The sequence below is a fragment of the Mytilus californianus genome, unplaced genomic scaffold (assembly GCF_021869535.1).
Source record: "Mytilus californianus isolate M0D057914Y unplaced genomic scaffold, xbMytCali1.0.p SCAF_8, whole genome shotgun sequence".
Lineage (NCBI taxonomy): Eukaryota > Metazoa > Mollusca > Bivalvia > Mytilida > Mytilidae > Mytilus > Mytilus californianus.
The window spans coordinates 108,782,241-108,854,329 of NW_026262734.1; the positions used below are offsets into that span (position 1 = coordinate 108,782,241).

General features: G+C 32.9%; 2 protein-coding genes across 2 annotated transcripts; one reads left to right on the forward strand and one right to left on the reverse strand.

Moving 5' to 3' along the window:
• Positions 1-6,547: 6,547 nt before the first annotated feature.
• Positions 6,548-36,339, reverse strand: LOC127712118 (NAD(+) hydrolase sarm1-like). Its single transcript, XM_052218377.1, has 9 exons — positions 36,292-36,339; positions 28,552-29,837; positions 25,988-26,164; positions 24,562-24,686; positions 23,949-24,184; positions 21,708-21,816; positions 20,497-20,686; positions 17,289-17,410; positions 6,548-13,976 (listed from the first exon to the last, which is right to left on the reverse strand). The coding sequence occupies exons 2-9, from the start codon at positions 29,821-29,823 to the stop codon at positions 13,790-13,792; spliced, it is 2,418 nt and encodes an 805-aa protein (XP_052074337.1). The 5' UTR covers positions 29,824-29,837; positions 36,292-36,339; the 3' UTR covers positions 6,548-13,789.
• Positions 36,340-36,500: 161 nt separating this feature from the next.
• LOC127712121 (UPF0390 protein zgc136864-like) lies at positions 36,501-52,891 on the forward strand. The gene is made up of 3 exons (XM_052218383.1): positions 36,501-36,636; positions 44,463-44,518; positions 52,602-52,891. Exons 1-3 carry the CDS (start codon positions 36,543-36,545, stop codon positions 52,728-52,730), a joined length of 279 nt encoding a protein of 92 aa, XP_052074343.1. The 5' UTR covers positions 36,501-36,542; the 3' UTR covers positions 52,731-52,891.
• Positions 52,892-72,089: the final 19,198 nt, after the last annotated feature.

Consider the following 72,089-nt stretch of genomic DNA (forward strand, 5'->3'; position numbering starts at 1 on the left):
GCATAAACTATATGTATTTTGCTTTACATTTCAGAGGGTAGTAGACCCGAGGCTTCATACTTTTTACCGGTATACAGATAACGTTAAGAAGCTTCTGTCTGTCATATGTCTGTTGTCCTTGACCTCATTTTCATGGTTAAGCAACTGCTTGAAAAAAAAGTGTTTTTTTTTTTATTTATGAATTTCTCACTAATTATGAACAATAAAAGAACTATATTTGGTATATATTTGGGTTCCTTGCAAGGTCTACATGTCCATCAGACAGTGTTCACCTGACCTTTACCTCATTTCAGGGATCAGTGTTCAAGGTTATTAAAGTTGATTAGGTCCATTTCTCAGATACTGTAAGCAGTATGTCAACTAAATTTGGTGTATAGAATGATGTATGGTGTACATATAAAAATAAGCAGATGTGGTATGATTGCCAATGAGACAACTCTCCACAAGAGACCAAATGACACAGAAGTTAACAACTATAGGTCACCGTACGGCCTTCAACAATGAGCAAAGCCCATACCACATAGTCAGCTATAAAAGGCCACGAAATGACAAATGTAAAACAATTCAAATGAGAAAACTAACGGCCTGATTTATGTACAAAATAATGAACTAAAAACAAATATGATATACAGCAACAAACGACAACCACTGAATTACAGGCTCATGACTTGGGACAGGCACATACAGAATGTGGCAGGGTTAAACATGTTAGCGGGGCCCAACCCTCCCCTTAACCTGGGACAGTGGTGTAACAGTACAACATATAAACAAACTATAAAAATCAGTTGAAAAGGGCTTAACTCATCAGATAGATACAAAGCACAAAAACAAGTAACAAAAACACAGAGTGGACATGGCAGGGTAATTATACATCCCCACAACAAAAAGACACTTAAGTACAGATCTGAGAGTACTTGCAGTTCCTGACAGCTAGTTCAAAGCCAATAACAACTAATAAAACAAATCATGCATCCAAGACTAAAATATCAATCAGTACACATCAAACATCCAATGGATTTAGTGTAAAGACGTCATAAACAGTCGGAGAAAAACATGACCTTGTGCAATGCCAAGATACAGGTATCGACAGATTTGTAGAGCCATGAATATGCATATGTATATAAAAATAATATTTAGTTTGATTTTAATTTACTGAAAACAAAATCAATATTAATACCAATAAAAACAATATTCAAAGATCTAATTACAGTGTTGAATTGGTAACCTTTTAGAATAAGTTTATTTAAAGGATCGATAAGTTTACCCGGATCGTTTCAAATTTCGGGCTTCATAAACAACATCTCTGTAAAAATTAGGATGTGCTTTTCCGTTTGAAATAAGTTTTCTACAGGTACTTCAAAACCTAATCTTTATATCTATGGAAGAATTCAGTAAAGGTTTTAAGTAATTTGTAGTAACGAAATCCCTGACTTAATAATTTACCAGTAATACATAGATTACGTTCATTGAAATCCAAAACGTCACAACAGACACGGGCATAGCAAACAAGTTGTGATATATAAACACCGTAAGATGGTGCCAAAGGAACATCACCATCCAAAAAAGGAAAATTAACAATAGGGAACAAAAAATCATCCCTTTTGTCGTAAATTGTAGTGTAGAGTTTCCCATGTGAAGCTGAAAAATCTAGATATGGGAAAGGACAGCTATTACCATTTATATTTGATTTATTTAAAGTAAGCTCCTTTGGGTAAATTTTGGCAGTATATTTAGAAAATTTTTGATTATTTAACAAAAAATATCATCAAGATAATGGTAAGTGTTGTTGAATTTATCAATTAAATGCAATTTAGACGGGTCTTTACTGAGTTTGGTCATAAACTGATTCATAACAGTACAAGAACAAGTCTGCTATTTAAGGGGTGCAATTGGTGCCCATAGGAATAGCTACAACCTTTCTATAAACTTTATTGCCGAAATGTACATAAATATTATCAAGGAGAAAATAAACAGCTTCAATCATCTCTTCACACCTCCAGTAAGTAAATCTAGCATATTTAAAAAAGGCTTTAAATGAATTGCAGCAAATATATTTGCATTCAGATTTACCAAACAATCTTATATTTGCTGCCAGATTTACCAAACAATCATTTAATCAAATAGGAAAACTTTTATTTGATAAGATTGCGTGAAAGTGTAGTGTAAAGAGTTAAAAAGTCAAAACTGTCAACAGAATCAAAAGGACCATCAAAAGCACATAATTTATCTAAAACATCCAAAGAATTTTTACACTCCAAAAATAGTTAATTCCACAATTTTCATATATTTGGTTACAAAAGTTAATGATAAGTTCTTTGATAGTAGTTAAGGAACTAGTTAAAAGCACTGAAAGATTAGTTGTAGAACACTTACCAGAGGCCAAGATGAAACGATATTTTACTGGTTTTTTGTGTAGTCTAGGTAACCAATACATAGAAGGGACCTTCAAATGTTGAGAAGAGGCCTTAAGCTGTGATATGGTTATGATATGTTTGTTTACTATATGACTCTCTGTCGAGCACACGGACTTGAATGTAGAAGAATTTAAAATTTCATTCTTAAGAACGTCTGTGTAGTATTTATGGCATACCACCACCACATTGTTGGTTGCTTTGTTGGCCATTACAAACACAAACTGCTTTGAAAGTACTTGAAGTTTGCTTCTTATTCTAGAAATGGGCGTATTATGTACTCTTTATTTATTTCTGAATTAATGCCCTTTTCATGATTCGTTGGTCAATGTTAAGTTTTCATAGTTTTGTCTGTTTTTCTAATACTATTAGCAATAGATCAACTGTATTTGGTTTATGGAATGATTGTCAGGTGTACATGTCAGTCTGGCAGGTTTCTTCTGACCTTGACCTCATTTTCATGGTTCATTGGTCAATGTTAAATTTTTGTGTTTGGTCTGTTTTCTAATACTATAAGCAATAGGTCAACTATATGTATATAATCATTGTAAGGTGTACATGTCTGTCTGGCTTTGTTTATCTGACCTTGACCTTATTTTCATGGATCATTGACAATATTAACATTATGTAATACTTGTAGTAAAATTATATCTTTAGGAATATCAACATCAAATAAATCATGAAAGCAGGCAACCCATTTCAGGGTGTGCACTCTTGTTTTTAATAATTTCTCAATTTATCATTGATTAATTAAATTGCAAAAAAGTATGGTATAAATCATGTCAGTACCAAAACCAGACTACTGAGCTGATGGTACCCTCAGGAACTAACAGTCCAATAGCAGTGGTATTGAAATTGTATGAGCAATTTTCAGACCTGCCAGATAGTCACCCTCTGTTTAATGATACTGTGGATTCATTTATTTTCGTGGGTATCAATTTTCGTGGATTGAGGAAAGCTTGCACTTTGGTGGATATCTGATTTCGTGGTTTTGCCAATATCTGCATACAAAGCCTATAGAAAATTTGTAATTTGTTTAACATTTGAATTCGTGGTTCACCTGTTCCCACGAAACCCACAAAAATTGGTATCCAATGAATAATAATGAATCCACAGTACTTGGAAATTTACAAAATGACAGGGTGTGCAACTTATTTTGGGGATACTATCACCAAAAGTTTTTTTATATCAATTTTTTTGTATTTGTGTTCAATGTCCGGCTGTCTCTGTGTGTAGAAAGAAGCCATAGGGAAAATGTTAAAGAGACAGCCACAAAACAAAACATTAAAACCCCCCAAAAAAAACCAAACTCTGGAGATCAACATATAGGTTCTTTAGCAATAAAATTTGTATTTAATTAATGCAAGTACTGTAGCATCTGCCTTACTTGGATTAATATTGTATTGACAAATTGCTTCTATTAATATTTTTTGAATGCCTATAGTCTCTTCTTGTTTAGGGAGCTACCATTTGATTTTTATGGGGGCTAGGATGAAAAATGTTGTCCTGCATTTGTTTTTAGTTGTAATCTCTGTCCTGCCTTTTTATTTTTCACTCTATTCGGTCCTGCCTTTTTTTTTATAAGTTTATCCTGACTTTTTTTACATAAATTGTCAGTCTACCTTTTTTTTTGCCAAGTTACTCATCCTGCCTTTTTTTTTACTCAAAACTCCTGTCCTGCCTTTTTTTCAAATTTCATCCTAGCCCCCATAAAAATCAAATGGTAGCTCCCTTATCATACATTTCTTGCAATTAAATAACAACAGTAATTTGCGAGTAAACAATAAAAAACTTTAATTTGATTTAGTGATTGATTGATTTGTATTGAACACCACGTTCTGCACTATTGTGCTATTTTGTGGGGGTCTGTTTTTATTGGCAGAGGAGGACAGTTGGAAAACTGACAATCCTAGTCAATTAAGATTGGAGTCGTGCCATGTGTGATTGGATCTCACAACAGTGTTGACAACTTTAATTTGAATACTATGAACATAGTTTTACTTTAACAACATTCTATGATCTTCTGTGAAAGTAGAAATGTTTTCTTCTTATTAATTTTTTTTATCAAAGTTAAAATTAAATTTGATACATGAATTTCAATTTTGATTTTCGCCAATCAGACAAAAAAATTCATAAGGGTTCCGCGGAACCCAGTGTCTCGCCTATTTTTGCTGTTAATCGCAGGCTCAACAAAAATGAGGAAAAAAAAATTAAAATATTCCTCTCGATACTATCTTTTGATTGTATGCAAGCTTCTGTCCAAGTTTAGTAAAAATCCAGGATAGTTTATGAATCTAATAAATGTTTTAAAAACTTTTAACTGCAGACTGTATGTAATGTTAACTGGAAGAAAAACTAAGTCCATTTATAAGTAAAATACGGAAAAACAGGAACAAAATTTCCTTCTAGATCCTAGCTTTTGATCATATGCAAGCTTCTGTCCAAGTTTGGTATAAATCCAGGATAGTTTAAGAAAGTTATTAAAATTTTTAAAACTTTAACCACAGAGTGAATGTAATGTTTCCTGGCAGAAAAACTAAGTCCATTTATAAGTAAAATACAGAAATGGAATTTTTTTTTTACAAAATTTACTTCTGGATACTATCTTATGATCATAAACAAGCTTCTGTCCTAGTTTGGTAGAAATCCAGGATAGTTTAAGAAAGTTATTAAAATTTTTAAAACTTTAACCACAGAGTGAATGTAATGTTTCCTGGCAGAAAAACTAAGTCCATTTATAAGTAAAATACAGAAATGGAATTTTTTTTTTACAAAATTTACTTCTGGATACTATCTTATGATCATAAACAAGCTTCTGTCCTAGTTTGTTAGAAATCCTGGATAGTTTAAGAAAGTTATTAAAATTTTAAAAACTTTAACCACAAAGTGAATGTAATGTTTCCTTGCAGAAAAACTAAGTCCATTTAGAGGTAAATTACCGAAAAAATGGAATTTTTTTTTTACAAAATTTACTTCTGGATACTATCTTATGATCATAAACAAGCTTCTGTCCTAGTTTGTTAGAAATCCTGGATAGTTTAAGAAAGTTATTAAAATTTCAAAAACTTTAACCACAGAGTGAATATTTGTGGACGCCGCCGCCGCCGGCGGAAGGTAGGATCGCTATGTCTCGCTTTTTCGACAAAAGTCGATGCTCGACAAAAACAGAAACTAAATAAATGTCATAGTATTGTACAACATTATTTATTTTAATTAAGTAGTTTCTATTGTTTTATTTGGCATTAAGTGGTATCAAATAAATTACATAGCTAAAGCCTGATATATGAGGCAATAGTATACTGTAAACTCAGAATTTAATGCTTGCCTTCAGTTTTTGGAACAACTGACAGTAATATATAAGTACACACCCTATCGGTAAAGCAGATACAATAGGTTTAACAGATTAACATCTGCTGTACATGATAGCAAAAACTATTGTTTAAAATGGCAATTGACATCATATGTCCTTTTGTATCTTTCACAGTTATAGCTGGTAATATTGTGTGAAATTAGGAGATGAGTAATGTTAAAGAAGAGAGGCGAAAGATACCAAGGGGATATTCAAACTGACAAGTCGAAAGTTAACTGACAATACCATAGCAAGAAAAGAAAAAACCCGAAAGACAAACAACAGTACACAAAACAAAACATAGAAAACAAAGATTGAGCAACACGAACCCTACTAAAAACCAGGGGTAATCTCAGGTGCTCTCCAAAATTCATTGCACACAAAATTATTCAGTAATGTTGAGAGAAATGGCTGGCAATCAGATTTCTGATTAGCATTAATATGTTCCTATTGACTGTAACAAAGTACTTTAAAAATACATATCTATCTGAGAAACAAATAATGCTGCAAAATTTAGATAACCCAAGCATTCCAAAAATAGTTTCCTGATTTAATAGGTGGTCTTTGTTGAGTAGTAATAACACCAGATGTCACTTTAAGTTTTGGTATTTTGCTTTATTTGTTGGGTGTTTAATTCCGTTTTCAGCAACCTCTGCTGTATCATGGCTATCCATTTTTATTAGTGGAGGAAGCCAGAGTAGTACCAAGAGAACAACTGACTTATAGATTGATTTTTGCCTGGAACATGCCTGATCAAGGTTGTTTCAGAAGTGTGGGTTGTGCACAATGAAATTAGTACATTTATTATAGAAATACAATAGTCAACAAAACAAAAATAAAATATTACCAGTATATAATATTAAATACATTACTACAAACAATACAGAAGTGGCATTAGTTTATCATAATAAAGCAAGGGCTGCAACCTTTACAAGAGCAATTTACCTATATATGAACTAAATAATACAATAGTGGCATCTTTTTTTTTTAATTCAGTGAGGGGGTGCCTCCTTTACAACAAAATAAACCTGTGTACACCTGACTTCTATAATTAACATGTATGCAAAACATAATCTAGCCTGGAATCCTGGTTTACTACTGGCCAATAGAGCAAGGAAGAATAGAGCCACATGTTTAGGTTCATTAGTTGGCTTCAACTCCTGACATATGTTGGGAATACGTAGCCTGACACATTTAAAAGAAAAAAATCATTTTTAAAATTTTAGTTTAATACCATTATATAAATAAGACAAATCTGAGAGGGTGATAGAGCAGATTGTTACCCCAAGAAAACATTATCAAACAGGGCGAAGCCAAGGTTGACAATGTTTTTTCGAGGGGGTACCAAACTGCTCTGTCACCCTCTCAACTATGTGTTATTTAATCTATTATAGTAAATGCTCTCTCAATGTTGTCTTTTACTGTTAAATTTTAAATTGATGTCACGTACACAACAACATTATAGTTATTAGAAATACAACAAAAGTGATGCAAGATATATTTTTTTAATAGTCTATGAAAAACTTCTGAGGCAAAAACGTAGAACTTTAGCATTGTCTTTAATTTATTGATGTTAATTCAATTCATTGTCCTTTAAATTATGGATTTTTGAGTGGTCCGCACGAAAGGGAGACATTCAAAAAATTGTCTCCCGCTGAAACATGGGATAGAGTGAATTATCTCCATTAGCCAATCAAAATCCGGCATTTTAATGTGAAGTATAATAATATATTTTAAGTGTATCTACATGTATCAAACATCTTTATTGACTTTTACAATAGGATGACATGGCTTCTTTCACATCTGGTTCTACCAGAGACATATAAAACATATTATGCCTCTGGTTCTAGTGACACAAAGCAAAGATCTGGACAGGATGCCAGGCTAGTATTTTTCATTTTTAAACTTACTTTGTTTTTTATGTTTCATATAACTAAATTTAATGCTATCAATAAAACAGAAATGTCTGTCTAAACTGAAATGAAGATTTTGTTTGAATAGTTTCAAACTAAAGACTTTGTTTCCAATTTAAAAAAAAATTGCAAAGGGAGATTACACCTTGATTAGAGACAAACTGTATTCCTGTTTAACCAAAGCAAGTGTGAAGAGCATGGTAAATTGTACCAGATCTGACAATAATTTTTACTTTTTTATGGAAAGAATGGAATTGCAAAATAGTAAAGTCTGTTGATTATGGTGTTTTAAAAAAATATCAAATTGGAAACTTTGGTAATTGGAAAATGGACTATTAGACAAGTGTTTCTGTTTACACATGTCAAAATACTTAATACAAAAGTTCACTTTAGGCAGGTTCTTGCATTAAACAGAGTCCCTATTATACAGGTTACACTGTAGTTTTATATCTACTGCTATATATATTTGAGATTTCTTTAGTTTGTAGAAAAATATGAATACATGTAAATCATATTGTGTGACTAGTTTTTAATAAATTGAGTATAGATCTGATCTTGTAATGAGTATCTAACATCAGTTATATAAAAATAAACCAAAAATAATTAACAAAATATATCTCTATTATAATAACAAATCTGAAATAATATATTAAATAAACTTTAAAAAAACATAGTTTTATGGCACATAAATTAAGGAAACCTAAAAAAAAGATATCTAATTCTTAAGTAGAAAAAAAAACAACAACATATGAACTACCTAAGAAGGTTAAGAAAAGTTCGCTAAAAGAATAAAAGTGTACCTGAATATTTTTAGAAACATTTATTGATGATTTTATTGTTGTGGATATATTACAAATAATTTGAAAGTAAAGTTCCTTAAATCAATTCTGACATTTTGACTTTGATGTCAATATATCTTTTTTAAAGAGCCTTCAATAAAATGTTTGTCATGTTGTAATGAGAGAAAAGTTCCTTAATAATATAAGTTCCAAGTGGAAGAAAAATTCTGTATTATTTTTTCCACTATAACAAATATAACAGTATTTGTTCCTAACGGAATAAAGGGTATAGAATATTTGTTCCAACAGGAACTGATATTATGGCATTGTTTATAACAAAGTTTCCAGGGGAACTTCTGCTAAGCAGAACAAATATACATTGACAAAGTGACCTATATAAAATCCATCTCTGTGAAGTAGGTACACATAGATTTTTACAATAGCATTTCATTAAATATAAGGGTCTTTGTTTTTTTAGCACTAAATATTTACTTTATTCAGTCTTGCACACCAGATAAAATTGAGGCAAATGGGGCCAAAAAAAAAGTCTTTTGTTTACTTGTTCCATTGACACACAGACTTTGTAAAACACATGCTTTGAGAGGCTCTTTAGACAAATTATCCTTTAAGAAATCCTACCCCACCTACTGAATTCATATAAACCTATAGTTAGTGTAGCCATTTTTTAATTGTTATGAGATATTTGTTTTACTAAAGCAAGCTTCATTTCTTAACATCTGCGTTTAAATCCAAATTTTAAATAACAGTATGGATCTGTGGTATCTGCTGATGCCACTAGCGACTGTGATTACAATGACACAATACAATAGCAAACATTTTTGTTCATGTTTTAAGAGTTTTTGTTTCTGTCAATTAACTTTATTAACAGCTTCATTAATGCATTTAACTAATGAATAAATAGTTTGAAGCAATAATAAGAAATAACTATCCAAAATTAAGTCAACCAAGAATTAAAGACTGAAAAAGGGAAATAACTCATGGAATGAAAATCTACTACACTGAACTGTGAATTATGGTCACTATTACAAAATTGCAAAATAAGAAAAAATATACTGTCATTGATTTATGTTGCAAATGTAAAATTTCAGATGATTAAATGGCAAGATATAGGTTTTATGTGGTTTATAGTAGATATTTTATGAATTTTAAAACTGTCCATCTGTAAATTTTTAAATGAATTATCTGATTTGAGTATGAATATTTTTTAAAGGAAAAACCAAGTTAAAATCATTGTTAAAATAGTTTAACAAATCATGCCTACCTATGTACATAAACACCAATAACTACTTGTATATATTTTACATTCTATCATATATTAGAAATAATATCTAACAATTATTCAATAACATTGCAAAACTTGATTACAAATTTAAGAATACAGCCAAAAGGGCTGAAAACTTAAAAAATCAATTCCAAAATAACAGCCAAAAGGGCTAATGGGTTAAAAATATCATTCTAACAAATATATCACACACTATACAATAAATAATATCACAAACTGCTATAACATTATGTAGAATTTAGCTAGGGTGACAAAACCCCCTTTTTACCATGCATGCAACTCATGCAGGGATAGACAAAAGCCTCCTTTTAACTAAGCAACATGTTACTCTTCTATTCTACTATTGCACTATTTTCTGTTTATCTTTTCCTATAGATAGTTTTCCATTGTTGTAAATTGAAAAATTGAATTAAGAGTTGTTTCTTTCTGTTGATGTGCTAGAGGGCAAAATTCCGCATAAATCAACGATCTAAAAAAAAAAGGGGGGGGGGGGGCATACTTTTGCTGACCTTAAGATCCAACTCTAAGAATGTCAATGGAAACTATCTATTTAAAGCATTTTTTCCTGACATGCCACTTCATCATATATATTTCCTCATTACATGTTGGACAATATCATAGTTAGTCTATTTGTCTATGGAAGATGAATAACTATGGATTAAACTATTTACAATAATTTTCAGGGTTTGAGAAAAATTTGCTATTTCAATGGTAGCTAATTTGATGGTTTCCTCATTTGCACCTTTCAAAAGTAACTAAAACATTTGATTTTATTGAGAATTAAATCGTTAATTCCACTGTGCCAAAGAAATTTATAAAAATTGGTATCCACCCAATAATAATGAAAAACATAAATGTATTTCTGATTAATTTTAGTAATACAAATTTCTGTTTTATCTGAACGTTAGAACTTCACCCTGTCTATATTACTTTGTGGAAGAGGAAGGTGTAGTCCATATAACCTTCAGTTTCAAAAATCATTCCCTGCAAATTCAGAAACTAATGCAAAAATGGGACAGTTTCAGGTTGCAATAATAAAAACTTGCATTCATAATTTCATGAGTGATTTTCCTTCATAAAATTTTTGTATTCCCATTAATTAGATTTTGCAAGTGGTCAAGGATTCGCTATAATAAATGCACACAGTAATTTCTGAATTAACAGTATTCATTATCAGAGTTGTGTCCTTTATATTTAAATGAGAAAATATTTCAACACCATTTCAATGCATTAGAAAATTTACATGATATTTGTTACTATAAACGCCCTTTGTTAAAACCAGACATGGGGAAATAACTCTATAAACAATGGAATGAGGGAATAATCATGCAATGTTGCAATATCACCACTTCACTTTTCTTCTCAGATTAAAAACATATGTTTACAAATAAATATCTATTGTACACAATATTTTCGTTTTTTTATACCCTGTTTAATAGTTACCAATATAAGGCCATAATCCTACTTTTCTCAGGACTATTCTTCAAATTCGGACGAGACAGGAGACCCTCTTTATTATAAATTTCTGACAAAAACTAAATCTGTTAATGGAAGAAATAACTTATTTTCAGGCTTCAGTAATTTTCTGCAATAGGAAATCTGGTTCCCTGCCCTGCCTGGCCCTATTTATTTGGTACCATCATCCTTTGTATTGCGTCAAAATCCTGGATATAAAAGATGCCTTTATGTAACAAAGAAAACTGTTGATTATAGATCTCAAATTTATGTCCTTTCTAAGTTTAGAAATTAAAACGAGGTCAAAAGGTCATGCCTCTTTCTGAGAAATGTGAAAAGGAACCTGAAAAACAATATTATTTCTACAATAGTCTATATACAATTCTTCACAAATATCATAAAAGAACTGGACAACAAAATTAACATAGTTGCTATGGATTCATTTATTTTCGTGGGTACTATTTTTTGTGGATCGAGGAAAACTTGCATTTTTGTGAAAATTTGATTTACCAGTAATGGTTTTAACAATGTCTGCATACATTCCTATAGAAAATTTGTAATTCATTTTAACATTTAAATTTGTGGTTCCCCATTACTCACGAAATCCACGAAATTTGGTATCAACGAATAATAATGAATCAACAGTATATCAATGAACACATGGAATGTTACGAGTATATCAATAAAGCATTCATACCATCCAGATTTCTATAAATAAATCTTTGTGAATTATCAATAAAGCATTCTATTATTCAGCTTCTATAAATAAATGTAATCTTTTAATAGAAGAACATTTTTATAGTTTTGCTATTCATTTCAGAATTCAAAATGGTTTGCATCTTTTGTGGAATTTGGAAAAAGTTAAGTAAAATTCTTACAACAAGAAAACAATTTCTTTATGTCGTCTTTGTGTTGATAAATTGCTGTCTCCTTGGCATATATCCTGTTCCTCATTTTGCTGTCTCACATGGAAACACCCTACATCTTGTTTTGTCCATATATTCACAGTACATGTGTATACTACTCTCAAACTAATGAATGAATAAAAAGAGTTGTAGGGTACACATCAATGAGACAGCAATCCATCAACACAAACTCAAATAAAAAACATGTAGACATGGACAGACTTAAAAAACAGGCAAGTGTCTAAATATATATAAAGTTCTAAACATTCTAAAAAGTTGTACTCATCAGTCAGGGATATAACTCTATAGGGTTGTTACAGAAAAATAACATACATTTGTTATTGTGGACTAAAAAATCAAAGAACTGTGATAACATACGTATGTTACATGTTTCAAAGGGACAATATACATCACTAGTTTAGTTAAAATGCATACAAGTTCTATTGATATTACTATTGTCTTTATGTATACTTAACTATAGAAAGATATAACAGTTCATAGTTTGCCAATTTTGCAAAGTACACCTATATGTTATTACAGAAAAAATATGCCTGTAATAACTAAAGGGTGTTATCACAGCTTCTCTATATCACTCCAAAGCATTTTCTCAGACGTAAATCATGCTTAATTACAATGTATTTTAATTTAATGTAAGAAATAATGACCAGAGCATGTAATGAGGTTCTGCGCAAGCTTCCCAGTAATTCCCAAGTGTCTCATATAATAGGTTACATTCCTTTAATAACTAAGCTATGTTATTACAGCTAATTTTATCCCTTGAAAGCCACATCTCATTGATTTACCATGGTTAATAAAAAATGTATTAATTTGATTAAAAAATTAATTATCAAGGCTATGCATTTAGTTTCTGCGCAAAGTCTCAAGAGTTCCCTAGAGCCCATTATAAATTAAAATATTATTGATTCATTTTACAAATAACAAACATATGTTATTACAGATTTAGAAAATTTAAGGAATAAAGAGTAGACAACTCATGAAAGTATCTGTAATAACACATGCAAGTTATTTTCTGTAATAACCCTATAGAGTTATATCTCTGACTGCTCATTGTTATGTGTTTTCAAATTATCTGCATATATCAACCTATAGTTTTTTTTAACTTAACAATATAAGTATTGACCAAAATGAATTTTTTGTTTGATTTTTAGTAAAAAAATACAAAATGCATGTGTTTCAGTCAGCATTACACATGTTAATCAAACTGCAAAAAGGCACATAAAATTCATAACCGAAAACCTATCTTCTAAATTGACAGTCAACCAATTTGCTGATAATGAGTTTCACATGATTTATTTTCCATGCATTCAAAACTAATTGCTTATCAAAATGCATCTTAAATTCATGAAAGTTACTTGTGAAGCTAACTTCTTCCTTAATAGGTAAAAATATTAATTGTACGTCTTTTGTCACAGGTTAATTTATCTTGATCAACAATAATCTTATAATATCACTATGTAAAATCTTACATGAGACAGTTACAATAAGACACATTAAATAACTAGTGTTACTATTGGAGGTTGGGAGATTCATAAGCATATTAAGTAGGGAGAATTTGGACAAACAAATCTCTGAGGTGTTAGAGCTGGGACAAGCTACAATTGGAGTTAAAAAGAAAATTTTGACAAATGAAATCTCTGAGGTGCGAATACTGAACTAGCTACAATCAGAGTTGGGAGAGTTTTCACTAGAACTAGAGCTATATTTTGCTTTATGTTGTTGTAACAACTCTGACGATGAACCCATCTGGAACAATCCTGCTCTTTTACTGCTTATGTTGACTTCTCCTCTCAGGAATCGTTCTAACTTCTCCACACAGGCATCCTGATATTCATGTATCCATCTGAAAGATGAAGATTTATCTCTAAAACCAGCCGTGAAGTATGATAAATCAAGCTTTACCTGTTCCACAATATAAATTACTACCAGAAAGGAATACACATCATTTGCTTAACAAACAAAAAAATAGATAGGTAGCTCTTTTTTTATTCTAAAGTTTTGCAGTCATGATTAAAAAATAAATTAAAATGAGAAAGTCAAAATTAAGTTTGATGATAGATGTAGGTTATATATATTATATATCAGGAACCAAATCTCATGTATTCTCCTTCTTTCCTTATATGTCATGTTGTTTGGCTAATAAAGTCGCTAATGACTGGATTTACTAAAGTGTTAATTATAAAAAATTTCAAGCAGTTATATTTAAACAAAAAATAAAAGAACAGAGTTCCAATGTGCCCCGAGGTGCACTTATTTTATCTGTCCAAGGGCAATTAATAAAATAAAACTATTGTTTTGTTCTTTCAAATTCTTATAAATGTCTTAGAAGGAAGGCTTGAGAGCAAATGAAATACAATTTCATATATAATCAGTATTTTCAAGAGGCATAACTCTTTTAAAAAATATTTGATCGTCACTGATTTTCGAACTTGTCCAAGACATTGCTGATATAAATTTGATAAAAATCTGTCAAAAATTATACACTTGAGAGCACTTAAAATGTAATTTTCCATATAATTAATATTTCCAAGGGGCACAACTCTTTTAAATATTGTTGATCGGCACTGATTTTGGAACTTGTCTGAGACATTGCTGATATAAATCTATGATATAAGTTTCATAAAAATATCTGGCAACAATTGTACACAAGAGAGGTCTAACAATGCAATTTTCCATACAATCAATATTTCCGAGGGCATAACTCTTTTAATAAATTGCTTCGCTGAGCGCAGCTGGATACGCCCGCAGATGTCCAACCCTGAAAAGTTGGGGCCAAAATGGACACAATATTCACGCTTGATACAGATCTGAATTTGGATTGTAATTAAATTTTTGACACATAATAGGTTTCTGACACAGAATAACTGTAGTCAAAGAACTTGAAATTGGTTATATGATTTGAATTTATATTCAATTTTTTGCTTTTGTGCAATACACTATGGGAATTGACCATCATCATTTCTTAATACATAATTTACAAGCAGTGTAAGGGAGGTAATCAAAAATTGTTATTTAAATTGATTTTGATTTTGATTACCTCCCTTACACTGTTTTTAAATTGTCTCAATTGTCCTTTAACCAAAAAAACCCTTGTTTTCCCGTTTTTTTGCCCCTAATTCCTAAATGGTTTGAGCCATAACCCCCCAAAGTCAATCCTTACCATCCATTTGTAGTATGGAAACTTGTTGTATAATTTCAGAGAGATTCATACACTTTAACACAAGTTATTGTCTGTAAACTACAAAAATGCTTATTTGGGCCCCTTTTTTGGCCACTAATTCCTAAACAGTTGGGACCATAACCCCCAAAATCAATCCCAACCTTCCTTTAGTGGTTATTAACCTTGTGTTAAAATTTTATTGATTTCTATTTACTTATACTAAAGTTATTATCCGGAAACCATTTGTCATGGACAACGCTGACGACGAAGACAACGTGATACCAATATACGACCAAAAAATTTTTAATTTTTGCGGTCGTATAAAAATCATTGATCAGCACTGATTTTTATCTTGTCCAAGACAATCCTATCGATATAAACCTATGTTCAGTGGTTGTTGTTTGTTGATGTGGTTCATAAGTGTTTCTCGTTTTTTATATAGATTAGACCGTTGGTTTTCCTGTTTGAATGGTTTTACACTAGTAATTTTTGGGGCCCTTTATAGTTTGCTGTTCGGTGTGAGCCAAGGCTCTGTGTTGAAGGCCGTACTTTGACCTATAATGGTTTACTTTAAATTTGCAGGTTGTGACTTGGATGGAGAGTTGTCTCATTGGCACTCATACCACATCTTCTTATATCTATGATATAAGTTTTTGAAAAATCTGGCAAGTAATGAACACGTAAGAACACTAACAAGAACGGATGAGTGGACAGACGAACGAACGTCGGACGGGGGGAAAAAATATCTTTAAGGCAATATTAGAATTAAACATCACCCAGTAGATTACTATAATAAATATTGTTTATTGCCAAACAGGGTGAGATGTTAATGATAGCTAAACAAGAGGCACATCCGTAACTGTTTCACTCACCTAGAAAAGAGTGCCAGTCTGCAAATGAGGACTTTTATTGTACTAACCAGTTATTTTCATCTGGTTGACAATTTTTGAAATTTACACTTTTAGCCTTCCTCCTTTAGTTTTTGAGATAATAGCCCAAAACTGCAAAACACAGTAAAAATCAATATTTTAGAGTATCTTAAAAACAGGTTGTCAGAATTTCTGAAATTTTCAAAGTAGATAGATCTTCAATGATCTTGTCATGCTGGTCAAATTTCAGTGTACACTTTAAAGTGTAAATTTCAAAAATGGTCAACAAGATGAAAATAACAAGTAAGTGCAACTAAAGTCCTCATTTCCTAGTTCCTATAGTTTTCAAAATAACAGAAAAATAACTGTAATATTTGGAACAAAATGGATATTTTAGGGGCAATAACTCCAAACAGGACCACAGATTTTTTTTAGCTCCTGTAATATTCAAAATAACTACCAATAAAGAGCTGCGCCATGAGCGTTTGATACGCCCGTCACTTTTTTAAAGAATAAAGTTCCATAACTCCTCAATGTCATATCAGAAATTTATAAAATACTAAAGGGAGGTTAATTTAATAGAAATAAATCAGTAACCAAAGTTTCATGAAAATTGCTCAAAGCACTTTTGAGTTATTGTCCAAAAACTGGAAAATCACCCTTTTTTTATGAAAATAAAGCCCATAAGTCGGAAAGTAAAATTTAAGATTTATAAAAATCGAAAGGGAGCTCATGTCAATAGATATAAACAATTCACCAAAGTTTCATGCAAATTAGTTAAAGCGTTTTTGAATTATTATCGGACATGTTGACGACGGACGGACAAACTGACGGACAGACAACGGTAAACCATTATACGTCCCATAAACGGACGTATAAAAATTAAAAAGATCAAGCAAAATTGATATTTCCGGGGTAATAACTCCAAAACAGGTTGTTTAATTTTTTCTCCAAAATTCCCCTTGGCCCAGGTGAGCTGAAAAAGATCTTGGTAGAATTTCTCATTAACCAGTGAAATAAAACCAGTTATCCAATAAATTGGTATTAAAGAAACCTATGATGTTTAATTCTATCACACTTTATACTTTTATTCTAAGATCCTTGTATCTTTTGAAAATCTTCTTACCTTATACCATTGAAAAATGTGATCTGTTTCATATCTTCAGGTAGCTGGTCAGCTGATGGCCAGTGGAAGTTGTCCATAATAGGTATAATATTACACTTACTTTCTAATGCTGCTACTATTTCCTGGAAAATAATTAAAAATACATATACAGAGTTCTCTAAATCTTTTTTTCTGTGGTGGTCCTTGAAGAAAATCTACTGGTCCTCACTATTATTTCTATCGAAAAATACCAAAAATTGTGTCTGTCCTTTGCAAAATTTTGGTGGTCAAAACACTCAGACCCAGGGCTTCCAAAACGGTCATATATTCCGGACTTGACCGAAACTTTCATAAAAAGTCCGGCTGCTCTCAGCCTCAAACGGTCAAATATTATTGGTTTGCCACTTTTTGTTATTCAAGGCATTTTCATAAAACGGTCATTTCAATTTTTACCAACTATCGATAGATAAAAATGTCCGTTTGGGCATTTTAGTTTATAATTGTGGCAATCTATTTCACAAAGATATTTCGGTCATAATTGGGTTTAATAAAACAGATGCAGCATATTTCAGATACTTTGAAGTGTCTCAGTTAGTCTAATCCTCTGGGAACATAAATGTACCGCTTGGTCTTTAGGTTGTGTACATCAATAAAAAGTAGAAAAAACAAGTTTTCTTTTATTTAAATAACAACAAGCTGTCAAACAATTATCCCTTCAATAAGTTATATTGAAGCCATAAATCATTCACTGATTACAGGTTTGTTACCTTTGATGAGGTGTCCTTAGCTTGTCTTTATCAATAGAATTAATGATGCATAACAATGTACATAAAGGTGATCAGGTAAACGAGGTCAAACATGTAAGCGTGTATGGAACAACATCCTTTTTAATTACGTTTTATAGATATTATTTTAAATGAGCATTCAGTTTAAAAAAGTATCCTGATATTTAAAAGTTATTCTTCAAATAAGGATTTTTATAAATGAATAAGTATGATATATATTATTTTATTTAACACTGTACATCGTGTTAAATACTGGGGTACTCTTAAAGGGGAAAATTTATTGAAATATATAGGAAAAACACTGAGAATAGCTTCGCTTGGGTATACCAAGCTGAGTTGTCCAATAAATAAGGGGGGCGTTCTCTATTCTTGTTTTCATATTAAAAACTGTTTTTATAATTGAAATCATTAAGAAGAATATCCAATCATGACAATCTCCGACTGTTATAAAGACTTTGTCTCAAATTGAAATTTACAAATCTGCCATCATGGGCAAACGTAAACGTGACGATTCCGATCAAAATTCGAAATCTGCTAAAAATGCTAGAAGCTTTATTCATAAATGGTTACAACTGTTTTTATGGTTAAGATTTGACAGTATGCTAAATGCCATGTTTTGTGACATTTGACAAAAACATAAACTTAAAAATAACTTTTCGAAAGTCAGCCGTTGTAGAGCATGCTAATAGCAATGACCACGTTCTAGCTCTTAAATTAGAGACAGCTTCCAAAAGTAATCCAATTGTATCAGTATTTGAGAAAGTTCATGAAAAGACTGACAACGCAATGTGCACCTTGTTCCTTGTTTCTTACTTTATTGCTAAAGAAAACTTACCAATGGACAAATTTCAGTCAATAAATGATTTAACTAAGTTAAATGGTGCCGTGATCACTTCTAAATTATATCAAGAGAACAATGCCTGCTCCGAATTTATTCAGACAATTTCCGATATTATAGAGAAAGAGGTGATGTCCGACGTAAAGTTAAGACCCGCCGTGGGAATTATGATCGACGAGTCAACTGATCTACTACGCAAAAACATTTAATTTTGTACTTATCATACCTCAAAGCTGGTGAACTGAAAATTAGTTTAAATTATTTATCAACTGAGTATGTTTTTATTTATTCCTTATTTTCTAAATCAGGTTGGGAAATTGTACAAAGAAAAATGTTATTACTGTTCAGTAGATTTTACACGGTTTAAAACAATATCCTTCATTGGGCCTTCTCAATGTTATCTATAAATACAGCATCAGTTGTAAAAGTCACGTGGTCAGGTAATCAATACACAAAAAGAAAAGTATCACGTGTATTGATGATCAAGTTGAACTGCAATTAAAACCAACATCAACAGTTTCAAATAAGATACCCTTAATTTACAAAGTGTTAAGTACTCACAGAGAGAAGATAGATTATATAAACAGAGACAAAAACATGAGAACAGTCAGGTACTGAAGCTGATTGATGCAATGATGGTTACTGTATTACGATACACAGAAAAATGACACAATACCGAGGATAATATTTTATTTATTTTTAGAATGAAGAAAACAATACAGTTATAAATAATTTTATTGCATATAACACTACTAATTATTTAGACACATATATCAATTTATGCATCCTCTCAGTTACATTTAAGTATCCAGCTGATCATTGACCGTCAAAAATATTTCTTTGAAAAATGTCCGGCTGTCGTCAGGAAATTTTGGAAGCCCTGCTCAGACCACCAATTTTCAAGAACTCTGCAAATAAACAGTCAACAGTCTTCAGGTAAAACAGGTAACATTTTTATCATTTACCTTATTAAATGATAAAGTCCATCTAAGTACTAGAGGAATGTACAGCATAACACTATATCTGGAACCAAAGCAAATACACTTTTTTTTCTCCTGTCCAGCAATTCTTTTGATAATTGAAACGGCTTTTCTCGTCAAATACTCACACAGTTATTTTGCATTTCATAAATTATGATACACCATTGGAGTTATATTTAAATAACTGTTATTCTGACATTTCTAGAACCTCTACATTTCAACCCAGGTAAAAATCAATAAATGAATGTTGCAGGTAAACTTATAAACAAAGGCACGCTTCAAATAGCTTGACCTTCAAGATGACAGATCACCAGGGAATTCCCCTAATCATGTGAAGTCAGTGAAAACTGGGTATTCATCCATTTCAAATGATAAGAGAATAAATTTATTTTCAACACTAAAAAAAATTAAAATTATAGTTCCAACAATCAACATTATCTTGATTATAAGAATGAAATAGCAATGAAAAAAAAGTTCATTCAGATTTACATATAAACATGGTAATATGTGGTCGCAAGGATTTACAGGTATCCTAGCTCACTACTGACACAAAACAGATTATACTCTAAAAATACATTAATGTGCTCAAAATGTTGCATGCGACTTAAAAACTGAAAATACTTTACCCTGTGAACCCAGTCATTTTTGTCTTTATCTCCTACACATCTATCAAGAGCATTTGGTGTCAGTACCAGTATAAAATTACGTGATGACCTTACACTACTCAATAATCCCTCGTCAAATTTACCAGCATTTAATTTCTCTATGTCTAAAAATACTGTAAATCCCCTCAGCTGCAGAAATACCTTCAATAAACTGAAAATAAAAATGTTTTTGGTTAAATAAAGAATTCTGTATTCATAATAAATGACTTAGAATACAAAGTAGGATTAATATCCCTCAATTTGAAATTCAAGAATATGTGTTATAGATTAATTCATCTATCTGTCTTATTTAAAATGTGATATTAGCACATCATTTTGTCTGACTACTGTAATGCTTAATAAAAGATACAAGAGTTATCTTTCTTTATATAAAAGGATAACTCTATATGAAAAAAAACATGACAACAGCTCTAAATATAAAATATATGTACAATGTCAGAAAATATCAAATTTATTTGTACGAGCTTTAAAAACAGGACAAAAAGTGAGGCTCGCTTGGAATAAGGCTAATCCTGGAAGAGGCGTTTCAATAATCATTTTTGACAAGATTAATCCAGCTTCCATCTTCATTTATAATAACCCCATAATGTTTGTACGACTCGACTTCCTACATAATATACATTGTAATTATTCATATAAACTTGTTGGTGATGAGATTTATTGTGCTTTTTTGAGATAGTCATTATTTCTATTTTATTTGGTTGAAATTAATAAGCCATTATTAGACCAAATATGTATCTTCTTAAAATCTTTTCTGCTGCTTCATATTTGTTATCAACCACTTTATAATTGAAGCGTTGTCAGCAAAAAGTTTAATATCACATTCTATTATAACATTAACTATGTCATTTATAGATATTAAAATAAAATAGGACCCAAGATAGACCCTTGAGGTACACCAGCTGATACATGCTCATACGTTTCTCCACCAATAATAACTTGTTGCTTTCTTAAAGTAAAAATACTCCATTAAATCCCATTTTTTTTTAGCTTATAAAGTAAGCCTTTGTGCCAAACTCGGTCGAATGTTCGACTTATGTCCCAGAAAATTAGCCTTACCTCTTTTACTGCATGACAGTTGCTGCAGACCTCAGGAGTCTTGGACTGATTAAATTAGGCCCAAAAGCTTTAAAGATATCAAGATTAAGAAGCACATCTTCTAATAACCTTACCTTGCCAACATCGACCCATTTATTCTTCTGTAACTTATAAAAACATCAGTCACTTTACGCCCATCAATAATATCTCCAGCATCACTTTCCGTCTTTTGTTCCTCTGAAACTGTTTAAAAAAACATCAAAATAAAATTGTTGTCACAAATAATTGATTATGATCTGTTTCATGCATGGTTATTTCCCAAGTATTTCCTTGACTGTTGTGATGATTTCTCATCTCGGAGTTTACCCCATTTTTTGTTTCTGTGTTATGTTTTGTGGAGGATTGCATGTTTGTCTTATTTGCTTAACCATGGTTTTGTTGTCCTTTTTTCAACAAATGTTTTTTTATTGCCTTCATAGTCAGTCAGGGGTGCTATTTAAACAAGTGATTTCAGTATCACCTATTTAAGTTTTACTAGCATTAAAAAAAAGAAATTTATAACAACATTTGACACAGAATCTTTAGAAACACTTCAATAAGTAATTTTAAATGGCAGAATCCTGTTGAAAGTGATAATATTGTTTTTCTTGATTTTCACCTCAAGCTTTATCTTAAACATGTTAAAAGGATTTAACAAAAACAAATAATTACATGTAGAAATGTTTTTTGCTCAGCAGGCCTTGTCAGTTTGCACAGTTTATTTGATTGAAGCTTAAGCTGAAATATTTTGTTTATCAAGACAGAACCATTTAAAAGTCAATAATTCTAAATATGAAGAAGTCAAACATATATGGGAATTTCAAATTTTCTTAATGATAGAGGAGTTAATGAAAATTTAATAACTTGAAGATTCCCACAATTTATTTTTAAAGCTTTTGCACAGTATCTTACTGGACTTGCAACTCCTTGAAACTGATATACTGCAGAATTCTAAATATTTGCAGAGTAAATATTTTCTTTGTCTTCATGGATAGAAACCACAAATTGAAATACTCAATGTTGGTTATTTTGATAGTAGCAATGATGACACAAAATAAATGGAGAATGTGTCCATGGGACACAGATGATGCCCCAGCTTGCATTTAATTTATAAAGGGACATAACTCAAAAACTGTAAAAGTGGCGCTATCCAAATTTGTACTTGATCTGAGTTTTGTGGTAATAAGCATTGTGTATAAGTTTCATAACATTTGGTTGAGCAAACTAGAGTTAGTTTTCTTCTTTGAATTGTTTTACATTGTCATTTCGGGGCCTTTTATAGCTGACTGTGCGTTATGGGCTTTGCGCATTGTTGAAGGCTGTACGGTGACCTATAGTTGTTAATTTCTAAGTCATTTGGTCTCTTGTGGAGAGTTGTCTCATTGGCAATCATACCACATCTTCTTTTTTATAATTAGAGAACGGTAACGAAAAATTCAGCAATTTTTCCATTTGTAAAGGGGCATAACTCTAGAACGGTAAAAGTGACGCCACCAAAATTCAAACTGGATCTGTATTTTGTGGAAATAAGCATTGTGTATAAGTTTCATAACATTTGGTTGAGGTAAACTAAAGTTAAAGAACGGAAACGAAGTATTCAGCAATTTTTCCATTTGTAAAGGGCATAACTCTAGAACGGTAAAAGTGACGCCACCAAAATTCAAACTTGATCTGTGTTTTGTGGTAATAAGCACTGTGTATAAGTTTCATAACATTTGGTTGAGGCAAACTAAAGTTAGAGAACGGAAATGAAAAATTCAGCAATTTTTCCGTTTGTAAAGGGGCATAACTCTAGAACAGTAAAAGTGACGCCACCAAAATTCAAACATGATCTGTGTTTTGTGGTTAATAAGCATTGTATATAAGTTTCATAACATTTGGCTGAGGCAAACTAAAGTTAGAGAACGGAAACCAACTTTAGGATGCACGTACGTATGGACGGACAAGGGTAAAACTTAATAATGCCCCCTCCACTACGGCAGGGGCATAAAAAAGTATTTCCAACAATAAAAACTGATATCAGGGGAAATTAAATGTATTCTCCAACAATAAAAACTGATATCAGGGGAAATTAAATGTATTCTCCAACAATAAAAACTGATAACAGGGGAAAATAAATGAACCCACAGTAAAGAAGAAAGCTTAAGGGACAAGTGATCTCTGTTCAGTAAATTGGCAAAAAAGGTGTCAGTAAGGGGCAAATTCATGAAATCTTTACTTTAAACATCATTTAAATGAGGATTATGCTATGCATGCATGCATTAACCTGCATTTCTGGGATATAAATTTTTGATCCTGGTATCTTAAATGAAGCTGTATAAAACCCTGTTGCATACCTCTAATTTTCTGTAATATTTTACTCCTATGTATACCGCTAGAGATGCCACAATCATTGGTCAGCTGTTCCTCAGTGAGGTCAGGTAGATAAAGCATATCTACACCAGCCTGTAACATGGAGTAAGTGTATTGACTGAACTCTGACCCTAATTCCATCAAAAAATCATCCAGTTTAGTCGGATCTGAAGACGCATAGTCTGCTGTTATTTTAAGTCTTTTTAATTCTCTCATGAATCTGTCAAAACATAGAAGACTTTATTCAATTAAAAATTGTTAATAAATAATTCATGTCACAAAAATCCTTTATGCTCTTGACAAAATTAAACCCAATTGTATACTTTTACACTTGTCATGCTTGTTCAGGACTGTGTTTTTAATTTACTTTTCTTTTTTTTGTAACCATTTTCTGTTAATGTGGATAATAAAATTAATATGTGGCCATTTTCTGTTAATGTGAATAACACCTAATTAATACGTGGCCATTTTCTGTTAATCTGAATAACACCTTATTAATACATTGCCATTTTCTGTTAATGTGAAGAATACATAATAATACCTAATAAATATATGTGGGCATTGTCTGTCATGTCTGTTAATGGGACAATTATATACCTTTTGTGTGCTATTCTACATTTCATATGGAGACTCCCTGACAAGTCCTCTTCTGTTAATGTTAACAGCAGGTCACCATCTACTTTACATCTCTCAAAATTAACAGCAAATTCCTCAAATCCATTCTGTAGATTAAAATTGAAGTGTCAATAAATTTGATATTAACAAAAAATGAAATAAGTAGAGCCTTTGGTTCTATTGAGCATGCACATGTAGTGTTTTCGCAATTATTATTATTGTTCTTGGTATATATTTACATTTGAGAGTTCCGGTTAGTATTTCTATGGGAACACTCAGCCGTTATTCATCGAACTAGATTTATTAGGAAAATCCTGAGAGATATCATGAATATATACAAAGTCGTGCCATGTGATGAATGATGAAATGTTCAATTACAGATTTTTTCTCCGCTAAGCGATTCAAAGGTGTGCATTTTAACAATATATTGATAACGTTTGCATGCATGAGTTTGATTGTTTTTCAATTTGTTCCGTTAAGTTATGTTTAATTAGCAAATGAATCAATGACATGATAATTGATTTGCATGATGGTTCGAATAGACCCACCAAGGCCTTCAAACAAATGCAGAAAATTTCCTGATTTTAAGTGCAGACATAATTTTTAGAAAAAAGTATAGCTAATAATATGTCCATTTGACAAGCATGAAATCTTGTCTTAGAATTCACCAGATGCCAGGATTTTGAGTCTAGATTTCACAAAAATTTCGGAAGGGGTAAACTCCCCCCCCCCCACCCCAATTTTCTGTGACCACCAACTTATTCATTTTGGCCTGTTAGGCCAAAATGAATGGAAGAATGGAAAACCCTGAACATGATTAACATTAAAGGAAGATAATAAACACATAAACTAAAAGTGTTTGATGTTTTAAACATAAAATCAACACCTTATTCAAAAGACTGACAGTTTGTTCTACAAAACAGTTCCTTCATCATCATGTTCATGTTGTTTAGTATAGTTCATGTATAGTTATGATCATGAAAGTGTTATTATGTTTTCATAATTATGTTCTCTGCTACTATAACTGGGAATTCAGAAATTAATGTGTGCGTTTAATTATTATTGCTAATCACCGATTAATGGAAAAAATGTGAGATACAATTAATGAGATTGCAAATCTTTTGTGAAGGAAAATCTCTACTGAAATTAGGAATGGTAGTTTTGATTATTGCAAACCAGGAGTGGGTTTCACAAAAAAACTAACAACTAAGATTGATTGTAAGTATACTGAACTATTCATGACTTACGATCAATCTTAGCCGTAAGTTTTTTTTGTGAAACCAACTCCTGATATTATCACATTTTTGCATTAATAAAAACAACCCCATAATATCTTTACTAACATTACATCTTTGATGTTGAATGCATTAACCTCTATGTCATATATGTGCTGGTGTTGTATACTTACCTGTGATACCCAGAATTTCACATCTTCAACTGTCCACACGGGAACTTGTGCAGTCAGTTTGTGTGGAAGATTCTCTCCAATAATTCTTAGAGCTTCACAAGCTAATTTAGATGTTGTAGCATTTGGACTACTAGCTAACCTTTTTAATGGACGTATAGCTCCTATTTCATAAAATACCTGAAAAAAATTTATCAAAAATTAATGGTTCATAATTTAATTGAAATTCAAAATTCTAACAATGATAAATGTTCAACAAAGTACATACAGTCAGGGTACTACTTTTACAAATTATTTTTATTTAGTTGAAAAAGTAAATAATAATATACTTATATAAGTAAATTTGTTATATTCATATTTCCTTATAAGGTTTGAATAATCTCCCCTTAATTTTCTCAAAAATTTACTTGTATAAGTAATTTTTTTTTACAATCCCTAAAATTCTCAAGATTTGGGATGTAAAAACATGCCTTAATCAATTTTTCTCTGGTTAGCTCTTAACTTTTTATTAGAGTTCAACGTTTCATCTCATTAATTCAACAAAGAAACTAATTGCACATAGATCTTTAAGTAATTGCGCAAGGCCTTCAAAAATTGCCCCTTTGAGGCTTGTAAATGAGCAGTGTTTTGAAGATAACAGACAAATGAGATTTTCATTGTCCATGAAATTACACTTAAATGATAAGTAAAGACATCTGCAAAGGACAGACAATTAAAAATTCTATTAGAGCAAAGAAGTCCTGAGAAATTAAAGAAAAGAAGATAGTATGACTTTTTTACTTGTATAAATTATAAGTAAAAAAAATCTGAAAGTCTTAGGGAAATAACTAAGCCATTAAAATAATTTACCTATACAATTAAGTAAATAAAATACACTTGTATAAGTATCTTACAAATTTATCTTCAACATGTTCAAGTAAATAAAAATAACTTGTACAAGTAGCATGAGTAGTACCCCCGACTGACATATTTTCTATGGTCTTAACACTTTTTTCTTAAGATGAGAGGTTTGATTTTAATTAAAGTGATATGAAAGAAGATCAAAGTTTGAAATATTCATGAAGTTATTTATATTCACCTTATTTTTCTACTAGCATGACTAGCTAAAGTCAGGTAAACAAATAGCTCTGGAATATTTCATATTACCGACTTTTGACTACGGATTATATAATTTGTCGACTGGTTACCAGGGACATCATGGTACCAAGTCAGGTAAGAGCAATCTAAAGAGGTAAAACCAAGCTTTCAATCAGTACAATTTTGGGGGAAAATTACCTGCTTAACATTTTTTTTTCACTACAAAATCACAAAAAACAGTAAACTTTCCCCTCAAATTATAATAATAATAATAATAAATTCTTTATTTAAAGAGGGTAAACTCAGTTAGTTACAATAAACTAATCTTCCCTGAGGCCCTCACATACAAATTACAATACAATCAAAAACAGATATTTACACAAAGTTAATTTACAGTCAATTAGTTCAATGTAATATTACTAACATGATAAGATATAAGGCTGTTCAAGATGTACATGTAGTCAAAAAATCAAATACAAATAAAAATAAAAGAATATACAAATACATTGTAGAAAATATAATCTTATCAGGACTGTGTTAAGTACTTCTTGATACTTTGTTTAAAAGTATAAGTGTTTTGAGCTTTACGCATTTTGTGTGGTAGTCCATTCCATAACACTGATCCAGAATAAACAAAAGATTTCTTAAATAGCTCAGCTTTTGGCTTAGGAACTATCAGATTACCTTGAGTGACGCCTCTCAGGGAGTAAGGATTATTATCTGATTTCAGTTTAAACTTTTGAACTAGGTACATTGGTGCTTCCATACGCATACATTTATATAGAAGTAAATATTTGTGGTATTTTATTCTATTGTCAACTGTCATCCACCCAAGTTTTTTAAATAAGGGGGCTTTACACCGATTATATGTTTGATTTTACTTATTTTGGGTTGCTCTTACTTGACCGAGTACCATATGATGTCCAAGGTAACCAGTCGACAAATTATATAATCCTGAGTCAAAAGTCGGTATTATGAAAGACATTTTTATAAGTTGATTTACAGACTACAGTACATTGTACTTAAAATGTCATAGCACAAACAACATGTTGTCCCATTTATTCCTAAACATGCTAAATATAAGATATGAGCTGCGTCAGATAGAAATGGACCCTATGCAAATGAATATCAATACATCTGTTAACCTATTTTGAGTTGACAAAATCTTTATGTAAATTTTTAACTGTTTGAAAATTGAGTTGATATATTAAAGAACCCTACAAAACAGACCAAAATGCATCTTTTATTTCGTATTTGAATGTTCCAAAATCAATCAAAGTCTTATACATGTACATGTATATGTGCACTTGCATAAGGTTGATTTCTATTTGACAAAGCTCATATATACATCCAGGTGCGAAATTTTCTCGCTGTGTTGAAGACCCATTGGTGGCCTTCGGCTGTTTTCTGCTCTTTGGTCAGGTTGTTGTCTCTATGATAGATTCCCCATTTCCATTCTCAATATTATGATATACCAAAGTATAACTTACTTCTGTCTTTTTCTGAAGAGATTTAATTCCTGCCTCCATTGCAAAATGAAATGCTGCTAATGCTTCAGATTCCTCCCTTTTACTGGATAATAAGGGAACCAGACGTTTCAACCATCCCCTGGATCTACCATGACGATGAGACAGGTCCATCCTCCCAAATTCACTTGGAGAATGACTAGCAATAAATGGAAGAACCAGATCTAGGGTACCAGATTGTAAAACAGCAGATTCAATTTCTTTATTTGCTACCAGTACAGAAATAGCTAAGCAGGCATAGTATCTTACACTATCATCATCATTAAATGCTAGAGGAAAGAGCCATTCTGGGACTTTGTGTTTTGCCATTTCTTCTTGGTTTTCAGGGCCACCATACAAAGCCATATTTGACAAACCAATTGCACAATGACGTAATGTCAGACGATCATTACTTCTACACCAATAAAGTAAAACATCTAGTCCCCCCAGGACAGTCAACTTTCTACAAGTTTCTTCTGATATTTTGAAGAGACTCTCCAATATTCCCGTACAAAACCGAGCCATATCAAACTCCCCCTTTGTATCAACAGCCATTTTAACCAGTATTTCTAGTCCATAGTGTGCTACTCTCTGTCTATTTCTTGTTATTAAAATTTTGTCAAGTAATCTTCCTGAAGTCTTCATCAATTCTTTGTTTTGAGAGGCACAGTTTCCTATCACAATGTCTAGAGCGTGTTCTTCACGAAGAGTGTCACATAAACTATTTGCTACATCCTTACCATGAGTTGGCATGGCCCAAGCTTGTTCCACTAATAAACTTATGTCATGTAATGCTTGAATGAGAGAATCACCAGTGCATTGTTTGATGACTTCAATTTTGGCCTTTAGTTGACTAGTAAGGTGTTGTAGACTGGAGGACCAATCAGTATTTTCTGCTGTAGGCTGAGATTCTGAGTTTTTCAATGTGTAATTGTTTAAATCTTCATTTCCTGATAAAAATACACATTTTTCATTTCCATTCTTAACAATATGATCCTGATCAATGTTGTTGATGAGACGTTGGTCTGAATGTTCTGCTTGCGACAGATCCAAGTAAACTTTAGAACATTCGGATACATTATGATGTGGTGACTCATGATTTTTCTCCGTCATTTCCTCATCATCCTCTATATCGTGGAGAAGTGTTCTGGCTGATTGTGATCTTTCTAGAGCTTTATATGGATCAGTTGGAAGTCCAGAGAACTTAGCCTCTGACTGAATCCTTCTTACAGTCCCTTTGCCTTCGACATTCTCCATAATGAAGATTTAATCTAAAAAATAACATATACTATAAATTGAGAAATTTTTTGCTTCCATTCATTATTGCGATTGTTTAATAAAGGACACAAATACAAAATTAACTATGGTCATTTAGGAAATGCTGCATCCTATTAGGAGAGTTCCAGGATAGTTGTTGGTTCAATGTGGAGATTGAAAAAGTTGTATCACGTGACAATTTTCTATGCACATGCCTATTCTATAACACTGTATAGGGAAATGAAGTAAATGTAATTATTCCAATAGATTTCCACTTACAGAAGTCAACTATGCCGATATAGTTTGACCCCTCACCCTGATGAAAACCTACTGCGAGGTGACATCGCCCATAAATATGTTGACATTTTCATAGACACTTGAGTATCGATCCAGACATTGCATAGATTTTTGACGTTTTCAAATGACTGTGTGTAAAATGAAATTAGACACTGTAAAACAGACAATCTTGGAACTTAAGTATGCTATCAAAATCTAAAATGCAAGTTTTATGTTTGTGTTAAATCTGTTTTGTTGTAATTTTCTCAATAATAAATCATTGCAAACTTCTCTGAATTTACTGTAAACAAACTAGAAAACTGAAGATGTCAGGAAGGGCCTTGTCTGAACAGTTTTGTTTCAAGCACAAAAACAAATAATTATAAGTGACACATGTACAACCAAAGCAATACATTAAAAAGGGTTTCAATTTTCAAAATTTTGATACCAGGAAAAAAATCAGGATGTATATATATGCATTCAGTAAATATCAAGTTTTGTTAAAAACCGAGATATGATTTTTTTTATGTATTATGGCATGTAGGGCAGCCATATCTTAAACAAGAATGTGTCCATAGTACACAGATGCCCCACTCGCATTATCATTTTCTATGTTCAGTGGACCGTGAAATTGGGGTCAAAACTCTAATTTGGCATTAAAATTAGAAAGATCATATCATAGGGAACATGTGTAATAAGTTTCAAGTTGATTGGACTTCAACTTCATCAAAAACTAAGTTGACCAAAAACTTTAACCTGAAGTGGGACAGACGGACGGACAGACGGACGAATGGATGGACGAACGAACGGACGCAAAGACCAGAAAACATAATGCCCCTCCTACTATCGTAGGTGGAGCATAAAAATGGTGGTCAATGGATAATTTTTTAAATAGGCAATCAAATTGGAATAGCATGTTATCATGATTATACCTATAACAAATTTCTTTGAAACCCTAGAGCACAAAATATGTTTTTTCACAAAATTTTTGATTTAAAAAAAAATAATAAAGTTTTACTGCAAATTTGACATGGGGAATCATTTTTTGTTGCAATCCTAGCTACATGTAAAAAGATTTTCACAAAATTTGACATTCTTTTAACAAAAACAAAGTATTTTATACCACTATTTGTTTCCATTTTCCCAAAAATCAATTTTTGTCTTAAGAAATCAATAGCATATATATGAATATGAAATTTCAAATATATAGATCAGTAAAATAACTATTCAATTTGTATCTATGTGACTGTAATGATTGACAACACTTTTGTCAACAATGGTCAATGTTACATAATATTTAAGTTTAAGATTTGATATTAATGCTTTGCAAACCTTTGGTCTATGGCAAATATGCAATCAACACATTGTACATGTTGTATATAGAAGAAAAAGATAAGATATTTATACATGTATAACTGCAATTAGTTCTGTGGAAATAAAGGTTCAATGTTACATACTTCAAATATAGTTATAGACAGTGGTAAATACAAACTAAATCAAAAGACCTGGAGTCGGTTTCACAAAAAAACTTACAACTAAGATTGATCGTAAGTCATGAAGAATTCATTATACTTACGACCAATCAAAAAAAGTTTTTTTGTGAAACCGACTCCTGATCCCAGTTTCTAAGACTGAGGTCTGAATTTTCAATTAGAATCAAACTACTTCTTCATGTTCTTCCATGTCATGCTCTATGGCTTCAATATAGCATTTAACATGACATGACACATGTGACATGGGATTTACCAAAAAAAATCCCCCCAAAAAATGTACTCAAATAAGTGATTTTCAAATCGCTTGTTTCAGACAATTTTGTCTAGAATAGGAGTGATCCACCTTTAATCATTTCAAGTCTTAAGATTTTATATTGTATTACTTTTTTAAGAAATATTTTTTAGATGACCCTAGGTCAATGTAACGTAGGTATTTTCACTAGCTAAGAATACTAAAATGCTTTTCTCAGACTGTTAATGATGTCTTTGCACTAAATCCATTGGATGTGTACTAATTGATATCTTATACACATGATAATGATTATTTTACAAGTTTTTATTGGCTTTGAACTAGCTGCCAGTAACTGTGAGTGCTCTCAGATCTGTATTGTGTGTCTTTAGTGTTTTTGTTAGTTGTTTTGTGCTTTGTATCGATCTGATGAGTTAAGGCCCTTTGCAACAGATTTTTATAGTTTGTATTTATGTTGTGCTGTTACACCACTGCCCCAGGTTAGGGGAGGGTTGGGCACCCATAAACAATGTTTAACCCTGCCACAGTTTGTAAATGCCTGCCCCAAATCAGGAGCCTGTCATTCAGAAGTTGTTGTTTGTTGCTGTAGATCATATTTGTTTTTCGCTTATTGTTTTGAACATAAATCAGGCCGTTAGTTTTCTGATTTGAATGGTTTTACATTTGCCATTTCTGTTGTCTTTTATAGCTTGCTATCAGTCAGGGGACTTACTTAAATGAGTGATTTTCTAAATCACTGATTCAAGTAACATTATGTCCATAAAGGTTGGAAGTAAGAGTTGTCTTTCTTTAATAATCACCTATTTAAGTAGTACAAATTTATCACTAGACTAAGTGATTTAATTTTATTGTAGCTTTAAATATAGAAAACTAATGATCCGGGGACTAATTATGTTGCTAAAATTATCAGAACCAACATCTGTGTTGATAGGACATGTAGGATGACCGGGTTATGTCAGGTGATGACCTAGTACTAAATCTAGGATAATGACATAAAAATCACTTGTTTAAGTATCATACCTCAATTTTCTTCCAAAAAATCACTTCTTTAAGTATCATTATTTTAATAACCCCCACTAATTTCAACACTTTCTGCTTAAAAGAAGCAAAAAGTTCATTTTTTCAATTTTACTAATGAAAAGATTTTATCTAAACCTATGAGTTTAAAATTTTGGTAAAACTACAAAATCACAATTTGTGACAAAACTTCGAATTTGCTACTTAAATAAGTGATTTAAAAATCACTTATTTCAATAAGTCCCCTGAATGGCTATGCTGTATGGGTTTTGCTCATTGTTTAAGGCTGTAAACTGCAATAATGATTTTTTTCCAGAAAAATAATGATTTTGTTAGAAAATCATAATAATTTTGCCTGCATGAAAATATCAACTTAAGGGTAATTTCATCTTACAGTAGGTTTTCAACAGGGTGAGGGGGTCAAAATAGAAAAGTGTTGTAAAATATCTTGGTTAGAAATCTTATCATCATGATCATTGTCTATCAAAATAATTTTAATTCGTCCGAGTGGAAAACCAGGTAAATGGAAAGAAAAATGTCATGTGATACGATTTTTTAAACCTTCTCATTAAAACAATAGCTACAAATGTATTCTTGAACTTGGTGTTCTGAGACCGTATAATTTAACTTTAAGGGATATTGTGGTATACATGCTATATACCGATTAGAACTGTGAAACTGTCATTAAATTTACTTTTGTTAATTACATACCTGCCAACTTGTCATAAATGTTTTAAATCTACTACTAGTTGACTTTATTGTTTGAATGAGAATATGTATGTGTTTAAACACCCTTTAAACTCATTTGAATGCCTGTTTTGAGTTGTTCAATTTATATAATAAAGAATTTCAAAATTTATGTCAACACCACTCATGGGGTACTCATTTTTCACCATAAATTATGAAAGTTGGCAGGTCTGATAATTTAGATGTTTTTTTGCTTTTTCAAATGTTTATATACATGTATAACATATTTTGTAGGGTTTTGTTTATGACTAAAAAGGTAAATAAACATTATTTAAATGTTCTGTGGTATATTATCATGATTATAAGGGTTTAGCATTTATTACATAGATAATGCAATTACATGAATTATGAAACTATGAACCTAGATTTTTAATTTTTTTTAAAGTATACTAGGTGCAGTGAGAATGACATGAATGATATCATAATAGACATGTAAATTTCAATTGATATTTTATAGTGTGTCTTTCTATGTTGTGCATGTTGTGATGTTACACTATTGTTTCATATAAGGGTGAAGGTTTGGTACCATTAAAACGTTTAAACCCGCTGCAATTGTTTGCACCTGTCCTAAGTCAGGAATCTGATGTTCAGTAGCTATAGTTGTCGCTTTTTAATGTGGTTCATAAGTGTTTCTCGTTTCTTGTTTTTTATATAGATTAGACCGTTGGTTTTCCCGTTTGAATGGTTTTACACTAGCAATTTTTGGGCCCTTTATAGCTTACTGTTCGGTGTGAGCCAAGGCTCCGTGTTGAAGACTGTACTTTGACCTATAATGGTTTTCTTTTATAAATTTTGACTTGGATGGAGAGTTGTCTCATTGGCACTCATACCACATCTTCTTAATATCTATGTAAGAATTAACGTAAAGTTCAAAAACAGATATAATACTAAAAATGTTTTATGTGTTTAGATAAGTAATAAATAACTGTGTGTTACCATCTCCTCAGACCAGATTAAACAAATAATTTTAATGTTACATATACATTATTCTTCTTTTTCTATTCTAATCTTATGTATAATATAAATGCCTTGATAAATGGAGTCAAATTTTGGTAACAATCCTATTATATTGGATTCAAAACCAATAGAATCTAGCTTTAGAATATAAAAATTTCCATGACATTCATGCATTTTCCAACATATGTACATCCAATGTCAGCATGGTCAAGAAGTAAGAGTTAATTGTTCAAAGATATATATGGCCAAAACAACCAGGTAACTCCATTAAAAGACTCTTTCAATTTATAAATTATTTGTACTCATGTATACCATGTATACCATGGTATACTAGATCAACATAAGTCCAAATCATTTAATCCTCTTTGGATGCCTCATCAGTGAAATCGTTCCAGACTCAGAATCCCAAAAGGGATTACAAATAATTATGATATATATGTCTTGAAAGGCTGTTTTTTACTTTTTTGCTTGATGCCTCAGAGGAAGCACTGCTACACTTTCATGTGAATGTTCCAAAAGCATCTCCCCAATGTGAAAGCATTGTAACAGATTGACACCTCAGAGGAAGCACTGCTACACTTTCATGTGAATGTTCCACAAGCACCTCCCCAATGTGAAAGCCCTGTAACAGATTGACGCCTCAGAGGAAGCACTGCTACACTTTCATGTGAATGTTCCACAAGCACCTCCCCAATGTGAAAGCCCTGTAACAGATTAACACCTCAGAGGAAGCACTGCTACACTTTCATGTGAATGTTCCACAAGCATCTCCCCAATGTGAAAGCCCTGTAACATATTGACGCCTCAGAGGAAGCACTGCTACACTTTCATGTGAATGTTCCACAAGCACCTCCCCAATGTGAAAGCCCTGTAACAGATTGACGCCTCAGAGGAAGCACTGCTACACTTTCATGTGAATGTTCCACAAGCACCTCCCCAATGTGAAAGCCCTGTAACAGATTGACGCCTCAGAGGAAACACTGCTACACTTTCATGTGAATGTTCCACAAGCATCTCCCCAATGTGAAAGCCCTGTAACATATTGACGTCTCAGAGGAAGCACTGCTACACTTTCATGTGAATGTTCCACAAGCACCTCCCCAATGTGAAAGCCCTGTAACAGATTGACACCTCAGAGTAAGCACTGCTACACTTTCATGTGAATGTTCCACAAGCACCTCCCAAATGTGAAAGCCCTGTAACAGATTGACGCCTCAAAGGAAGCACTGCTACACTTTCATGTGAATGTTCCACAAGCACCCCCCCAATGTGAAAGCCCTGTAACAGATTGATGCCTTAGAGGAAACACTGCTACACTTTCATGTGAATGTTCCACAAGCACCTTCCCGATGTGAAAGCCCTGTAACAGATTGACGCCTCAGAGGAAGCACTGCTACACTTTCATGTGAATGTTCCACAGGCACCTCCCCTATGTGAAAGCCCTGTAACAGATTGACGCCTCAGAGGAAACACTGCTACACTTTCATGTGAATGTTCTTTAGCACCTCCCCTATGTGAAAACTCTTTAACAGATAGTGGCAAACCATCATGATGGTTTTTTTTATCAGAAGTGGAGGCTCATGAACCAGATGAACAGTAGAAACCTAAAAATATCCTGCATCTTGACAGTTTTTGGCTTGACATATTTTGTTAACTGTGTAACATCAGACATTGCATTGTTATGATTTTAATATGACTGATGTTTACAATATAAACCTTAATTTTTACCCTAGAAACTTGACTAAATGACCCTCATATCTTCTTCCTTCATCAACATTAATGCGGAATATTATACAAAACGAACATTTTCCACTTTTGTTCTCTTGAAGAAATGAGAATAAAAAGTAGCAAAAGTAGGGCTTTTGTTGTCAACATTTTTCTTTTTAATGTATTTGTTCAAGTAAAATCAAATTCCCAGAAGAAAAAAAATCTAATTCGTTTTGTGAAAGAAGTAATATTGTTGTCAATTTATTTCGACGATGGTGCAAGGGAAATCGAAATTGAAAAAGCTTCCAAATGGCATTAAGACAAAGACCAAGAAGCAGAACAAACCATTGGGACTGAAAAAAGGAGGTATTATTGCAATTGCCAGTTTCTTTTAGTCTGAAATGATCTAAGACTAAGGCACCATCGTAAAAAAGGGGGGTGTTCATGCGTTTTATTGTTTTTTTTTTTATCTCTATGACTGTTCCTTCTTCTTCCATCAGGGGTTAAAAAAATTGTTACAGTTCACTAGCCCAGGACTTATTGGTAGCAGGATTTTACTAGCCCTGTTGAAAGAACAGCTAGCCCATCAAAACTGACCTGCTAGCCTGAATATCATGAAAATTATATAGCTGCGGAACCGTAGCTCTTAGTCTTAGGTCCTTATGTTATTTTTTTACTATTTGCGGTATTATACACTGTATTTAATAAAGAGCATGAAGAAATCATGTTTATTGGTCTTGTCATGTGAAACAAGTGGTTCAATTTGTATATGTGATGTTCCCACATACAAAGCAGACTTTTTATAAGCATGATCGGGAAAATAACGGCAATATTCACAAAACATCGTCTCTGGTTTATCATCAAGCCGACATTGTCCATGGGAATATTTCTGTCCATGACACTATAAATGTTCTTTTCCGCTTTTCCTGGTCGTATTTGGCATTTTTTTGGGAAGAATTTTCTGCCTCCATACCCCGTTCATCTACCGTATTTTGTTTTGAAATTGACGAAGTTCCTGGGGTGCCCCTGAGTGAGACTAAAATATTTAGAAAGTTTGTTGTATGGTTTCGTGCTCAACAGCTACCCGACAAGACAGGTCAATATCGATCAATGCATCATACCCCCAGTACCGTTAATTGAAAATCTAGACATAAGCAATGTACAATACCCCTGTACTGAGAAATCGATATTGAAAGTACAGGAATTGCGATCAATACATGATACTGGTCCACCCAGAGTAAATTGTTCTAGTTTTAAAAAATGTACAAAATCAGTTCAAATTCTTGGAATCCTGGATGACGTAATTGAATCTGATTGGTTAAGATAGAATAGTGATGAAGGGATTTTCCACTTTCTATTTTGGAAACGTCAAGAATTTTTTGTAACTAGTCCGCCTGGCATATTGGGTTACAAGTTTTTAATTGCCCAAGGTGTAAATGCTCTAGTCCCAGTCATTGGGTTGAGATCTCATAAACATGTTTAACCCCGCCGCATTTTTGCGCCTGTCCCAAGTAAGGAGTCTCTAGCCTTTGTTAGTCTTGTATTATTTTTAATTTTAGTTTCTTGTGTACAATTTGGAGTTTAGTACATTGTATGGCGTTCTTTATCACTGAACTAGTATATATATTTGTTTAGGGGCCAGCTGAAGGACGCCTCCGGGTGCGGGAATTTCTCGCTGCATTGAAGACCTGTTGGTGACCTTCTGCTGTTGTCTGTTCTATGGTCGGGTTGTTGTCTCTTTGACACATTCCCCATTTCCATTCTCAATTTTATTGGGCTAGTGGATTTTTTAACTCCTGTCCATGCATCAAGGGCCTCTTCTGCAGTATTATCACAGTGTACATATTGTAGCTGTATGGTACAGTAGGAACTTTTGAACATCTACCAGTATTTATATACCCTCCTTTCCCATGTAAAATTAGGCTATAATTTTCACTGTTCTCCATACCTGCCAACTTTTGAAAATCCCCATTGGGGTTTTAGTGCATGACAACAATTTCAAAGGGTACAATTTTTGTGGCATTTTTTGCGCGCACTGTTTTGTGCTCTAAAAAAAAGTGTCATATCTTTTTTTTTATATGGTATTCTGAGTGATGATAAGCTTATAAGCCTTTTACCATGTTTACTTCTTTTTATTTGCCCGATTCAAGGAATTGTATATTTAAATATACAATTCCTTGCATGATTCTAGTACTTAAATTATTGTGTAGAAAAGATGAACATGTAGCTTGAATACCAGGATATATTTTCTTGTGTAGGAATATCATGAATATTAAAGTGATTGTCCACTTTTCCAATTTAAAAATATGCACAAAAAAGGACGTTTATCTGATTCCTTCTGAAAAATAAAAGATAGTACATATAATTGTATTTTAACTGATTTTGTAATTTAATTACAAGAATGACAACACTGTATGATCTGTTACATGTACAATAAGTGTGATGTCCATAACCTACTATTTATTATGTTTATGGTAGTACTGCATCCTTGAATTTGGTTAATCAGCCATGCTTTTCTTCTTAACCTGTGTAAGAACCTTCTTGCAAATGAAAATTCATCTGCCATGTTCATGATTTTTACAATTCTGACATACAGACAGAGGAATATACATGTAACTCAAACATTCCAAACAAGTTCAAAATATAGCATGTTTGCAATGCCCAATAATCATGAGAAACAAGGATTTTGATTGGGTGATCAAGATTGTCTTCCCTTGGGAAAATAAATAAAGAGCTGCTGAACCAACGCCTCCTATGTTTTGTGCTGGTAGAGTTCCCTTAAGTGGATACCAGATGGTATGCAGGGTTGTCAGTTTAAAATTCAAATACCGCTACATTGACAACAACACTTAAGTAAACTACATCTTTTATTGTCGACATGTTTCGCCGATTAGATCGGCGTCATCAGGACAAAGTATACAAAATTAGAACCCCTGAAGTACAAAAAAACGGCATCTTGTATGTGACGTCATAATTGTCCATTGTTGACGTTGCTATAGGATACTCTATATCAAAATGTAATGTTGAACAGAAAATGAATCAAACATAGTACAATGCAAATGAAGTTACTAAATTTAGAGTTAATCTATAATTGTTCTAATTGTCTTTATCTTAAAAATGGTTGTAAACTATTCTAATGGTAATTATAAGTGTATAGATAAAATGTGTTTTTGAATAAAAATATGTGTAACATGAACAGTCAGGGGACTTACTTAAATGAGTGATTTTCTAAATCACTGATTCAAGTAACATTATGTCCATAAAGGTTTGAAGTAAGAGTTGTCTTTCTTTAATAATCACCTATTTAAGTAGTACAAATTAATCACTAGACTAAGTGATTTAATTTTATTGTAGCTTTAAATATAGAATACTAATGATCCAGGGACTAATTATGTTGCTAAAATTATCAGAACTAACATCTGTGTTGATAGGATGACCGGGTCATGTCAGGTGATGACCTTGTACTAAATCTAGGATAATGACATAAAAATCACTTGTTTAAGTATCATACCTCAATTTCCTACCAAAAAATCACTTCTTTAAGTATCATTATTTTAATAACCCCCACTAATTTCAACACCCCCGAACAGTGAAATTTTGATCGCGAACAGTAGAATTTTATTACATAATCTATAAGATGAAACCTTGAATTTTACAGGAAAAATACTCCCACTGCTGGGAAAAATCTGTTAAGAAAGTATCAGTTCATTATGTAAAGCCATTTTTATAGCATTTTTTCAACTAAAATAGAATTTGCAGCTAAATGATTGCATCAAAGGCAAAAACCTTGTTGCTTAAAAGAAGCAAAAAGTTCATTTTTTTCAATTTTACTAATGAAAAGATATTATCTAAACCTAGGTGTTTAAAATTTTGGTATAACTACAAAATCAAAATTTGTGACAAAACTTCGAATTTGCTACTTAAATAAGTGATTTAAAAATCACTTATTTCAATAAGTCCCCTGACTGATGAATGTAAGTACAATGTCAGTGTACAGTTTGTATAAAGTTTCTTCCTAATTTGGACAACACTTTTAGGGCACACCCCTACCACTTCGACTAGCTTCCCTTTGGCCAGAGGTACTACTTCCAATCGTGTCGGGAATGCCGTAAAGTGGTTTACCGTCACAAAATTTCTAGGCAATGTTGGTTTAACTCAGGAAATGGTGGTGGGAAGGATTTATGTTCTTTGTATCTTACTTCTTTTATGTTCAATTTCCTGTAGGTTCTAAATAGTGCTGGAAGTCTACTTAAGTGTTGTTGTCAATGTAGCGATATTTGGTCCCTTGGGAAAAGTTCAAAATTGGGAACAACCATTTTTTTCATGTAGAATTTAACAAAATCATGTTTTAGAGTTTTTGTCACCATCACAATCGTGCAGTTGTGACAAGGGGTCAAAATCATGTAAGTTGGCAGGTATGGTTATCAGGTTGGGGAGGATCCTCATAAATGGGTATTATACCCCAAAACGGGTATCAATTTTCAGTGATAAAAATATAAACTTTGGATTTAAAGCTATTTTCTGTCATGGCCAAAACAATCGGGTAAAGGACAACATTTTGCCTAAAGACACTATGACTGAAATATCATCAGGATAAAAGTTAACAGCCTTCAAAAAGTAGGATTTTTGGAGGCCATTATCTTTGTATTCAGTTCTCATTTGAACTATGGTCTCAAAGGGAAAAATGTTGCCATTTATATGAATATTTGCGCCATGACAGCTATCATGATGAAATACAAAATTTGATTTTATATCATTGTAAATTGATACCATATTTTGGGTATAATACCCATAAATGGGGATAGTACCCATTTATAAGGATTCTCCCCAACCTGGTTATTGCAGCCATATTGATAAGGGGGCAGATTTTCATAATTGAGGTGAAAATGTTTTGAAAAACACGGGAAAACATCATTGAAACAGAACTTGCACCTCCCCAATTGAAAGCCCTGTAACAGATTGATGCCTCAGAGGAAGCACTGCTACATTTCATGTAAATGTTTCACAAGCACCTCCCCAATGTGAAAGCCCTGTAACAGATTGATGCCTCAGAGGAAGCACTACTACATTTCATGTAAATGTTTCACAAGCACCTCCCCAATGTGAAAGCCCTGTAACAGATTGATGCCTCAGAGGAAGCACTGCTACAATTTCATGTGAATGTTCCACAAGCACCTCCCAAATGTGAAAGCCCTGTAACAGATTGACACCTCAGAGGAAGCACTGCTACATTTCATGTAAATGTTCCACAAGCACCTCCCCAATGTGAAAGCCCAATAACAGATTGATGCCTCAGAGGAAACACTGCTACACTTTCATGTGAATGTTCCACAAGCACCTCCCCACTGTGAAAGCGCTGTAACAAATTGATGCCTCAGAGGAAGCACTGCTACATTTCATGTAAATGTTTCACAAGCACCTCCCCAATGTGAAAGCCCGGTAACAGATTGATGCCTCAGAGGAAGCACTGCTACATTTCATGTAAATGTTCCACAAGCACCTCCCCATTGTGAAAGTCCTGTAACAGATTGATGCCTCAGAGGAAGCACTACTACACTTTCATGTGAATGTTCCACAAGCACCTCCCCAATGTGAAAGCCCTGTAACAGATTGACGCCTCAGAGGAAGCACTGCTACATTTCATGTAATTGCTTGGAAACCTGCATAGGTTTTGTGTAATTTTTTACTATTTCCACCTTCATCCAATAAATCTGCTCCCTATCTAAACCTATCGATTGACATAGTTGTATCAAAGGAGTTAGCTGCCATATTGACTTTCTGAAATCCATAAATGTTTGATTAATGCAATATAATCTTAAAGTGAATGAACACTTACCTAAAAAAAACACCATAAATATTACATATTTTTATACGACCGCAAAAATTTTTTGGGATCGTATAATGGTATGACGTTGTTGTCGTCATTCGAAGACACATTGGTTTCCATACAATAGCTTTAGTTTAAGTGGTTGGATCTCTATGAAATTTTTTAAGAAGGTTCAAGGATTGATTTTGGGGATGATGGTCTCAACCGTTTAGGAATTAGGGGCCCTAAAAGGGGCCCAAAACAAGCATTTTTCTAGTTTCAGGATAATAACTTGTGTATAAGTATTTCGATTGCTCTGAAATTGTACCACAATGTTTAATACCACAAGTAGAAGGTTGGGATTTATTTTAGGGTTATGGGGCCAACTGTTTAGGAATTAAGGGCCAAAAAGGGGCCAAAAACAAGCATTTTTATAGTTTCCAGACAATAACTTGTGTGTAAATGTATGGATCTCTCTGACATTGTACCACAAGGTTCCATTTAACAAAGGGAAGGCTGGGATTGAGTTTGGGGTTAATTGCCCCAAATATGTAGGAATTAGGGGCCAAAACAAGCATTTTTCTAGTTTCCAGACAATAACTTGTGTGTAAGTGTATGGATCTCTCTGAAATTGACTACAAGGTTCCATACTATAAAGGAAAGGCTGGGATTAAGTTTTGGGGTCATTGCTCCAATGGGGATTTCAAAAAGTTGTGGGGGGAGGGGGGTTTTCCCAATTTTTTTAAGGGATTCATATTTTTTTTCAAAATTTTCAAAATTTTGAATTTTTGAAAAGTTTCAAGAAGAAATCTTCAATTGCACAGTATTGCGCAATGGATTTATAAGATCTTTGACCACATTTATTTTGTGTCAGAAACCTATATTATGTCAAAAATTTGATCACAATCCAAATTCAGACATTATCAAGCTTGAATATTGTGTCCAAATTTGCCCCAACTGTTCCGGGTTCGACCTCTGCGGTTGTATCAGGCTGCGCTCAGCGAAGCATTTTATTAGTCTTGTTTTGAACTAAATTACTGCACTAGATACATATTTTGACAATTAATATCTCATAGTGTTGCTCAAGGCCAAAACATTTTGAACAGGTTGGCAAAAAAGCGGTCAATACTAGTTTTGACCATGCCGGCGGTAAATACCGGCAAATACCGGCAAATACAAAATGTACTGGCAAATACTGGGAAATGCTGGTCGATTGAAATTTGAGTGGACATGACTATAAAAACCACTCTATACCTAGTCAATTACTTTTAGTAAGGAAATAATGAAAGTGTTAAAGTCATTTTAAACGTTCTCATTTCTAATTTTATTGTAAATTCTTGATAAACAGTGATTTACAATGATTTATTAGTACATAAGATAAATATTTCGTCCCTGGCAAGGAAACTCATCAGGTGGCTTTTGCACTGACTATAGTATTGACATCATTACATTTTGCACTGATTTGTTGTTGTCTAATATATTCATGATATTGTATAGAAGTTCCAAATAGGGTCTTCAGGTTTCAGTTTGGTGCTTAAGGTCAAGATGGTTGTACTACCGGTATGTGTATATATGTAAAAATTGATTATGTAAAGGTAAAATTTATACTACATTATATATTTTTTGGTTTAAAACATAAATTACAGTTCAGCCATAAGAGTAAAGGTCCTTGATACCTTCCATTTCCTGCATAAAGATGATTTTTGTCTCACATTTAATAGACAGGAAATATTTTATTGTTTAAATGATTCTTCAAATATCACTTTTATTACTTTCAACCATGTTTTGTCATCATTTATTGGGGGCTGTTGTTTTTATAGTAATTAAATTATCACACCTAGCAATGCCAGGTGATGGGTAATAAGACACCTGTAACTTCATTTTCCTGTAGTTTTATGTACCTGTAAAAATTATGCATTTTCAATAAAAAAATATCTTGATTGAATAATATGTAATAAATAATTTGTCAATTCTTTATATATATATGCAATATCATAACTTATAAGGACTAAATTAGTAGGTAAAAGTGTTAAAAATGAACAAAACATATCAAAGTCATTCATTTATATCAGCTGAAACACCATGAAAATTTCAATCGACCAGTATTTGCCAGTATTGGCCACTTGAGGAGTATTATCCAGAGCGGTTAATACCGGTAAATACCGCTGGTAAATACCAGGGGAGGTATTAACCGCCCAACCTTGTGACAGACAGACCAAAATCTAATACAATTTTATGACCTGATACAACCAAAAAGGAACAAAAAGTATAGATGACAAATCAGAGCTTTGCGTGAGGGAGAATACAAGTATGTGTATGAAATGTAAATACAATATGCATGATATGTATGCAAGAAAGTGATCCTAATTTTAACTTCTTTTTTCAGGACAAGTAATTGCTCCAAAGAAGAAAAGACACTTAGAAGCAGCAAAACTGAAAAAGGTAAGAAAAGTTTAGGAATAAGTCACAGTTTAATCGTGTCAGGTGCCAGTTAATGTGGATTCATTATTATTCGTTGATTTCATGCGAAGGTGAACCACGAATTTGAATAATCAACTAGTATAAATTTTCGATAGGAATGTATGAAAACTTTGGCAAAACCACAAAAATACAATTTTTCCTCAATCCATGAAAATTGTTACCCAAGAAAATAAATAAATCTACGGTAAATAAATCCAACTGAGTTATCAATCAAACTGTTTAATTTGTTGATCCTAACCAGAATGAAAAAGATGGGGTATTGCTGTATTTATTGTAAAGCCTGCAACATTTATGTCATGAAAGCTAGACATAATGATCCTAGATTCTGTTGGCTGCTGCGTCAACATTTTGGATCAGTCTGTGGTTACATTTTTTTTGGACATCAATAACTTTGTCTAACCTTTATGGAATTTTATGAAATTTGGACAGCAGCTTGTTTATGACCAAAAGACAGTATCTAGAGCGAAATCTTGAAAATACTTATTTTCATTTTCCATTTTTTACTGATGAATGGACTTAGCTTTTTTAGCTCACCTTTCCTAAAAGGAAATATGAGCTTTTGCCATCACTTGGCATCCGTCGTTGTCCATCCGGTGTAAACTATTTCAAAGATCTTCTCTGAAACTACTGAACCAATTTCAACCAAACTTAAGCTGAATGATCCTTAGGGTATCTAGTATAAAGTTTGTATTTTATTTTCTGTTTTTTTTTCAAAAAACATGGCCACCATGGATAAAAATAGAACATAGGGGTAAAATGCAGTTTTTGGCTTATACATGTATATCTCAAAAAACTAAAGCATTTAGAGCAAATCTTACATGGGGTAAAAGTGTTCATTAGGTCAAGAACTACCTGCCCTGAAATTTTCAGACGAATCAGACAACCGATTTTTGGGTTATTGCCCCTAAATTGATAATTTTAATGAAATTTTGCAGTTTTTATACGAACGAAAAAAAAAAATTTGTGGTCGTATATTGGTATGACATTGGCGTCGTCATCATCCGAAAACACATTGGTTCTCGCACAATAACTTTAGTTTAAGTGAATGGATCTCTATGAAATTTTACCATAAGGTTCAATACCACAAAAGGAAGGTTGGGATTGAATTAGGGGGTTATGGTACCAACAGTTAAGGAATTAGGGACCAAAAAGGGGCCAAAAATAAGCATTTTTGTAACTTCCAGACAATAACTTGTGTGTTAGTGTATGGATCTCTCTGACATTGTACCACAAGGGTCCATATCACAAAGGGAATGCTGGGATTGATTTTGGGGGTAATTGCCTAAAAATTTTAGGAATTAGGGGCCAAAAACAAGCATTTTTCTAGTTTCATGACAATAACTTGTGTGCAAGTGTTTGGATCTTTCTGAAATTGTTCTGCAAGGTTCCATATCACAAAGGGAAAGCTGGAATTGAGTTTGGGGGTAATTGCCAAAAACGTTTAGGAAAAAGGGGCCAAAAATAAGCATTTTTATACGCCCGTTTACGGGACGTATTATGGTATACCGTTGTCCGTCTGTCTGTCCGTCCGTCTGTCCGTCCGTCGTCAACATGTCGGACATTAACTCAAAAACGCTTGAACCAATTTGCATAAAACTTTGGTAAATTGTTTATATCTATTGACGTGAGCTCCCTTTCGTTTTTCATAAATTTTAGATTTTACGTTTCCGAGTTATGGGGTTTTATTCATTAAAAAAAGGGGGATTTTCCAGTTTTCGGACAATAACTCAAGAATGCTTTCACCAACTTGCAAGAAATTGTAGTGAATTGTTTATATCTATTGGCATGAGCTCCCTTTATATTTTTATATATTTTAGATTTGACGTTTCCGAGTTACAGGGTTTTATTCATAAAAAAAGGGGGATTTTCCAGTTTTCAGACAAAAAATCAAAAATGCTTTCAGCAGTTCTTATGAAACTTTGGTGAATTGTTTATATCTATTGACATGAGCTCCCTTTTAATTTTTATATATTTTAGATTTTACATTTCTGAGTTGTGGGATTTTATTCATTAAAAAAGGGGGGATTTTCCAGTTTTCTGACAGTAACTCAAAAATGCTCTCAGCAATTCTCATGAAACTTTGGTGAATTCTTTATATCTATTGATGTAAGCTCCCTTTACATTTTCATAAATTTCTAATATGACATTGAGAATTAATTGAACTTTATTTGTTTATAGTCTGACAACAGATTTACTAAGTATTGGGCAACAGCACAGTGTATTGCACAACAGCAAGAAATCTTTAATTGAATATAAATTCAATTCATATAACCAATTTCAAGTTCTTTGACTACATTTATTCAGAAACCAATATTATGTCAAATATTTAATTACAATCCAAATTCAGACCTGTATCAAGCTTGAATATTGTGTCCATTTTTGCCCCAACTGTTCAGGGTTGGACCTCTGCGGGCGTATCCAGCTGCGCTCAGCGAAGCAGTTTATTCTAGTTTCCAGACAATAACTTGTGTTCAAGTGTATGGATCTTTATGAAATTGTACTACAAGGTTCCATATCACAAAGGGAAAGCTGGGTTTGAGTTTGGGGGTAATTGCCTTAAACGTTTAGGAATTTGGGGCCAAAAAGGGGCCAAAAAACAAGCATTTTTACAGTTTCCAGACAATAACTTGTGTGCAAGTGTATGGATCTCTCTGAAATTGTACTGCAAGGTACCATACCACAAAGGGAAGACTGGGATTGAGTTTAGGGGTGATGAATCATAAGGTGGTTCCAAAAATTGGGGGGGGGGGGGGGGTTTCTTATTTTCCTTTTTTTCCTTTTTTTTTTTCTTTAAAATTTTCCATTTTAAGTTGGTTATTTTTGATTTATATATAAAAGCAAATAATAATGATATAATGGTTTGATTTCATCAAAAATTGAAATATTGGGGTTCTTTGATATGCTGAATCTAACCGTGTATTTAGATTCTTAATTTTTGGTCCCGTTTCAAATTGGTCTACATTAAGGTCCAAAGGGTCCAAAATTAAACTTAGTTTGATTTTAACAAAAATTGAATTCTTGGGGTTCTTGGATATGCTGAATCTAACCGTGTATGTATTTAGATTTTGGATATTGGACCATAATAGGTAAATTAAAAATTTTTATTAAGTTCTTAGACCACATTCATTCTGTGTCAGAAACCTATGCTGTGTCAAATATTTAATCACAATCCAAATTCAGAGCTGTATCAAGCTTGAATGTTGTATCCATACTTGCCCCAACTGTTCAGGGTTCGACCTCTGCGGTCGTATCAAGCTGCGCCCAGCGGAGCATTTGATTAGTTATTATCTTGAATATTATCATAGATAAAGATAAACTGTAAACAGTAAAAATGTTCAGCAAAGTAAGATCTACAAATAAGTCCAATGTCAAAAATTGTCAATTGATCCATTAAAGAGTTGTTGCCCTTAAAAGGCAATTTTACACAATTTGTTCATCATGATTGTTAACTTTAAAAAATCTTCTCCTCTGAAACTACTGAAGCAATGTCAGCTAAACTTACGCTGAATGATCCTTAGGGCATCTAGTATAAAGTTTGTGTTTTATATTATGTTTCATTAAAAAACAAGGCCGCCATGGCTAAAAATAGAACATAGGAGTAAAATGTGGTTTTTAGCTTATATCTCTAAAACCAAGCTAAGGTATTTGAGCAAATCTGACAATGAGTTAAATTGTTCAATAGGACAAGATCTACCTGCCCTGATATTTTCAGCCAAATTGGATAACTGATTTTTTGGTTATTGCCCCTGAATTGATAATTTAAAGGAAATTTTGCAGTTTTGGTTATTATCTTGAATATTATTATAAACAGTGTATTAAATAATTTTAGAATTATTATTAAATTGGAATTAAGGCTAACATGTATTCAAAAGGGAATATGCAAATGAGTCATGTCAACATCATATCCAGTCAACTAACCCTGTACATGGCATGGCCTCAGTCAATAAACCCTGTGCATAATACAGCCTCGTTTAACTAACTTCATTATAAAGTTTTATGACACAACTGTATGTGGTACTAGATAACTTACACCCATCTACACAAAGGTAAGTCAGAAATCAACAACAAAACTCAGTAATTATGTACAGTATGGATATGATGTTGACATGACTCATTTGCAAATTCCCTTTTGAATACAGTGAGGCATGAAAAATGTCCCTAGCACAAATTTACCTTAATTCCAATTTAATAATAATTCTATACTGTTCATAGATAAAGATAAACTGAGGCTTGATCAGGGCCTTATTCATTAATGTATACTAGTACAAAAAATGGACGTCACTACACTTCAAAACAGATATGAACCAAGATAAAACCCATTGTTGGGTTGCTGCCACTAAATTGGTAATTTTAAGGAAATTTTGCAGTTTTTATACGACCGCAAAAATTAAAAATTTGTTGGTCGTATATTGGTATGACGTTGGCGTCGTCGTCGTCTGGCGTCGTCCGGCGTCGTCCGAAGACACATTGGTTTTCACACTCTAACTTTAGTTTAAGTCAATGGATCTCCATGAAATTTTACCATAAGGTTCAAGACCACGAAAGGAAGGTTGGGATTGATTTTGGGGGTGATGGTACCAACAGTTAAGGAATTAGGGGCCAAAAAGGGGCCAAAAATAAGCATTTTTGTAACTTCCAGACAATTACTTGTGTGTAAGTGTATGGATCTCTCTGACATTGTACCACAAGGTTCCATATCACAAAGGGAAGGCTGTAATTGATTTTGGGGGTAATTGCCTCAAAATTTTAGGAATTAGGGGCCAAAAAAGGGGCAAAAAACAAGCATTTTTCTAGTTTCATGACAATAACTTGTGTGTAAGTGTTTGGATATTTCTGAAATTGTACTACAAGGTTCCATATCACAAAGGGAAAGTTGGAATTGAGTTTGGGGGTAATTGCCCGAAACGTTTAGGAATTGGGGGCCAAAAAGGGGCCAAAAATAAGCATTTTTTCTAGTTTCCAGACAATAACTTGTGTTCAAGTGTATGGATCTCTCTGAAATTGTACTGCAAGGTACCATACCACAAAGGGAAGGCTGGGATTGAGTTTGGGGGTGATGAATCATAAGGGGTTCAAAAATTTTGGGGGGGGGATTTTTTTTTTTTCTTTTTTTTTTTCTTTTTTTCCTTTTTTTTTTCTTTTAAAATTTTCCATTTTAAGTTGGTTATTTCTGATTTATATTTAAAAGCAAATAATAATGATATGGTAGGAGATACACACCAAACAGGATGTGTAAATTATTATATAATAAGTATTGTGCAATAGCAAGAAATTTTCAATTGCACAGTATTGCACAATAGCAAGAAATCTTCAATTGCACAGTATTGCGCAATAGCAAGAAATCTTCAATTGCACAGTATTGCGCAATAGCAAGAAATATCCAATAGCACAATATTGCGCAATAGCAAGAAATTGTCAATTGTACAGTATTGCGCAATAGCAAGAAATATTCAATTGCACAGTATTGTGCAAAAGAAGATACTTTGTATAAATTGCTTATTTCTTGATCAATTTCAATGGGGTTTTATTCTTGAATTCTTGGGTTTTTTTAATATGCTGAATCTAACCGTGTATTAAGTTTTTGGATTTTGGGCCCCATTTTTAAATTGGTCCACATTGAGGTCCAAAGTGTCCAAAATTTAACTTTGTTTGATTTCATCAAAAATTTAATTATTGGGGTTCTTTGATATGCCGAATCTAACCGTGTATTTAGATCCTTAATTTTTGGTTCCGTTTTCAAATTGGTCTACATTAAGGTCCAAAGGGTCCAAAATTAAACTTAGTTTGATTTTAACAAAAATTGAAATAATAGGGTTCTTTGATATGCTGAATCTAAACATGTATTTAGATTTTTGATTATGGGCCCAGTTTTCAAGTTGGTCCAAATCGGGGTCCTAAATTAAACTTTGTTTGATTTCAACAAAAATTGAATATATGGGGTTCTTTGATATGCTGAATCTAACCATGTATTTAGATTTTTTATTTTTGGGCCCCGTTATCAACTTTGTCCATATTGAGGTCAAAAGGGTCCAAAATTAAACTTTGTTTGATTTCATCAAAAATTGAATTCTTGGGGTTCTTTGATATGCTGAATCTAACCATGTATTTAGATTTTGGATATTGGACCATAATAGGTGAATGTCCAATTTAAAATTTTTAAGTTCTTAGACCACATTCATTCTGTGTCAGAAACCTATGCTGTGTCAAATATTTAACCACAATCCAAATTCAGAGCTGTATCAAGCTTGAATGTTGTGTCCATACTTGCCCCAACTGTTCAGGGTTCGACCTCTGCGGTCGTATCAAGCTGCGCCCTGCAGAGCATTTTATTGGTTATTATCTTGAATATTATTAATGATAAAGATAAACTGTGAACAGCAAAAATGTTCAGCAAGGTAAGATCTACAAATAAGTTCATATGATCAAAATTGTCAATTGACTCCTTAAGGAGTTATTGTCCTTTAAGGACAATTTTACACAATTTGTTTATCATGTTTTCTAACTTTAAAAATCTTCTTCTCTGAAACTACGGAACCAATTCCAACCAAACTTAAGCTGAATGATTCTAAGGGTATCTAGAATAAATTTAGGGTTTATTTTCTGTTTCCTAAAAAAACATGGTTGCATGGCTAAAAATAGAACGTAGGGGTAAAATGCAATTTTTGGCTTATATCTCAAAAACCAAAGCATTTAGAGCTAATCTGATGAGAGGTAAAAATGTTTATTAGGCCAAGCTCTGTCAGCACTGAAAATTTCAGATGAATCTAACAACCCATTGTTGGATTGCTGCCACTTAATTGGTAATTTTAAGGAAATTTTGCAGATTTTGGTTATAATCTTGAATATTATTAATGATAAAGATAAACTGTAAACAGCAAAAATGTTCAGCAAAGTAAGATCTACAAATAAGTTCGAAGACCAAAATTGTCAATTGTCCCCTTAAGGAGTTATTGCCCTTTGAAATCAATTTTTCACAATTTGTTCATTTAGTTTGCTTACTTTAAAAAATCTTCTCCTTTGAAACTGCTGAATCAATTTCAGCCAAACTTGGGCTGAATGAGTTTCAGAGTATCTAGTATAAATTTTGTATTTTATTTTCTTGTATGTCAAGAAACATGGCCACTATAGCTAAAATGAAACATAGGGGTAAAATGCATTTCTTTGATTTTGAAGAAAATATGACAGATACAAAGAACATTTCAATGGAAGTTTTAAGCCATTCATTAATATATATTGAAAAGCAAAAATAATCATTGATGAAAGATTTAAGCAAAAAATTACAGGTGAGCGATTCATGCTCTTGAGAGCCTCTTGTTACTGATTTATTTTAAAATCCAAAACCTAGTACAAAAGTTAATGATACAATTGAGAATGGAAATGGGGAATGTGTCAAAGAGACAACAACCCGACCAAAGAGCTTAAACAGCCAAAGGACACCAACGGCTCTTCAACGCAGCGAGAAAATCCCACACCTGGAGGCGGGCTTTAGCTGGCCCTTAAACAAAAATGTGTACTAGTTCAGTGAAAATGGACGTCACACTAAACTCCGAAACATATCAATGAACTAAAATTGAAAAAACATACAAGACTAACAAAGGCCAGAGGCTCCTGACTTGGGACAGGCGCAAAAAATGTGACAGGGTTAAACATGTTTTGTGAGATCTTATCAAACCAAAAATGATAAAAAGTATAGCAAAACAGGGACAAGGAATCAGAGCTATGCATGAGGGAGATATATATCCTTAATTTGAAATGATATAAAAAAAATTATAACAGCAAATTTATGATTTCAAAAAATTTATAACATCATATTTCAATAAAACAACATTCATATTTTCATGCCACTTACTAATTTTATCTTATGGAAAAATAATTTAGACAAAATTTCAAGGACCTAGAAAGTAGAAAAACTTGATTACAAATGTGAGTAGAAAAAAATCCATTTCATAAAATTAAAAGGATGAACATGATGAAAATCAAGTGTTTGATTTTAAATCATGTAAATCAAAGTATTATATCTTTAAAATATTTTTTTATTTTTCAGGGATTAGAAAAGTCCATCAATGCCAAGATAGAACATGAAGTTACAATGACAGCAAATTCTGTGGAACCAAAATCATTCCATGTTGTCAAGTCACAAGAGGCATCCACATCAAAAGCAAATAAAACATAATGACAAAATCAAACGTTTTTACTAGTTTTGATAAATAAGTGAAAATATTCATCATTCAGGAACGTTACATAACAATGTTCCAAGCATATATTATATTGTATCTATGTCCTAAGGCATATACATAGCTATAGTGTGCCTTTGGGTAAAATTGTCAAAGCTGAGCTTTTTGTATTTCTTGTCCATGTTATTAAATTGTTTTCCTTCTTTTAGTTATATAATTAGGTTAAACCCTTCGTAGACTGTTGTTTGTCACTTTTTGCCATTGCATTGTTATTTCGTTTTTTGTTTTATGAGTTTGAGTATCACTTTGGTATCTTCCGCCTCAATTGTAAGATGGTTGTTTATGATAAAACCTTGTCAGCCAGATATGTCACCTAAGCTTGATATAAAAATAAGGATACCGGTATGTGGTATGATTGTGAATGAGATATTATAAACTACCCATCATAGACCAATGTAAATGGATGTTAACCTCAGTCATTTAAAACTCCAGCCCTGCAACATGGTATCACCTGGAAGACATATACTCCATAGGCAGAAATAGATTGAGTCAACCACTTAATTACATTATTGGTTCCAATTTACTGCACAAGATGCACATTTTGATATTAATGTCCCTTCAGTGATGCTCAGGGCCAAAAAATTAAAAAATCCAAAATTCTTCTACAAACGATGAAAAGCAGATCTAACAAAAAACAATACAATATCCTGTTTGTTATGTATGTTGTTAAAAGAGGTAATGGGCATAATACATGCATTAAAATTAATTTTAAAAACAGAGTGGATAAATAAAGGAATTCATAATGATGATCAGTCATATATTTATAGAGTGGATTGGCTTAAGTTAAGGTCACTTCTATGAGATATTATTCTATATATGCTATGAAATTATAGTGGAATAGATGTTCAGTATGTATCATAGAAGACATGATTAATACCCACTTGGTATCTTGAATATATTAACAGCCATCAAGATGAGGTAGCATACAATACCTGCTTTAAAACCTAAGTACTGATTGTTTAGAGAAATGTAATCACCCGAATAAAGTGATACATGATTTAAAATCATCATGTAGTGTGGAACAGACGCATATAGAGATAATAATGGTCTTAGGTTAAGGTATAAAACCAGCTGGTTTAATCCACCATTTTCTACATAAGAAAATGCCTGTACCAAGTCAGGAATATGACAGTTGTTATCTATTGGTTTAATGTGATTTTGACATTTGATAAGGGACTTTATGTTTTAAATTTTCCTCAGAGTTCGGTATTTTTGTGATTTTACTTTTTTCATGAAATCTGGACTATGAGCTGTAGAAACACCTCCAGATTATCATGATAGATTTATGTTTGACATAATTATAAGAAATGAAGTGTGATATGATGTATGCTTCAAAACTGTTACAGGGGTAATAAGTAGGGTAACAAACGGGATGCTGAGTTAAGCCGTTTGCAACTGATTTTGTTCTTCTGTCATTCTGTTATCCCTTTGTCCAAGATTACGTGCCAAGTCATTACTGGTTGATGTTGGTTCATGTCATTCTTTTTCATAAATTGAATTGTTTCACTTTCTCCATGGCCGGTCTTTTATGGCTGATTGTAGTGTACAATATGGGGTTTTCTCATTATTGAAGTCTGCACAGGGACATTCACTTCATTTGAACTTTGGCAAATAGTTGTCTCATTGGCAATCATACTACATCAAGGATGTTGTAACATATGATTCAAGATTCAAAAATTAGCCACCTAGATGAGCTGTCATATGAAACATGCTATTCAACCTGTTTAAATAGTGGAGTAGATAGAGTTAACCACCTACTTCAGTGTGATGTATGAAAAAAAAGTTTTAACAAAAATACTGAATTCCAAAGTAAATTCAGAAAGGGGAAGTTCACAAACCTGACAAATTCAAATGTTAGGCTATATCAACCAATGGAGAACAACTGTCATATTCCTGACTTGGCTTTCTAACTTTAAAACAGAGTGGAATAATTAGAGGTAGCCAATGACTATATAAGAGTTGTGTAAGTTATACGTCCTTGAGGTAGCCTACAGTATGAGTTGTCATGCTTGATACAACCTGTAAAAGTGTGTAATAGATAGATATTTACACCAGGTAAGGTATAATATGATGCAAACTTATATTCAATGCGAAATAGATAGAACTACCTAGATAATAGATCCCAAGACAATTAAAAAAAGAATAATGATTGAAGCCTGAGCATATAGGTTACAACAAGGATGAGCTTTTATGTGGATATACACTGGAATGTATCCTGTATAGAAAGAGAAAACCAGAAGGTTGAGGTTTCACATTTATTGATCTAAATAATGCAGAGAACAAACAGTTAGCATACAGGATGAGTTATGTTGTTATGTATCCTTTAGTTTAAACAGACAATCACAAGAAACATATCATATTCTACAAGCTATATAACCTTGATGTAAACACTAAGATGACTTGTTTCATTTTATTATGAAACATAGTTGCTCTTTTTGTTTTTAGCCTTTTATTATGAAACATAGTTGCTCAATTTGTGTCTCACCTGCGACTACAGTCGTAGAGGGCAAGACATATCTGTTGCTTTTCCGACCACGGCGGCGGTGCCGTCGTCGTCGTCGTCGTCACCAATTTTAATTTGTTTTTTTGCTTCGGTTATTTTGATAAGAACTACATGTGATACATCAATGTCATGCTATTTTCTATAAAGCTGCATTACTATCAGTAGATATCTGCTTGACAACTATTTCAAGGACCTTCCCCTATGACATGGTCCAGCAACTTTCAGTTGATAAGCGATTTTCAATGTTAAGTATTCTGCTTAGGTAAGTATGATAGGAACTACTTGTGATAGGTCAAATATATTTTCTATTAGGTTGCATTTCTATTAATAATACATATCAGTGTGCCGACTATTTGAGGCCCCTTCCCTAGGTCATGCATGGTCCAGCAATTTTTAATTAATTAGCAATGTTGCTGCCATCAGATTGTCTTTTCTTAATTTTCTACCGACAGGCGGGACATATCTCTGTGTCAACAGTTTATATATATATATATAAGTGCCTATAAATAGCAGCACATGACATACAAATCTATGGGAGTGTGGATTAATCAGTACAGAGATTACACAAATAAAATTATAGATTGCCTAACAATGTAATTTTAACACACTATTTAGTATGTAAATATAAGAATGTTTAAAATATTTACTTTTCACATGAGGTCTTAGATGATGGTCTACAAATTCTGATATCTTTTCAGTTGGATGACTATTTGCTGAAACAATTGGTCGACCTGGATTGCCCGTTTTATGTATTTTAGGCAACATATAGAATCTTCCGGCCTTAGCTTCGTTCTCAAGAGGTCGGAGATAATCAAAGGTGTCATTGTCTATATAAATTTATATATTAACATGTGACACTTGTGGCATTCAGTATGTGGGAGAAACAATGGACAAATTTAATATTCGGCTCAATAACCATCGTTCATGGTACAAAACCAACAAAAACTGTCCTCTCACAAGACATCTTCGTTCAACGAAACATTCTTTTGATAATGTTACTTTCCAAATCATAGAAGTCAACACCGAGTGGGACACCACGGCGAGAAGGAGAAGAGAAAATTTTTGGATCCACCAACTTCACACTTTAGAACCTGATGGTCTTAACGAAAAAGATGAGAAAAGATACAGGAAAGATAAAGAATAATTTAGTACACAGCATCATCCTTTTTATCCTGTAATATTGGCTAATGGACGTTGCTAACTTCAACTACCAATTTTGTAAAAATCTTGAACTTCATCCAAATTATGTATTATTTTCAAGGCAGCTAAATTCAAATGCAACATATACATTGAGCTGCAAAAGTTTCTTATCATCTACATCCGATTTCACCTGGATAGATGCACGCTTGATAAAGCTAGTTAGTCTAGCGAAATATTGCGTTTATTTTCATCATTTTGTAAATATTTTAAACATTCTTATATTTACATACTAAATAGTGTGTTAAAATTACATTGTTAGGCAATCTATATATATATATATATAGAGAGAGAGAGAAGTCTATAAAAAGGACCAACCAGCAAATTTACTATGTACCGGATCGTCTAGAATTGATACTGTGCAGATAAGGAAAAAAATTATATAAGTCTAGAGATTTGCACAACGATACTAATATAAGATGGTATTATACGAAGATGTTGTTAATAAATCGTGTTGACAAATATTTCGGCTTAACAAATAGCCTTCTTCAGTGTCAATTATTTTAACAATACTGATTATATGTATAACAAGTAATAGCTTTTCTAAAAAGCTTGCCGTATTTTAGCTGCTTATACATGTATTGAGATCGGTGGTTTGTGGGTATAGGTGTTTTTATTGGAATCTTGCACTCCAAGCATTAGAATATATAGTGTCTTTTTTCTTCTGTTTTTTGTTATTTTAGTTGTAGTGTTGGTGAATCAGGGTTATCATTGAAGGAGGCTTGATAGTCACATATGATAAAATATATTTATGGTTTGTAATAGCTAGAGTAACGATACAAACACTTTTTTGTTTGTTTTGTGGAATATGATTGTTTACTTTTTATGACAATGCAAGTAGTTTTAACATGCATACTGTGTCTTGACAGTTATGTTATAGTTAGCAAGGTTATAATAAAGTTGACAAGTAAAACGTATTATTTACTTTAGAGGATTACTGCTTGACAAAATAGACTACGAGTGGCAGATCTAGAAACTTTCTTAGAGGGGGCCCGCTCCAGTCATGCTTCAGTGATTCACTGCATGTATATGATCAACCAAAGTTTTTCCACAAAAGGGGGGGGGGGGGGGGGGGTCCCCTGAAAAACTCTCTAAATCCGCCTCTGACTACTATAGTTGGCCGTTTAAATATGAGAATATTACATCTTATATGTATAGAAGACAGTGGTCTCTTTAGCCCAAAAAAGAAGGGTGCCACACCCTGGGTGCCCTTAGCCACGCCCTGGGTGCCTTCAATCGCGCCCCTCCCTGACGCCTTTTTCCAAGGGGGGGGGGGAGAATAGTAAGTTTATTTTGCTTCTTTTGGTTAATAGTGATCTGATGTATGAATGTGTATTGCCATGTTTTATGAACATGTAGTATGAAGGACTTTTCTAATGCAAATTTTATAGAATAAATAATCAAAACAACAACTTATGCATCTTTATTAACAACATATACAGTAAAAAAAAAGTGAACTCGTGATACGTAGACAAAAGAAATGAGAAGTGCCTTTTCCTATCATAGAAAAGTGCCCTGCCCTTCACTGGCACCCTGCCCCTTTCTTTTTCTAGCTGGGGCACTTCAAGTGATGAATATCTCATCTGGCTTTTGTCTTAGAAGAAGCAATTAGTTTTGAAGGTACAGGTTAAGTGTTGTTATTACTAATTTTCAGATGTAGTATAACTGTAAGAAGATGTTTTGTGGTAATGAATTTGGAATGAAATATTAATTGCAAATAATTTTCTAGAACATGTTGTCAGCTGGCTTCATATATTTTTATTATTTTGCTGCGGTTTGTAATCTTGACATTTTTTTTTGTAAGTTCTATTGATGAGAGCTTCATATTGGTATTATCATTTAGTGTTTTATATTTGGTTGCATGTGTAAGCATATGCCTTTGTTAGTTGGAATATTTATATTTTCATTTCTGATGGCAACAAGTTCATGTAATACATATAGTCAGGATTATTTGTAAGCGATAGTTGTTTTATTTGTTTATGTTTATTGTCATGATTGATATGGACTATATAGCTTGTTGTTTGATGTGAACCAAGGCTTCATGTTGAAGACTGTATTCAACCTATAATGGTTTACTTTTACAAATTGTGACTTGGATGGAGAGTTGTCTTTAGTACTGATATGACATTCTGTTATATCTATCGACAAGATTGAGAACACATTTTTTTGTAATAAAACATATTTAATTCTATGATATCATGTTTAACAATTTATCAGTAATTTGTGCATTTTTCCTTTGATGTGTACTCTCTGATAATGTCAGTATCAGTTGACTGATTGTGATATATAAATTATTGGGTCAGTTTGCAATTGACATACTCGGGTGTGCTGTGTCAGGATCTTCTTTCCCCTTTCATTCACATAATCATGCATGATTTTTTTTTTTTGCAGAATCGCAAGAGTGTTTTGGTGAATGAAAAACTTCTCATATTGTTTGAAAGTTTCAGTAAAGTTAGTTTTGCCTTTTTGACAGATTGTGTGAAAATTCGAACAGAATATGAATAAAAAACCCAATAAACTTTTAAAAAATGCACTATTATTAATAGCTTTCCTTGCTTATTCACAATGATGTACAAAATGTATAAATATATCATCCATGCTATTCCGATCTGAGTTTTTCTTCATACATAGTCTTGTGCTGTTCCAAGTACTGGTAGTCTTCTTTTTCTGTTTCTTGAGAAGTATTTGTTTTACCTGTTCAGTCACTTAAAAGTGTTACAATTAATATTTAGACGCAACACAGAATAGTGACCAAAAAGGTACTGCTATCATATGAGAGGAGCTAGAAAAAAAATGAAATGTACACATTTTCAACATTTTTGTGGGACCATGAATATGTGGTTTCATTGTCAATATATAGACAGATATTCATAGACCAAATAACAAATAAGCAACAAATTCAAAAGTAGATGTAGGATGAATTATAGAAAGAATGGGTACCGGGGGGCCCCAAACTTGACAAGGTTTGGTCTGGAACAAGTAATATGTCTGCATTAACATTAAACATGTTAAATGTAGGTTTTAAAAGGAGGACCCAGATCGCCTTTCCCTAAATCCTTTTCTGAAATTAAAGGTAACCGCATATTTCTGGGCGCAGTTGAAAAATAAATGAACATGACTTTGAAAAAGCAAGAATATTAAGCTAAAAGAAATAGACCAAATTTGGATGACATCTATTAAAATGTTTGAAATAATTATGAAGTTGACAAGAAATGAACTTGTTCAGATAATATACAGTCAGCCTACAAACTTGTTGCCTCCTGAAATGTCTGCTTACACAGTGCTTTCCTAAAATGATTTGCAATGTGATCGTTTTCATGATGAATGCTAAGCAAACATAGATTATGCCGTTGGTTTTCTTGTTTGTTGTTTGAATTGTTTTACATTGTTATTTCGGGGTCTTTTATAGCTGACTTTGCAGTATGGGCTTTGCTCATTGTTGAAGGCCATAAGTTGACCTATAGTTGTTTATTTCTGTGTCATTTTGGTCTTTTTTGGAGAGTTCTCTCATTGGCAATCATACCACATCTTCTTCTTTTTATATTATAATGACAAGATAAATGTTATGTTATCCACCCAACTAAGTAAAATATATAACTTCTCGTTGAACTTCTAAAACAATGATAAATCTGCTGATTCATATGGTATCATTCAATGCTGTAAGATGCTATGTGAAAAATAAAGAAATTTACCTTTATGTATGCTTCCATTATATTCGGCATTGTTATTCAGTTATGTCCAAAGCAGAACTTATGAAAGGCTTGCAATAATTTATTTTCAATAGATGCATTTGAAAAATTTATTTTCGGCACAAGTTAAGTGACGTCTATGTTCATGATGTCATGTGATCATCTATATATAAAAGAATATTTCATTAGAGTTGATTTATTAAAGATTGCTTTGAATCCTACTTATTGCTATTTGTCTGCAATTACTGGCCATCACAAAGGTTCACCTAAAATTTTGCCGTCATAATACAAAATATCTGACGCCACAATGGAAAAGTGATTTTTGTATGATGTCAATGGTTAAAGCGGGACATATTCTCAGGTCAGCTGGGACAGAATTCCATAAAGCAATTAGGTGTATGGTTATTATATATGGGTACTATGTTCAGGAGGATGAATTCTAATATATATACGTAAAATACCTGTTCAGTTTTGGATTAACATCCTGGATCTGGATTTCCTTATCAATCACCATCATTGTTAACGCATCCACGTCATAAACTAGAGCCTTTACATAGTCAGTTCGATCTGCCAATATCACATATTACAAATACTTATACAAATACAGCCGATAGATTAAACTCAGCACCATTTGTATATTATTGATGATTATAAATATAGTATCACAGAGGCGGATTTAGGGGGGGGGGGGGCCAGGGAATCACTGGAGCATGGGAATCACTGGAGCATGACTGGAGCGGGCCCCCTCTTAGGCTGTCAGTGGGGCCCCACTTATGAAAATTTCTGGATCCGCCACTGTATCAGCTCATTCAGATTTGAAAATGTTAGCAAAATAGCAGCACCATCTGAAAATGGGAAACCTTGATTATCTCGAGCATGTGAATCAAAGCAAATAGTAATTATCATCACGACGAAATAGAACTTTTCATAAAGGAGGGGGGGGGGGGCTATATAATCAACCAAGGGGAGGGGCGGCCCCCAGCACCCCCCCTTTTTAGGATCCGCCTGGGGTGTACAACGACTCCAAAGAATAAATCATCCTGTACGAGTACATTGAACTGTCTACCCCACATGCGAACATCATGTGGGAGGTCGCTTGGGACCTCGCTGTATTGCAAGTATCTTTGGTTTTCAGGCATATTAATTCAAATTGCTCATTGCTGCCTTTTTTAATACACCTTATCGCTATTTGTCCGTCATTACTGGACATCACACAAGTTCCCGTAAAATTTTGATGTCATAATAGAAAATGTCTGACGCCACAATGGAAAAGTGATTGTTGTATGACGTCAAAAGTTCGAGCGGGACAGATTCTCGGGTCAAGCGGGAATAGCGATAAGGTGTATTTCATCTAATACTGTAATAGTCGTAGACGTCCAGCTATAGGGGTCATTAAACAAACTATAGTGCACTGAAACCCTTGCCCATAACTTAACCGTGATGCTTGGTGTTTGCTTCCTTGCACACACGCAACCATATTACTCACCTTGTTTGTTTTCTATTCTTCTAATCAGCTGTTTATTGACAATTGTCTGTTTTGTTTACATCAGAAATTCAATGAAGCGGTGAATGCGCGGGAAAGAAAGGACATCTTCGTATCAATACGGTAAATTCCGTGATTTGAATATCTTCTAATCAATATGTTCAAGCAATGAAAAATATGTGGATAACATTTTTAATCATAGAGCACTCGTTTTGTGTATTTACTATTTAAAATTATAGTTTATGAAGAAATATAGCAAAATATGTTTCAATACGCACTATAAAGTGAAGATTAGATGTATTATTGTTTTGTTTTTGAAAGAACAATAACAATCCATAAATACACACCTTTGTACCAAAATTGCAACAAAATTTCAAGATTTCAAGATAACATAAATTTCATCATCACAGAATGATATTATTTGCTCAAATTGACAGGGCTTCGTGAACTAAATATGGCTTAAATTATGATAGCAATTGAACACTTCATTATAGTTTCTATCGATGACCTACTATCATAATTTTTATCCGACCCCACTTACGGACGTGTTGACATATAATGCATACAACTCAATAATAGCCAATCAGACGTTAAGATATCCTTCACTTCCCCCAGAAGCAGCCCGGAAGCAGCTGAGATGCAGCCATTTAATGTTATTTATAACCAATGAGATACCGTTAACAGATTTACCACATTCCAGACGTCCAGCCTCTGACTAATCAGACCGTATCACCATGGTGATACGGTAAAAATAGCTCAATAATACAGGTAAGTTTTGGTCTATTGATTTAATCCAAAATCCTGAACATCATAATATAAAACTAAACTCAATACTCAAATATACGTGACTGTGTATATTTACATCCCAAAATGAGTGAAAAATAAAACTTAGTATTTTTTATTGATGCCGTTTGGATGATGTACATTTAGTTCCTATATCCAAAAGCTTTCCCGAACCTGTCGCTGGCCATCACTCCAGTGAATGTTCTGTTCAATCACTAGGATCTTCATGCGGTTAAAGTCATCAAGTTTGTGACCAGACTGTCTGAAATGCTGAGAAACTGGGAGAAGTGGCTTCTTAGAGATATCACTCCTATGGCCATTGAGGCGTTTGTGGAAAGGCTGCTTTGACTCACCAAAATATTGGAGGCCACAAACCGAACATTCGGTTGCCTTACTGTGAAAAGTTGATGAGTGATGCATCTGTAGGCAGCATTTGCAGCGTTTTTCATCACACAAACGACATTCTCCAGAAGTACTTCTATTATCAGACACTTCAGCCCGCACCAGCAGGTTCCGCAGACTATTGGGTTGCCTAAAAGCTATCATGGGAGGCTCGGGAAAAATCTTTGATAGCTTGGAATTCTTTTCAACTGTTTTCCAATGCTCACGAATGACACCGAAACTGTTTTTGAGAGATGGGTGGTAAGTAAGAACACATGGAGTCCTTTTCTTTTTCTTTTTATATTTGTATTCTAACAGTTTACTCCTTTGAATAGTTTCCGCTTTCTGAAAGCCTTTTTCGATAGTTCTGTGTTTGTAGCCCCTTCTCTTCAAGCGGGTTTCGAGTTGACGTAGTTGTTTTTTAGTTGTTTCTGTGTTGGAACATATTCGCTTGACTCTGAGTGCCTGACTGTACGGGATGCTCTTAGTACAATGAGCAGGATGGCAACTTTTAGGGGACAGATATTGGTGAGTGTCAGTAGGCTTAGAATATAGATCAGTGGATATGATGCCATCTGTGAGCGAGCTGGAGGTATCGAGGAAGGTGATTTTGGATTTAGATTTCTCATGAGTAAATTTGATACTTGGATGTATGTTGTTGGCATGAGTGATGAATGTATCTAAATCCTCGTCACTTTTATTCCATTTCATATCCACATCATCTATAAGTCTAAACCAGGAAAGCGGTTTTTCGATGGAAGATTCAAGGAGTTGTTTTTCTAATTTGCTCATAAATATGTTGGCATATGAAGGAGCCATTTTGGTGCCCATAGCCGTTCCATTAACTTGCAGATAATGATCTCCATCATATATATATGTTTTATCTATGGACATGATGGATGGGATTTACAGCACAGAAAATAATGGTCAAAATAAATAAATGATAGAGAATACTGGTTCCAATAAATGAATACAGAAAAAATGGTATAAAAATAAAAGTTTTATAGCTTGCTATGCGGAATAGGTTTTGCTCATTGTTGAAGACCGTACGGTGACCTACATTTTCAATCATAATATTTTTTCTTATAACTTATATCCAAACATTAACATAATTTAAAAAGAAATATTTAGAGGTAAACACTTAAATGAGGTATCATGCACATTGTACATGATTTGACGTCCTATAATATAAGACTTCGAAGGTCCATTCCGTTTGCATTCAACGGTTTCTATCTATTTGTTTGTGTCTTACCGTTGAAGTACGAACAGGACTAAGCAATGCTGTGTTGTCGAACATTTCGTTCTGTCATTTTAATTTGATCATTTTTACGGGAGTTATTAAACATTGTCTATTGTTTGGTTTTTTCGTTACAGACTGTCGCTTGGTGAACTCAACTCCTTTCAGCTTTTTTGACAGAACGCTCTCATACTTGAGTACCACTGTTTGTCATCATGTGTTGAATGTATTTAACTTCCATTTTTGTAACAGACCGCCGATTCGCGAACTCAATTCATCTCAGATCATTTAACCGAAAGCTCTCATATAATTGATACTATTATAATTTGTCATAATGTGTTATTTTTACCGACATTGTTATTTGACCATTTTAACGGGAGTTATGGAACATTTTTTAAAGTATTGTAACAATATCACCATAGTCACGAGACTCTTGTTTTTCAGAAAGCTCTCATACTTGGTAGGATTGTTTGCCATCATGTACTCTTGACCATTTTATACCGTCAATTCCATTTGAGCATTTTTTTAAGAGTTTTGAAACTTTGACATTTTTTTTACTGTTGTACTACAATGACACTTTGTGAACACAAACCCTCTTCATTGATAATATAGTTTGCCATTATGTGTTGGACCATATTGTACCGAAATTTTGATTTGACCATTTTAACGGGAGTTATGGAACATTTTTTAAAGTATTGTAACAATTACACCATAGGAACGAAACTCTTCTGGGTCTGTTTTTATACGACCGCAAAAAATTTAACGTCGTCGTCCTAAGACACTTGGTTTCTGGACAATAACTTTAGTGTAAGTAAATAGAAATCTATGAAATTTAAACACAAGGTTTATAACCAGAAAAGGAAGGTAAGGATTGATTTTGGGGGTTATAGTCCTAACATTTTAGGAATTTGGGGCCAAAAAGAGGCCCACATAAGCGTTTTTTTAGTTTCCAGACAATAACTTGTGTTTAAGTGTAGGGATCTCTCTGAAATTATACCACAAGTTTCCATACCACAAAGGGATGGTTAGGATTGGCTTTTGGGGGGTTATGGCTCAAACCGTTTAGGAATTAGGGGCAAAAAAAAGGGGGGAACAAGGGTTTCCTGGTTAATGGACAATTAAGATAATTTTAAAGCAGTGTAAGGGAGGTAATCCAAACATAATTTTGATTACCTCCCTTACATTGAAGAAATGTTGTATTGTCTTAAGGTGATTAGCTGTCAATTTACTTTAAGAAGTATGATGATTAAGGAATATTGATTTTAGCCATGGTTATGTGTGTCATTTTTTATTTTAAGACTTTTATGATGTATTTAAATGGGTAATTATGGTTGCAAACTCCAATGAAAATTTGAATTGAGATTATGACCATATCTTGAGGGAAAGTATTTTTTTGTTTAGAAAAAGGGTGGGGGAGGTGAAAAAAAGGGGAGGGGGATAATTTTTTCTCATTTCAGATTTCAGAAATTAAAAAGAAAATTTCTTTATATATTTTTTTTTCATTAAAAAGGGGGGGGGGGGGGATACAAATATTTTTTTTAATAATTTTTGCCAAAAAAAAGGGTAAAAAAAAATTGTTGGGGGGGTTGTTTGGAAAAAGGGTGGGGAGGTTAAAAAAAATGGGGGGGGGGGTAAAAAAGAAATTGTGGGAGGGGACAATTTTTTCTCATATCAGATTTTTTTGGGGGGGGGGGGGTCAATATGCAACAGTATAGTGTATTGCACAAAATCAAAAAAAAGGGGGGGGGTAATTTTATTCATTTTTGGATGGGGGCAATTTGCAACAGCATAGTGTATTGCACAAAAGCAAAAAATTGAGTATAAATTCAAATTATATAACCAATTTTAAGTTTTCAATGGTTTTGTTATAAAGAAATGTTGTGTTTTCCTTGCTGATGAAGGAATTTATTTTTAGATATTACTTTTAGATTTTGCTGATCAAGGTTTTCTATTTTTAGCCATGACTATGATGTCATTTTCTTTTTAATACTTTTATGATGTATTTAAATGGGTTTGGTTTGATGAAGGAATTTATTTTTTGATATTACTATTAAATTTTGCTGATCAAGGTTTTCTAATTTTAGCCATGACTACAATGTATGATGTCATTTTCTATTTAATACTTTTATGATGTATTTAAATGGATAAATTCACACATATCTTTATTCCTAATCAAAAGGGCCCATAAAGAGCATATAATCAACACAAATCACAAAGTTCATACAATATACACACACGACAAATGTGTACTAACATACATACTGATTGCTAATAATAAAATATGATTTAGAACAAATATGGAAACATGATTATAAAAATAAGTACATGATAGAAGACAGCCAGTACAAAGAGGGATAACTCTATTATTTTTATCTCAACTTTTGTCTATTTTTCCCTGTCTGGTCTAAAAAAAAATTTAGATATAGACTAAAATGTCATTATCCAGATAAGGAGATTTTCTAAATGTATGTTTTTTAAATTTGGAAATTTTTGAAATACATTTTTTGACAATTCTAATCATGGAAAGCAATATATATTGGGCACTCTAACACAAAATGAAGGTCATTTTATATTCAGTGAACAGTGTTGAAAGAGCCTTTCATTTCTTGACAAAATTTCATGTTTTCCTTAAATAATATTTACTTTTCTTTCATGTATCTCAATTTCTATTCTCAAACTGTGGTTACTCAGTCTAAATTTTGTTAAGGTTCTTCTGCTGTTATTTTTTTTTATATATTAAAGATTGAAAGCAAATTTAGATTTAAAATATGTGCTTAATTTAACAGTATATTTTGAAAAGCTGTTTTTATAGACCGTAAAATTTATTATGGGATCGTATAGTGCTATATATGATGTTGTCGTCGTTTGCATCGTCGTCAACTGAAAACACATTTGGTTTCCGAACAATAACTTTAGTTTAAGTGAATGGATCTCTATACAATTTTTTAAGAAGGTTCAATACCATAAATGGAAGATTGGGATTTATTTGGCAAATGATGGTCCCAACCGTTTAGGAATTAGGAGCCCAAAAGGGACCCAAAACAAGCATTTTTCTAGTTTCAGGATAATAACTTGTGTATAAGTATTTCTATTGCTCTGAAATTGTACCACAATGTTCAATACCACAAGTACAAGTTTGGGATTCATTTTGGGGGTTATGGTGCCAACAGTTTAGGAATTAAGGGCCAAAAACAAGCATTTTTTGTAGCTTCCAGACAATAGCTTGTGTGTAAGTGTATGGATCTCTCTGACATTGTACGACAAGGTTCCATATCACAAAGGGAAGGCTGGTTTAAGTTTGTGGGTAATTTCCCCAAACATGCAGGAATTAAGGGCAAAAAAAAAAGAGCCAAAACAAGCATTTTTAAAGTTTCCAGACAATAACTTATGTTTAAGTGTATGGATCTCTCTAAAATTGTACTACAAGGTTCCATACTACAAAGGAAAGACTGGGATTGAGTTTGATGGTTAATGCTCCAAGGGGGATTCAAAAAGTTTGAAAGGGGGGGTTCCAATTTTTTTAAGCGATTCATATTTTTTTTTCAACATTTTTCAAACTTCAAATTTTTTCAAAGTTTCAAGAAGAAATCTTCAATTGCACAGTATTGCGCATTAGATTTGTAAAATCTTTGACCACATTTATTTTGTGTCAGAAACCTATATTATGGCAAAAATTTGATCACAATCCAAATTCAGATAGTATCAAGCTTGAATAGTGTGTCCAAATTTGCCCCAACTGTTAAGGTTCGACCTCTGCGGTCGTATCAGGCTGCGCTCAGCGAAGCATTTTATTTTAGAAAGCTCTCATACTTGGTAAGATTGTTTGCCATCATGTATTCTTGACCATTTTATACCGTCAATCCCGACTATTGGACAGAAAGCGCTAATACTCGACAGGAATGTTTGCATATTTTATCGTCATTTCTTTGACTATTTTCATGGCAGTTGTGGGAATTTTACCGTATTTTTACTATCGTACCATAATGAAACTCTGTGACACACAATTTAATTCTTCATCTATATAGCGACGGGGATTATTTTGTAACTGTCTTTCTATCTTGTATAAATGTAAAAAGTCAATTTACCAATTTTGAGATTTAACCCAGCATTTATTTTAGAATTAAACATTTAGAAATTAAAGACCCATCATGGAAGCTAGACCCGGGCAAATAATACTGGGGAATGCATTACTTAAAATATAAATGGCCGCGAATGCAATGAAATAAAAAAAAACCCTCATGAAGGATGAACACTTTGATTTTTAAGTTGTGGAAGGTGGATGGAATGATAATTTTCACCTTTTGGTAATCAGGCTTATTTGAGCAGCGCCAACATTTATTTTGATTTTGTAGTTTATGAACAATATTTCCTGAATTTGTTTTTGGAACTTTTATCTTAAAGTTCTAAGCATTGAGGAATATAAATATTAAAAGTTAATTTTCTATAATAATCTGAAGCTAAAATGTTAAACATACTTCTGCTATTTATATTGTATATTTTCAACATGACCATACTCATCTTTTATTACTCTGGCATAAATAACTGAGGAAAAAAGTTAATGATAGCGCTAGCCATCTCCCCTCACGTGTACCTAGATGTTAATAAAAAGACAACACTTTCCAGGACAGGATGTTCTTTTCAAAAACCCAAGTGGCATAGAATGCGATTGGAAATATACAAATCGTAAGAAGGTGCCAACAAAAAGAAATTTCCAATAGGAACCAAGACATAAAATTCTTGTTTTAAATCTCATTATATCGTTTCCAGTGTGGAACTTGAATATCAACTTGAAGAAAATACAATACAGTTATTTAAAGTCAGGTACCTGAGGTATATTACACAGCCTAATATGAGAAATTAATTAAGGCTGAACATATATGTAGTTCACTTATCCACTGATTCTTTTTTAGCTCACCTGGCCCGAAGGGCCAAGTGAGCTTTTCTCATCACTTGGCGTCCGTCGTTCGTCGTCGTCCGTCGTCGTTAACTTTTACAAAATCTTCTCCTCTGAAACTACTGTGCCAAATTTAACCAAACTTGGTCAGAATCATCATTAGAGTATCTAGTTTTAAAATGTGTCCGATGACCCCGCCTGCCAACCAACATGGCCGACATGGCTAAAATAGAACATATGGATTAAATGCCTTTTTTGGCTTATATCTCTGAAACTAAAGCATTTAGAGCATATCTGACATGGGGTAAAAATGGTCATAAGGTTAAGATTTATCTGCCCTGAAATTTTTTGACGAATCAGATAACCCGTTAATGGGTTGCTGCCCCTGAATTGGTAATTTTAAGGAAATTTTGCAGTTTTTGGTTATCTTAAATATTATTATAGATAGAGATAAGCTGTAAACAGCAATAATGTTTACAAAAGTACGATCTACAAATAAGTCGATATGACCAAAATTTTCAATTGACCCCTTAAGGAGTTATTGCCCTTTATAGTCAATTTTTAACAACTTTTTCGTAAATTTTTGCCATCTTTTACAAAAATCTTCTCCACTTAATCTACTGGGCCAAATAGAAATAAACTTTGCCACAATTTTCTAAAGGGTATCTTGATTGAAAAATGTCTCCGATGACCCTGCCATCCAACCAACATGGCCGTCATGGCTAAAATATAATATAGGGATTTACTATAGAAGTCTAAGGGAAAATTGTAAAAAAAAACAATTTCAAATGGTCACAACTGGAAAACTACTTTAAATAATGACAAGGGGTCTTCAGTAACTATTGTAAGTCTAGTTACTAGTGGGATGACCTGCTTTTAATTTAATTACTGGGCCAAATTCAACCAAACTTGGCCTCAATCATTATTAGGGTATCTAATACTATATATTATGATTTAAACCTTATTTTACATGATTTCCAAAACCACAGTAGATACAGGTGAGCGACATAGGCTCTTGAGAGCCTCTAGTTTTATTTCACAAATGAATTCTTCTTTTAGAAATACACCGGAAAATAAAATAAGAAATGGGGGTCACCGTTTTTGTTTTTGAGATACGAGCTGTTGGAATCAACAGCATGATACACCAATAATACAAAGGATGCATAGAAAATAAATATAAAAATCGGCACACATTGGTCCACAGATTTATTTTTAAATTTGATATGCTTTCAGAATGAACGACGAATCGATTGGTGCAAAGAAAGCCCTTAGCTAGCATGCTAGTCTTCAAGCTATATCCTGTGGAAGTTTGATTTTTAGCGGAAAAAATGAAAAATATTCGCCGACGCTATTAAAGTCTACAGAAACGTCGCCTAACTTCTACACTATACATGCTACACAGAGGAAGAAGTGGTCAGTATGCTCAGTTTCTTATTAACAACATATTTGTTGGATTTGGAGGCAGACTTTTTCATGGGAACAATCTGTGCGCCTCACCTTGCCGACCTCTTCTTATTTTCATATGAGTCGGATTTCCTTCAAACACTTATCAAGTACAAAAAGATCAAAGAAGATAGATTTTTTAAGCCCACATTCTTATATAATGACGATGTTCTTTACATTGGCAATCCAATCATTAATAATAATATATTCTCCAGAGATAGAAATTAAAGAAACAACATACACGGCATCCTTCCGCCTAATTTTGAGACTACATCCAGTTTGACATAAATGGTAATCTCTAATCTATGACAAAAGAGACTCGTGCTTTTTCACAAATAATACTTGATGGTCTTGAAATATATATTCTAGGTTCTGACGTTGTTTATCATCTTTATAACGTGTTATAATGTTCTTTGTGTCTTTATTCATTTTTATTCTTTACTGTTAAGTCCATTTCTGCTTATATACTTTTTGCATTGCTCGGTATTTATACATCCCGCCATTGTGGTGTTGTGCTGTGGTCATTTTTTGTATTCTTGTGTTTTAATTTTGTGCTTTGTCTATATGGGCGCATGACATTTGCGCCGATTTTAAAAAGTTTCGATCTTTCATTTGCGCCGATTGTGCACAGGTAAATTACAGGTAAATGTTATTTTTTATTTATCAATATAAATCTCTTCCGTTAGCCAGTTGTACAGATGTTATGAATTGTAAATTATAACATGTATATAACTGTTATCCCCTACTAATAGATTGTTGTCGTTTTCATCTGGCTCAGAACTGGTGGAGGAAAATCTAGTCTGTTGAGCTAAGTACAGTGTATAAAATCAAATCAAGTGACACTAGTAAATGGCTATCGCAATTTTTCGGGCTACCATTCCTTCCCCCAGATGAAATTAAGGAATGCTTCACGTTTGATATGTCTGACGCTCGTTCTGATGACAAATGTCATGCATTCCTAGACTACGTAAAGTACTTAAATATGCACAAGTGAACTTCATGTTATCCACCTTATTTCTGGGCAGCTGCATCCGTTGAAAATTGTAAGAGGACGAATAACAGTCCAGAATCGTTTCATTCGCATTACAATAAACAGTTTTATTCGCACGATCCTAACATATATTTTTATGGGTGTCATCAAGAAAATCCAGGCCGTTTCTTATGTCAAAATAAGAACTCTTGAAAAATGCCTGCCTCTGTACGCAACAAGTATATATAGAAGTGATGAAATTACAAGGAAGGAATGCTTCAGATGTGTAGTATATAAATACTCGGCATGGACAGATTTATAATTCATTGCATTCTGTTTTTATGGATTTTAATGCTGGCTAACGGAAGAGGTTTATAATGATATATAAGAAATAAGTTGAGCATTCACCTGTAATATACATGAACACAATCGGCGCAAATGAAAGAAAAAATCGGCGCAAGTGAAAGAAAAAATCGGTGCAAATGAAATGCAGATCGGCGCAAATGAAAAACGCCGGTCTATATGTCATCTAGTTTTTCTTTGATGACATATTTGTTTGTTTTTATAGTGATTGAGCCTATACCACAATGTTGACGGCTGTACCTCTATTTTTGACATAATTTTACCTATTATGTCTGTTGTTTTTGTTCACACGTTGTTGTAAATATAATGGAATTTTATGCGACGGTCATGCAGGTGAGAGGTTAAGATAGCTTAA

What these genes read in the sequence shown, in the direction of transcription:
- LOC127712121 (XM_052218383.1), top strand. Translation starts at nt 36,543, where the DNA reads ATGGTGCAAGGGAAATCGAAATTGAAAAAGCTTCCAAATGGCATTAAG. An exon ending in ATTGGGACTGAAAAAAGGAG is followed by an intron (nt 36,637 to 44,462) that starts GTATTATTGCAA and finishes TTCTTTTTTCAG; the next exon opens with GACAAGTAATTGCTCCAAAG. An exon ending in AAGCAGCAAAACTGAAAAAG is followed by an intron (nt 44,519 to 52,601) that starts GTAAGAAAAGTT and finishes TTTATTTTTCAG; the next exon opens with GGATTAGAAAAGTCCATCAA.
- LOC127712118 (XM_052218377.1), bottom strand. Translation starts at nt 29,823, where the DNA reads ATGGAGAATGTCGAAGGCAAAGGGACTGTAAGAAGGATTCAGTCAGAG. An exon ending in TGTAGAATAGCACACAAAAG is followed by an intron (nt 24,185 to 24,561) that starts GTATATAATTGT and finishes ATGTTTTGACAG; the next exon opens with ATTCATGAGAGAATTAAAAA. An exon ending in AATGGGTCGATGTTGGCAAG is followed by an intron (nt 20,687 to 21,707) that starts GTAAGGTTATTA and finishes TTTTATTTTCAG; the next exon opens with TTTATTGAAGGTATTTCTGC.